At 35.9% G+C, this 72,089-nt stretch overlaps 1 protein-coding gene across 1 annotated transcript; it reads left to right on the forward strand.

The window, feature by feature from the left end:
• Positions 1 to 24,646: 24,646 nt before the first annotated feature.
• On the forward strand, positions 24,647 to 37,312 carry LOC144436791 (polycystin-1-like protein 2). Its single transcript, XM_078125653.1, has 10 exons — positions 24,647 to 24,679; positions 25,247 to 25,417; positions 26,243 to 26,403; positions 28,983 to 29,676; positions 31,540 to 31,666; positions 32,206 to 32,405; positions 33,329 to 33,482; positions 33,891 to 34,559; positions 36,038 to 36,574; positions 37,146 to 37,312. The coding sequence occupies exons 1-10, from the start codon at positions 24,647 to 24,649 to the stop codon at positions 37,310 to 37,312; spliced, it is 2,913 nt and encodes a 970-aa protein (XP_077981779.1).
• The last annotated feature ends 34,777 nt before the right edge of the window (positions 37,313 to 72,089 follow it).

The raw sequence follows: 72,089 nt of genomic DNA on the forward strand, positions 1-72,089 counted from the left end.
CACATTGAGTAAGTAGGTCGGTTTCATTTTTTCACAATGCTTGACAAGGATAAAACAAACCATATATAATGACAGCAAAATAATTCAGGTCGAGTTTAGATAGCACTTATTCAGTCATCTTGATACTATCTCATGTAATTTGTCTGCATAGCTACATTTAGGAAATGTACACAATTTACGGTTAAACAAATGGTGTAGTTCCCTCTCTTCTCAAAAAATGTTAAGCCCCACCAATTGAAACTCAAGCATTATTTTAGCCACCCCTTCTCAGGCTTCTGTCAACTACACCGTGACTCCAGTGGAGATATGAAATCATATGGTACAATGATGCATTGGAAGAAGACAACTCCAAAGGTGAAAAAAAATTGAAAATAAGACAGTGTAGGAGGCCATTTAAAGGCATAAAATATCAAACCATAGACATAATAAAATACCAGAATTGAAACAATTATGCTATGTATTACACATTATCTGGAAGTGTATTTTGTTGTGGCAAAGCTGAAAGATATTATGCGGATGTGCACATGGTAAATGACTTCTCCTGAAGTTTAATTTCCTTCCAAAAAATCCCGAAAAAGAATTTCAAGACTTTCAGACTTTTGATGGTCGTAAACTTTTGTTCAATTCTTTTTAGTGCACCTTGGATATTTAATCTCAATTCATGCTTGTATGCAACATCAGAGCCAAGTAGACCACTGTATAAGATATTATATAATTTGGAATAGACTCAAATGTATATTGTTACATGTACTAGTCAGAAAATATAAAGAAATATCCTTTTAGCCATGAGTCAGTGTACAGTCACTTTAGTGAACTATCCATTGAAATCGCGCATGCTAGGAATCGCCACGACGTAAATAACGATTTTAATAGCTCTATTCAAAAAGTAGCTTTTTTTCTTGCTTTTTTCCCCCCAAATCTCAGGAGGGGCAGCTGCCCCCCTTGCCCCCCCCCCCCGCAGGCTACGGTACTGCAGTGTCAATGATGAATAGCCTTTGCAATACAATCCCTTTATTCATAATCTTGAATTTATATAAAGGCAAGTTTCCATGATCCAGCCAGTCTACCTGATCTAGTTTGAACAATAAGGGAGCCATCCTGGTCTTTTTGATGGCTAGACTCATTTGATTCGCTGTCACTCTCACTGTCACTGTCACTAGTACTTGATGTATACCTACCATGTAGTGTAGTTTAATCACATAAATTACAGGTCCTATGCTAGTATATTACCATATATATATATATATATATATATATATATATATATATATATATATATATATATATATATATATATATATATATATATAGCATAGGACCTGTAATTTATGTGATATATATATATATACATATGTATCCTTGATGGTAATTCTACACTGAACCTGTTTCCACAGTGCTAAAATGTATGTATGTATGTATGTATGTATGTATGTATGTATGTATGTATACATATGTGTGTGTGTAAGTGTGTGTGTGTGTGTGAACAGCTTGGAGTATATAAGAGTGATTCAGGGTGTATCAAATTAATCTTGAGTAGTGTTTTTATGCTTCACTAAATAGGTACATACAAACGTACACACTTCCATGTTAATACATAAATGAAAGTGTAGACATTCAATATTAAAGGCGATATCAAGTGCTATCTCATGCAATGCTAAATTTTCTAACATATAATTTTTTTCAATGACAAAATATTTTGCGGCCCCCCCTTTCAAACCATGGGAATTTTCATGGCCCCCCCTTCAAGCCTCCCATTTTTTTTCATGGCCCTCCCAATTTCTCCCCAGGCCCCCCTCCACTGCCGTAAATTCTGTCCAGTCCCTAAGGTCAGTTTGTTGATTAGATTCCGAAGGCGACGTTCAGTCGTTCACTGGGCAGAGTTGTGGTTAAATCCACTTACTTGTACGCATTCGCCACTGTTATGTGTATAATTATAATGTATATTCCTATTATATATACATCAGTCATGTGACTTCCCCTTTTAGTTATTCTGCCATGCTCAATACGCCTGTTGGCAGTGTTCATTACTCTGTTAAGATGTTCTAGTCACTATTGAAACGATACAATTTCTCTCGGAAATGGTTACAAGGACTTTTCAACCCGTTCATCATTAGTGTGTACCGAGGGGATCAGTCAGAAGTAAGATCGAAGGGAATTATGTATCCAATTTGAGAGTGGTCTTTTGCTATGAATCTTAAAAACTAGTGTGATTGAATACACTATTTAACTTCGATATGTTTATGTGACGTCAATAACAGTATTTGTATCATGGTATACAGGATTTAACACGGGTGTCGAGAAAATCCTCCGGAAAGGTAGCGAAATTACATGGATGACGGATAATGTCTGTGACGGCTCGGAGTCATCAATATTCGACTGCTCCCCGTTTCCACCTATAAGAGATAGTGGTTGTCCGTTGGATCGTGGGGTCAACAATATATATTTGATATGCTACCGTAAGTAAAGCTGAATATGTTCTACGTTGTACCACGGTAAACGTTGTTGGCGGTCAAAGGCTTGCAATAGTTTGGACATGCTTGTCTTTCGTCCATTACCTGTACAGTTGTAGTTCTTAAATCGGTATGGTGTCAAAATGTTATATTTTAAGGTTCTAAACATATTGATGGTTAATTAGAAGATGGCGGTTGCCTTAGGACACTAGTATAAATAATATTGTCGTTATGTAGTCGATTAACTTATTACAAATCTGGGAAAACGGTTCTCAATTCAAACTGTTTGTTTTTGTTCAGACGTATGTACCCAATCTTTTCAGATGGTACAGATGACCCTATCCTAGATTGTTAGAATGTGTTCGTTCCTTTCACAATAAATCATTTTGTATTAAGGCAACCTATTTATAAGTAACACATCAGCAATACACACATTAGGATTACCTTTTCTTAAGTTTGTTTAAATTAAAATAAATTCCGTGCTTGTATATGTATTACTCTGTGTGTGTGTGTGTGTGTGTGTGTGTGTGTGTGTGTGTGTGCCCTTGTTTTTTTCGCAAATGACATAAATTGTTTAAACAAGCACAATGCTGAAAATGTATTTATGGTGATTTTTTATTTCAAAATTCCAGCGCCACTTCGACTAACAGGGGGAAACGTGCCCTACGAAGGTCTAGTTGAAATCAGTGTAAACAGTGTCACGTGGAAAAGACTGTGTGTCAATACCTACCAAGAAAACAATACAAGGGTCGTGTGCAGAGAGCTTGGTGAGTTTTATTTGCACTTGTCCCTCTCTACAACCGTCTATTTTGGTTATTTCTTTTTATTTCTAAACATTTTGATGACAATTGATTTTTTTCTATCGTTGCTATTTTTAGTTGTCATTAATACTTTAATGACTTACACTTTCAGGGTACCCACCATCTGGCAAAGTGATATCTAAACCAAATAGAAGTGGTTCAAGCCCACGTTTGATTGGGAACATTCAGTGCGATGGCTCGGAAAAAGTCCTTAAGGATTGTCGTGACTTGGGTAATTCCGAGAGTTGTCAGAACGTAATGTATGTGAAATGTGAAGGTACGTGCACGTGAAATAAGGAATAACAAATGAAGAAAGTACAGTTTAATCTTCAGGCAGCAGTATAGTTTAGTTAAGGTTTGTAGCTGGGATGGGACTATATTTCTCTGTGTTTGTCCCTTTTTCTATTTCTTCACAGTTGTAACCACAGTTTGACATGGTATATCGTTAAACATGCCACTCGTGTCTTCTCTCATTTTTCTACTCTCACATCGAATTCATTCCCTCAGATCTAAAGATGGATGCGGTATTCCTCTGACAACTTATGTATTTGATCAACAATTAAACTCAAGAGTGCTACCAGGCAATTTTAATCACAGATCACTTCGTCATTTGTCATTACCACACACATTTAACTTCATTTTTTTATTATGATGCCCCATCAATTTGTGTTGCATGCAGACAAGTAATTAACTGTTTCTACATGGTGTATAATCTACCACCGTGACAACACCAAAGATTCGAATCTTATTTGTTTTTTCATATACAGCACCTGTTCGCGTCGATCCCAGAAGCGATGATATCGGAAGAGGTCGTGTTGAAGTATATCAAATAGGAATATGGGGAGGAATTTGCGATGACCATTGGCACGTTGAAGATGCAAATGTTGTATGTGCTCAACTTGGTAAGACTTGTGACACACCACTTTAAATTAAGAAATTGGCTGCCTACCATTTCTTTTGTTTTTGTGTAAAATATTTTTACAAACATGTAAGCTTAAATACATACAAACAAACAGACAGACAGATATACGCTTACTTACTTACTTTCTTAGTGAGTAAACTTACATTACCTACCACTACTTACCCACATACCCAATCCCACTCACCTACATACCCTGTTAACTGCTCTGCCACACATCTGTCCCTTCTGTAAGACTCTTAATTGAGAATTATAGCTTAAACCTTTGTCAGTGCATGTACCCCTCAGCCAAAGGCATGTTTCTGGTCATTTTATGATTAGTTAATAATTTCACGACTGATTTTATTGTAAAACTTTGGCAATGACCATTGAAGTGTTAACCATTTCCACCTTCTTGCCGAAACTAGATGCCAAATGTTTAGAGAAGGGATAGATGTGTGGCGGAATAATTAACGCTTTCTAGGTCCTCTGTTAGACTAAGCTGATAACAGCTAAAGACAAGCATTGCGAGTAAAATGCATCAGTACTTGCATTACCTATTTTTTTCTTGTGTTTTTATGTCTAAGGTTATGGAGGCACAGCGATAGCTATTCATAACGTGCACGGTAGTGAGATGCTAGACTTGATGTGGATGAACTACGTGACATGTGTTGGTTATGAGAACACTCTGCAGCAGTGTGCATTCGATAGCATAGTTGAGTGTAACCAGACAGAGGCAGCTGGAGTAGTATGCGCTGGTACGTAACACATACTATAGTTTTAGCAAAAATGAGAGGAAAACATGCGTCACCCATATTCTTAACATTTTAATTGGAAATGTATGAATGGCTCAGAAATTAGACAACTATAAAAATTACTTACTGTTATTACATTTTCAGTTCTCCAAGAAAATCTGGCAGTTTAGAATCTAGATTCTGTTTCACTATTCTTATATAAATGTTTTTGAAGAAAAAATCAATACTTAATATTATCTCAACTGTAGGTGTTCCAATTGACCACTTTTACTGGCCTATGCACCTCAATGATGGAACTTACCAAGATAACTTGGTGGATGTCATGACAACAATCGTCCACGGAAATGCACATTTTGGCCAAGTACTCCATGCCGTACCTGTTGTAATAGAGAGTGAAAATGACTGGGTAGATCTCGGAACTTTGCCAGGCAGTTGTCTGGAGGATCTTGAGAATTGCTTTCTTGGCTTTACTCTGACATTCTGGTTGAAGACTGAACTGTTACAGTACGAACAGACTATTATTGAAATGGGTAACAAGCAAACACCAGGTATCACATTCTCGTATCATTTTGACTACTATGAAGTGAATTTGAGAAGCAAAAGCTGGTCATGGACAGTGTTTATGACTGGCAACTATACAAGATGGTCTCGCGTTGCATTGACGTGGAAACCTAATGATGGATTTGGTGTGTATGTTGATGGATATGAAGTTGCTAATGATGACCATGGTGAGTCTCGAGTTGACAATCACGACATGGAATCGGCCTACCATCTTAAACTCGGGAACCCAAGACCTGGTATTGGAAAAGAAGCAAGATTCATGGTAGACGACCTTCAGTTTGTTGAAAAACAGAATATATCATACAGTAAGTGATAAATTACCTTGCCAAAGGAGCACACTCTAACTGATTTGTTTCTCGAAAACATGTTTCTTCTACAAATAGGTCAGTCATCCATTACTTCTAATACAATTCCAATGTGATGTACGTACAACTGTAATTTAATCCGAGATTATATATTGAAAATTTGATTTAGTTTGGACAGAAAAATATGATAAATATGCGTGATTTGATCATTTAAAAGTAAACAACACCAACAACGTATTTATTTCAACGAATTACAGAGGTGTAGTATTTACATATTGCCGATTTCTTTTAAATCATGTTTACAAATAATATGAGGAAAGAACTATACACAAACTATCATTTTTGGTGCTCATATAATTATTACTGACTGGCAGCTATATTTGTAGCCAATTTCTTTTAAATCATGTCTCCATTCAGTCACATAAAATTTTGAATAAGTGGGGAGGGTTGATATATATGAGGTGTATTTACAAGTAACGTTTGAGACGTGTACACCTTTCTTGAAGTTATATTTTTATATGACAATAACTGTGATTACACATTAAATACTAAGTATGGATTTTCACATGGACATCAGGTTTTAAGAAACCTTTAGTTTTGTTAATTTTGATAATTTTAAGAAATTTAGTCCTTGAAATTTACACGTGGGTAAAATGATTATATTTATCACTCTAACAGAACCAGAGGATATGGCAGAAGGTAAATTTGTCACCATAATTGGACTTGCTAACACACAAATGGGACTACCCATGGTTGAGAACAATGTGGTTGATGGAATTCTGGACACCTACCTTACAGTACCTATGGAAAACCCAAACACGTACCTACGATTAGACTTAGGCTTTTTATATGAAGTATCACACGCTGTTCTACGAGCTGCAGGTAATGTAATATCAACAATTTGTACATTTGGTTTGGTTAATTGTATATTTTGCTAAATGCCTCTGTGAGCATATTTCGTAATCCGACATCAATATCCAGAGAAAGGACGTATGATGAATAAAAAGGATATCTACTTGCTTATGTCTCATACCACATTTAGAAAGAGGGAAGAGAGTGACATGATGACATAGACAGACAGACAGACAGACAGACAGACAGACAGACTGACTGACTGACTGAGAGACACAGACAGACAGGCGAACGGTAGGACGGGTGGACAGAGAAAGACGGGTGAATGGATGGAGGCAGGTAAGCATGCGGGGGAGGGGCATACACGGTACATATGAATGGATAGTTACACCAGACAGACAGAGAGACATACATATAGATAGATATCTCGATAAATATTTCGATATCTCGATAAATATCTCGATAGATAGATATCTCGATAGATAGATATCTCGATATCTCGATAGACATCTCGATAGATAGATATCTCGACAGACAGACAGACAGACAGACAGACAGACAGACAGACAGATAGATAGATATATAGATAGATAGATAGATGGATATATAGATAGATAGATAGATAGATAGACTGACAGAAAGATCAATAAGGACAACCGACCGTCACGCAGACAGAGAGTGATGGAAGAAAGTCTGATGCTGAAACACCGAGCCCGATGACTGGCAGAATAGATTGACAGGGATAAATAATGAAACCATGTCAGGAACAGGTCATAGCACTTTCTATAACGTCATTCTTATCATAATTTTTATAACTTTATTTATGTTGATATATCTACAGACAAAGATCAACGATTGGAAATATTGATAGGACGGAATTCAACGAAAGATAAAGCAACGCAATGTGGAAACCTCGTTACAGTCAAGGCATATGGAACGTACACTCTTCGTTGTCCACGCACACTGCCTGGCAAATTTGTATTTATCACTTCAAACGCACTTGACGGTGGAAAGGAGAACACTGATTTAGCACTGAGCGAAATACAGATATATAATGGTAAGTCACACATTCTTAATGTACCCCCACTATGCGGCCTGTCCACTTCACCTCTAGAAACGGTGCAGACGTTTTCTCCTATGACCTTTTGACACTATTAAATTCATCACATGGATAATATTTTATACATTGATGGCAACAACAATACTATACTAGTAAATATTATGCCAACATTGACAAACATGATGGGGGAAGTATTGGATGAAATGTTTCTTCCATCTATTGTAAAGATGTATAGATGAAACGTCAAAATATTAGTCTTGACTTTAACTATTGTACTACATTATACCTTAACAAAACGTTGTCACTGAACATATTTCATATGATTGTGAGCCTTCTTTAAACATGCACGAGCTGCAACTGAGGTACTATTTTTTATATCAGGCAACCGACAATATATTTTACTGAAAATTTTAAAATACGAACATATGGTGGTGTACTTTATCTAATAAGTAGAATAGTAATAAGTCAATTTGATTGGAAATATTGCACGATACTATACGAGTACTGCTACAAAAATGTGTTTACCACAGGTGATTCAATGCAGTTTAGATTGTACGATATTACGAGTGATAAGATTCACTAGTGCTATAGACGCATGGTGTGGTGTCTGTCTGTCTGTCTGTCTGTCTGTCTGTCTGTATGTATGTATGTATGTATGTATGTATGTATGTATGTATGTATGTATGTTTCTGTGTATGTGTGTGGACGACTTAAACTAAAATAAACAGACCTATTACCTTGGTATGTGGCGGGGACATTACTTTTGGTGTCTAATTGGAAAATTGTTGGAAAGAAAATGATCGCATTGGAAATCTGCGTTTCGGGTCACAAAATTTCATTTTTGGTAAAAAGAAATAAACTCCAAAACTACCTGGTAGATTGGTCTGAAATTTAGCGGGAACATTCTTAAGGGGTGTAGATTAAGATTTTTTCATGACATTCCATCAGTAATATGCAAATTAGGTATTTAGGTTAAAAATTTTAATTCCAAAAGTAATGAGCGGAATCGGATGAACTTTTAATAGTGGGGATGAATTTGGGGGTGTATAGATGAGGAAAATATTAAGTATATAAATGATCTCTTCGAATTAGGTTTAAAGATGGATACACAATTTTGAATTCTGTACAGGTGTTCTAAACGCCATTGGCTGGAGCAACTTTAATATATTTCTACTTTTCTATTAGTTCACGAGGCAAAACGAGTCTGTATTTCATACATGTTTGTTTGTTTGTTTGTTTTGATTTTTGATACCGTAGTCAGGTTAAAACAAGCCATTCTTTGCTGCAAAACAGTTTACATGTACTTTTATAATATAGCTAAGATGATACACGTAATTTGATTGGTTAACAACATAAGCTATTTCTTGCAACATATGCCCTCATTATAGGCCCATTAACGTGGGTTAATTGCCAAACTCTACAATATTGTAATGAGCAATGCTATCAGTCTGTGACGTTGCAGGCATGCTAATAATTAGTAATTTCACAATTCCCCATTTTTTCAGAACATGTTATGATAGTGATGGATATTACCCGGTCGGGTCTTTGTGCTTGTAGATATATACCCGAAATGTGAATTTGCATATATGACACGAAAATAATAACCACGTGGGAATCCTCGCTAGTCAGACCAACCTTATATTTAATAATATCATGAAGTGAGCAATCTAATTATCAACAAATTGTTTTTTCTTTGTCAGCATAAAATCAATCTTCAATTGTTTCGCCCTTTGCCCTCTTACCTAAATTAGTAATATGCGTTGGACTTCATTTAAAATGCCAATTGCAAAGGATGTGCGACTGAATGTTATCAATGGAAAATGTATCATAGATTCTTGTGCATCTACATTCAAAACCATGTTTATCATCACGTACATATAGGACCTGTGGGTACGTAGGGGAGTGGGGTTGAAACAACAACTTAGCTTCCAAACTTTCAGCAGCAGTCGTTGAATCAATCAGACTGACCTATTTATTAATTATCATTACAGCAATCCATTCATTTTGTAAGAGCATAGAATAATAATATTGATGTGATGTGATGTGATGACATGGATACACACATTCTTTTCAACACTAAATGGGGTTACGTTGTGTGAAACGTATTCGTTATTTTACAATTTCACGCCATATATTTTAAACTCCTTCTAAGAGACATACATTTCTCAAGCAAGTTGGTGAAATATAACCAATAGTTGGCAAATAATCAAACGACAAAATAGTGCAAAACTATAACTCTGGGTTATTTTTCGTATTTTTTTGTCATCGCAGATCCTACCTATATTGGTTGTCATAGAGAGTTGGAGGACTTTACCATGAGTACAGAAGACAAGGAATACACCATAGGTGAATGTCGACAATATTGCGCCTCGGCCGATCGCGAATTTGCCTATGCAGGCATGACAAACACCAAACGTTGTCTCTGTGGAAACACGTTCAATGACAGTGAAGATGGTAGCAAGTGCAGCCTCTTCCTACACTACAAAAAAGATGTTTTCACAGTCTACCCTAGGAATGAAAACAGCCCATTTTATCAGGTAAACGATTCGGTTGATTACGTAAGCATCTTCGAGTCAAGTAACGTGATAAGGCAGCTGCACCGCCCATATAATTTCAGTTTTGCGGTAGACTGCTTTACGGACGATATTCGCGTTAAAAATGCCAATGACAATAACATTTACCTCCCTCTGCAGGTCATCACATGTGCTTTTGGGATCAATATCAACAATTACGAACTGTTCGTTGATTTGTATGTTGATTACGGTAACGATGACAGACTTCTTGATGTCATACGTACTGGTGACCACACCATAAATGTGACATATACAACTCATGGCCATTATAATTTGAACGTCATGTACTGTCAGTAACAGTTTCATTACTTCTACTCAAATTGTACACGTAACCGTGACACCATTAACAGCTCCACTGCTTGGTGTAACAGCCCCTGAACATATCGAAGAAACGAGAAAAGTTCATGTCAAGAAAATGGCTGGAGTCACAGAAGATCAGTTGGCGGTCAGAGATATTCCTGTATCCATTGCTTCTAAATATCCAGATGACACAAACGTAACTTGTTTAATAGATTTTGGAGATAACACAACAGAAGAACGTTTCTTGACACAAAACTCTACACTGACTTTCCATCACACATACCTTGCTGTGGGCATCTTCCAAGTACACCTGAGTTGTTGTAACATTGTTGACTGCACGAATCAATCATTTCTACGATACGTCAAGGAGAAGATGTCAGTATCCTCTTTTCCTCACATCAGCATTGAATATGGGAACCCGTTTGTACTAAACTGGGCGGTACAAAATCTAGCTGAAGTGGAGTTCCCATTTATTATTAGTAAGATAGGAAATGAAAATGACCAAACTATAACAACAACGCCAGCAAGTCAGACCATGAATGTGACATCGCAATTCAGTAATACCCTATATGTTGATGCAAATAATGCAACTGGAAACATTCCCGAGAATAGCAAAATGAAAATGAGTGTGAATTACCTTGGTGGGACTCACAACATACCGAAAGCCGACTACATGTGTAGAGGGCTTCACTTTGTAAACACACTCATGTTGAATCACCCACAGGAAACCATTCAAAGAATGACCAGCTTCCATGTGTCAGATGCCATATTGAATGTCACTATAGATATGGAAATCAATTATGAGAAGACTGACTTCAGGAGTCTAGTTGGTGAGACAGGGGAGAAAATACAAGAGTTGGAAAGAGGCTCTGTGTTAAGTATGACACTGGTCACAGACAATGTGAGGGACATCATTCGAGTATTTAGATTTGGGGATGAGAATATCACCCTTCCTGGAGAAGTGTTGATGTATGGTGAAAAGAATGAGTCAAATAAGGACGACAAGAGCCATAGATATATGACGAAAGGTAATACAACACTCCAGCTTATTGCTGTGAATGAAGTCGGTATCTCTACTGCAAGTGAGTTCTTTGAGGTTTATGCCCCATGTGAGAGACCGCAGGTTTGGATAAATGGCATCGGCAAAACTAAGTTCAAACCACGAAGAGAATATCGGTCGAATGAAATCAGTTTAAGTGGCATTGTTACGTTCATCTGTCGAATCGAAAATCTCACAGATAGTGCCAACTTCACATGGAGTGCTGACAGTTTGAAAAACAGTATGGAATCGATCTCAGTCAACCAATCAGGTCGATACAGCATAAAATTTCCATCTAAAATGTTTGAATATGGTTTGGTTCGCATTAGTCTCACTGTGATTGTACCCGGTGCTTTAATTGTTGATCCCGGCATGGACAAAATCTACATAGAAATTGTACGAGCGCCACCTGTGGTGAAGATTGAAGGGGGCAATGCACGAATGCATTCAACCTATGATGACCTGGTCCTAGACGCAGTGCAATCAAAAGACCCAGAAAGTGATGGCTCTGATGACATGAAATGGTCATGTCGAATGAGTGGGACTTCAGCTATCATCTCGTCCACCCCTGTTCAATTCGACGCCTGTGATATTAAAGCTGATCATGTCAACGTATCCAAAGACACCAAGGTGGTGACCGTGTTGAGTAAATATCTATTGTCTGGTGATTACATATTCACTGCATCACTGACTGCTGAAAATGGTGTGACGACTTCATTTGACCAAACCATCACTATTGTTGACCATTCAATTCTTAACCAAGAAATAAGGTTAGTTTCCTTGTGTTTTAATTCCACAATAATGCATGTTAGGGAGCATGATAATTACAACGGAAATCACAAACCCTGAAACGAAACGTCGCCTGGTTCGACAAAAATCTCACTAACATTGCTACAGTTTTTGTCTGGCCAGACAAAATATCTCTTTGATGTTGTAAATGTTCTCGTCTGGCTTGACAAAAATCAAATTAATATTTCCACATGTTATCGTCTGGCACTGAACTACAATTGATACATTTTAGTCAAATGGCTCTCAAAAATGTCAAAGAACGCGCCAGCCCAGGCGGGACATATGAATTCAGACTGTTGGTAAGATTTTTTGTCTAGCCAGCTGATAGAATGTAGCTTTGTTAATGAGATTTTTGTTGAGCCAGACGACGTTTTGTTTCAGAGTTTATGATTTCCGTTATACAAGGGTAGGCCGGGGTAAATCAAGACTGGCCTGTTGCGTAAAATGTGACCCTCCCCAATTTCATTGTGCTAAAAAGTGGTCCTCCACATATGATCCCCCTTTTCTATAAAACAAGACGTTCCCCATGTTCCCCATTTAAAAACAAAAACATAGTTTGAGACCGGCTTCATGTTACATATTGAAGCGAGTTTGGGTTAGTAATCGTGCTATGAGTTCAAAACCCACGACAGGGATTTGTTCCCTGACCGGGCTAGTGTTCTGCATATTTACTATGTAGACTGTGTGACTCATACGGTGATTGTGAATTTGAAGGACTCCTTGAGGATTGACTTGAACGGTTGGTCATGATTATTTGCATGCATATGGATGGGGTGACTCAAGTATGACATGTGAAGTGACTGGGAAAGCCTTGACTGTTCGGGGCGACCGTCACTAACTTATGTAGACAGTGTGATTATGCTGGTGTGCATAGATACATACATACATACATACATACATACATACATACATACATACATGCATACATGAAAGGTATTATTTATAAATGTTTTTGTACGACTAAAACACTATCCTGCCATATTTATTTATATATTAATATATGTATTAATCATATTTTTCGTCCACTTTTGTTTATCATCTAGCTGCTTACTTAATTGTGGTAGCACCGTTAGTTCTGCATTTAGAATGGCTTTTAAGTCATTCGATCCAATGGGCAATGAAGATAATCGCACATCATTTACTTACAATTGGGGGCTCAACGAATATGATATGACAAGTGGTGAATATTTGCCAGTTAAGAACTTCAGTGACTTTACATTGACTGGTAAATATGTAAATACAGTTTTGAGAACATTATAAATCTTATTGAATAATAGCTTTTAAACTTATGGTTGTAAATTGTAACATAATATCGGATGAGAAATTGTTGTACAATAACATAATTCGAATGGTTCTATAAGAAGTCATATTGAAATTTTATATAAGTAAATATTGCATCATCCAGTCACGAATACCAATCATCACTTCTTTAGAGAACAATGTCTCCGAGTTTTAGGAGTGGACAAAATTTTTTTTCCCTATTTTTTAGCATCCAGTGGATGTTTTCCGCAAGGTATATATAGGAATGAGCCCTGTCTATCAATGCATCAATCTACGGTCAGCCATATATCTTTAATACCCATGGCTCAATATTAACCAAACGAAACACAAGTACAAAATGCCAAAACCGCTAGTGTGGATGTGTACGCCATTGCATGTGTACCTCTGGCAACATTGCAGGCAGAATCTTCCTCAAAATAAATGTCATCCCCATCTCCATCTGTGATCGTACAGACACCACTCGAGTGTCTATCTCCATTATCAACTGTAAGCTGTCTTTTGTGACCTTGTCTTTCACATTTGACCTTGGTCAACATTGTCAGCTCAAATAGCCGAATTTGTCTTGTTTTGATAACTCAAGAAGTCGAATACACAGTTCAAGTGTTTACATTTGTGTTATGACAGGTCAGCTTTCTTTTTGTACCTTGAACTTTGACCTCCATCCTCAAAGAGCAATACCAAATTGTTCAATAACGTGTCTGCGCGTATGTACATCAAGGTAAGCTTCCAAGCTGGTCACTAAGCTTTGATCTTGACCTTCATCTTCAAGGTCAATTTGAAAAATCTGAAGACTTTGGAATATGCATAGGGATATCATTCAAATGTATATCCGCATGTTGTTTGAGGTAAGCGTACTATTTTGTCAGACTTGTGACCTTGAACCTAATTACCAAGGTCAAATTTAAATTTGCTAAATAACTTGAACGTTTGTTTATACGATTGCCATTTAAATTGTCTACATTGATATTACAAGTGGTAAAGTTTCTGCCAAAAATGTAGGATCATATTTCAAACACCAACTAACACAGTACAATACGTGTTGAGTTATGTTTTCGAATGCAGAAGACTCGTTCATCTTATTTTATATTACTCTACTAACCTGGTTACCTCAAAATTGGTTAACAATACTTTCTAATTAAATCCAAACAAATTTGGCTAAACAACTACGAAACCTTAATTCAGCAACGCTGCACTCTATGAATGTTGTATTTATTGGATACAGTAATGACCGCCGGAAGCATATTATATTTTCAGGTGATTGTATTGATTTTGTTACAGTTGATTCTAACATGTAAATAATTAGATTTTGGCAATCTTAATTTGGTGTGATAGATAGCGGAATAATTTTCTAGATCTCGACAACTTCATTTAGCACTTAGGCCTAAAAAAAAGTTGTGTGTTTCAGATTACGCAAAACGTTTGAATAGGTGGGGTAAATAGATGTTTTGTTCTTTTTTAAAAACATATGTTTATGTGAGTGTTTAGTTCAAGTACTTATGTTTTCCGTGGTTTTCCATGTGATCTCTGTGTTATTGGTTTCTCCCCATCAGATGAACATCTATTATTTTCGCGATTTTGTTTATTTATGATAATTATAATATAAAGGGCATTGTGGATAACATACGCAAATGTGTGAAATTCAAACAACCACACACAGCATCGTCACAGAGGTCTAGTCTTCACCCTGTTATTCTTTCGTCACAAAATGTGTGGCTTCTTATTTTTGTACAAAATTTCTTTGAGAGCCTAGAGACTGCAAATCTAAAAAAATAAAAATAACCACTGACATTATTCTTGTTATTAGAATTATATAGAGCATAAACTTGACGTCGACCATTTTGTGCCCTGGTATGGCTCTAATGAAATATTTGTTTTACTTGTAGGTGTGGTTCAGTCATCATTGGTTATTAAGGAAGGGGTCCTAAACAAACATTCAATGTATAATTTGAATGTGTCGGTTAGCTCAGAGGATTTCCGTTATGGATTTGATGCGTACACTTTCAAGACAGCCAGACCTCCGTATGGTGGTTCTTGTGACATAATTCCTGGAAATGGTAGGTATGATAGATTTACGTACTTTTTGACATTCTGAGTGTAAATCTGTAGTCCATTGTACTACTATTACTACACAAGAAAAACATGTTTCATCGTACATCATGAATGTATTATAAAAGTAATAAAATGTGGTTAGGGTTATAAGTTCTTTGTTAAAGGGGCACAAGCTGGCTTTATATGTTTTTGGGATGTAATTTTATCTGCATATTAAAAGGTACTTGGAGTATTATATTTACTGATGTATATTTAACTATCATTTGCAATAACCTGAACACAAAGTGGACATTAGATATAGCTTACAAACCAAGCAACAACTTCATTTATTTTATGTTCAAAAATGTACAAAAACTCCCTACTATGCAATCAGCAGTTCAAACAATACCAGAACACAAATTGCCATATCTGTGCAGGCATCCATCGACATTAACACTATTGTAGAGTAGTTTAGTCGAAATTAATTTTAACCTATTTTCACTTGATTAAATGGCGTATACACTCAGCTTGTGCAACTTTAAATAGATTACGCCAACGGGTAAGTGGACTTAAATGTCGACTGGCAAGTAGGTTACTGCAGCCTCCTAATTAGTATATGCTATCAGTTAGGGTTGGTCAAGGGTACTCTTACAAATCTAACAATGTGTTTCGTGCCCAGAAATCAGAAATCCCTAACCCAATATGATGAAAACCTGGCTTATATGATTACTTAACAAAAAATGGCGGATGTCCATTTAATGGTTGCCATCAGACGGATTCTACGGAATGGACGTCACTCTCAAAAATGTTTTAGGAATTTAAACTAGCAAAAATATCGAACAAGACTCCACATGGTTAATACATTTAGATGTACATGTATGCTTACATTCACGTGTGTATATGCCGACCTGGTCACACTTGGCTGGGCATGACCTGACACAACAAGGACGGGGCTAGCTTGACCTGAAAAACTCAGGTATGAATCCTTTGGCCTTGGAATAATCGGGGGGAAAATCGTGTAATATGCCAACTTAGGTGCATTGTTTGAAGACTGTAGATACCTAAAATTAGCTGGATTCAGAGAAATCCATTTTGTGTTTTAATCAAAATACCATGCATATCTACTTTTGCACAACGACCACAATAGAATATGATTTTTCTCAGTAAATATATGGTAATAGTCGTACTTTCCTTAAACTGTGAAAAAAATGGCTGTTGGGACGATTTCATCTTTTGTTATATATTCTGTTGGCTAATTATTGTCAGCGAAATGGCAAGAAAGAAATCTAGTAATGCCAAAACCAAAGCAGTGAGAAATTTAACGATCGAAGTAGATTTTATTCTCGCAAGATCTATCCGTTACACGATCGCTTACAATATGCGAACTTGGTAGCCATCGTTCTACTGCGATTACGATGTTACAATTTGGTGTAAAGAACTGTGTGCTTTCAAACAGGGGAAAAGGGGTGATACTCATCTCCGGGGAGCCGGGTTTTTCCTGATGATTTCAATGAATTGTCAGTATGTCACATCGACCTCTACCCATGATCGAACTATCATTTTTTTTTATTTGTATGTCTGTTTCTATGTTTTTCATTTAAATTGTTTTTTGTTTTGTTTGTCCAATTTTCGACTTCATATTTACTACATTGGGTCACGAAGAAACTCTTAACTGGAATATAACTGGAAAAAGGCATCTCCTGACAAACTTTGTTTATGAATACTTGTAATCAATAATCCTCCTGTCACTAATAACCAACGACCAATTCTTTTCAAACCCACAGTATGAAATCAATGTTGACAGTTAAATTTCTTATGTATTTCATCCCTTCATTCCGAAGTTTCTTTTTTATTTCACTTCATCTCTATTTTCCCATTTCAAAATTTTGCTGATAATAATTATCCCATTTTCTTTAGTGATATTATGGTCATCTGTGAGAACGCTTGCTATATATATATATATTACAACATTTCTATTTCTTAATGTATCAGTGGTTATTGTTTTCAATATACTTCCTTTTTCAGGCACAGCGTTAAGCACTGATTTCATTGTCCTTTGTCAAGATTGGCAAAGTGGAACCACAGAAGAACCTGGAAATGACAGCGACAACGAAGGAGAGCCATTGTTCTACCACCTCCAACTTACCAGCAACGATGAGGTGTACGGTAGTGAATTTTATTATGCGGCAGATCCGATGACACCTAAAATGAAACTACCTGAGGGTCCAGCAGATACTGGATATATTTGGGAAGTTGCAGTGAAAGTTGAGAACCAATACAGAGAATTTAATTCAACCGTGATAGAACTTAAGGTAAATTAATTGTATGCGAATAAACGTTCTACCACATGGGGCGCTATTGACTACATATCTTTATGTAGTACATCTTCAGTTTAATGCAATGTTGAATAGTCCTTATGTCAAATACTTTTTTTCCTTAAATGCAGCGTCGATTTGTACTCTCAATTTCAGTACCCAGTACTAGAATACACTCTCTTGTAATTCTTCTTTTTACCTTCATTGTGAAATGGAAATGTTATGTTTACAAAAGTGCCTACTAGTTTGAGATTTTCTAAAATGTCTTTGCGAACAAGGTAGCGTTTTTACCTTCCGTAAGGAAGATTGTTGACAAGTCTGAGTGCGTGTGTGTGTGTGTGTGTGTGTGTGTGTGTGTGTGTGTGTGTGTGTGTGTGTGTGTGCGCGCGCGCGCCACCATTTTCTAAAAACGACTGGCTCAATTCAAATGAAATTTTGTAGACTTGTTCCGTACGTTAATGGCAAGAACTGATTAGGTAAAACAATATAATTCCTTCAAGTGACTAATTGGATTTGTAATACCCTTCATGCAGCTTTATTTTTATATTTGATTTACCCTAGGTTTTGCCACCAGAATCTGAAGACAGTGCACTCGAGACTGCCTCTAAACTGGCAAATGCCTTCACCTCCCTTGACAATCCAATACAAGCCAATCAGATGGTAATTGGCGTCTCCTCGCTATTGAATGTGGTAAGGAATGCCATTTCTAGCAACACCTTTCTAATGAATGTCATAAATGAGAATTTGGTTCTTCTGTAGGTTGTACTTGAGGAATAATGTATATATGGATGGATGGATGGATGGATGGATGGATGGATGGATGGATGGATGGATGGATCTAATTATGGAGGGAGGGAGGGAACGATGGAGATATGGATGGATGGATGGATGGATGGATGGATAGATGGATCAAGGAATAAATGAACGAATGAACCAATAAATGAATGAATGAATGTTATCCTTTTCCCTGTTTCAGAGATCTACTGGAGATGAACCACTGCCAATGGAAAGTATTGAGGTAATGTTATAAAAAGTTCATTTGTAAAAGAATACAAGACACATAACTATATAAGTCACAGGTTCTTCGAAACCGAATTCATAAACTATTGTCCATTGTGCCCATTGTATTAATATTGTAACAATATAGAGTTATCGTATTTATAGGAGAACATCTTTTAATATTTAAGAGATTACTGTCATTAACTTCGTTAGGTAACCGCAATAACGAATCAAAACTCGTAGTTTACCTAAAGGAAACCGTAATATGGCATACATGAATTTCTACATTAGAACGATTCCAAAGAATAACAAATTGTTCTTTCATTGCAGCTTCGCAGGAAAATGTCAACAGTACTTGAATTTGCTGCAGGCCTATTTACGTTGCCAGAATCTGTTTATCAGACAGCATCAGCCCTGAAGCTGATGACAGAGGTTCCAAATCAAGTGGACGATGTAGCTCAGGTAAGTCACTATTTGACTCACTTGACAGTTACCAGTGTGTGTGTGTGTGTGTGTGTGTGTGTGTGTGTGTGTGTGTGTAATAGGACTCTGAAACACTTGTCAAACACTAAACCATGGTTCGAAAGCAGTTTGAAACTACTGTAACACAAACAAAGTGCGTATAGGGAAGGAGATACAGAACTGAAAAGAGAGGTAGAGAAACTGTTGAGAACAGAAATATGCAAGAAAAAGCTTTAAAACATTTCACATTTTATATCAAATTTTGCAATAAAAATCTGCTTGATATGGCGATTTTTGGGTACCATGGGAACAAACATTTTCAAGCCTACTGTACAATTCCATGAAAACAGCTGTCCTATTTTAGACAATTTATGTTACAACAGATAGCACCAACTCACACATGTCACAACAAGGAAATTCTTTTACTAATTTTTATTTTTTTCCAGGTTTTACGTTAAATTTTGTAAAAAAATGGTTTTTGATTTCGGTTACCATGGCATCATATGTTCATAAAATGACGCCCCCCCCCCCATTTTTTGGAACGCAGCATAACAAGCTAACCCTGGTAGGGTGGTTAATATGCAAATAAACATTATTGTTAAAATTATTATTATATAATATTATGTAATAATTATTACTAAGTCGGTGTTAACAGTTATATATATGGACATGGCGCTTTAAATGTCAAGATGGATATATAAATCATTTTACTGTTGATTTGATCATATTGGTAATAGGGTATCAAGTGAATAATGCATATTTGTATAGCATAATGTCTGTCAAGACAATATTGCTTCAAAATTAATTATACAGGGGCACATACCTTACAAAAACATATAACATTTCCTAACGGGGTTTTTACTAGAAAGAAAACAACTTATAACCCCTCTAGACGTTCAGAATATAATTCCATTTGATTTACTACACAGGAGTCAGCCGTGTCTGTTATGTCGAAGGTAGCGGATGAAGTTGCCCAGAGAACAAAAGATAGTGAAATTCCCCAAGTTGAGGTTTTGAAATCTACGAAAGGTAAGTATTATATAGTTCATATAGAGTATCCAACTCATTCATCATCTTGGAATATCAGTAGGATTACAAAGGATCTATCTCACAGGCAATCCAGCTTAGTACATGACATTGGGCTACACAGATCTGTCCTGAAAAACAGATTTCATAGATAGAGCTGAGTTTTAAGTAGTGTTAGATCGACGTTCAACAAACAAATATTGTTGATTTTGCTACAGTGCATGGGTTAGGTTATGTCAAATTTAATATGCTTTCATTTTACTCTCCTGTTGATAATTATATTTGTTGTGTAATGTTAGATATGGTGATGTCATCGTCTAATCTACTTGGTGCTATACACCATATTCGAATGAATTCAACAGAAGAAGGCGATTACAGCAGCACTGAATCTAAGGTGCCTAGTTTTTTTCTTGTAAATAATTTAACAACCTAAACCTTGTGTTATGCTCTTCGGAATTGGCATCATTTCGTACTTGGGCGAAGAGGTGTATGAGACTTGCTCGACAACTTTCGTTAGATGTATTCTAATTACAATACCAATAGGAACAGACGACAATACATAACAGAATTGCTTTGCAAGTCGCAAATGTCGCTTCCGCCTAGGTTCAAATTGCTATCAACTTCGCATCGCAGTGTACCAATTTATTCAGAAACGTCATAATCTAAATGTATTAGTAGCTATCCATAACACAGGATATTGTCGTCCACTTTTCTCCTATGCTAATTTTCTCGGTGTGAATTAACACACTAATGTGTGTGTTTTGTTCGATTGCAAGGTTGCTGACAAGACAAACTCGATTGTCCGGTCACTTAGTAAAGTATCGGAAGGCGTACTTCGACGGATGCTCCCAGGAGAAGCCCCAGTAAACTTTACATCGAATGACGTGTCCGTACAACTAGAACGAAATATTGGAAAGAAATTGTCAAATAAGACAATTGTGACAAAGGGTGGCATCTTTTCCTTACCATCAGCTGAGACGATGTTTGGTGATAGAAATTATACTGCTGTTGATTTAAAGGTAATTATTCAAACAACATTTGTTTTACGAAAGGAAAAGTATGCATGCATGCATGCATTTCCATTTATCATATTGCATATGACATTTATTGAACTTCATTGTGATGAACTTCATTCACCCCCCCAGCCCACACACACACTTAGATATTTACATTTTTGATATAAGTTAATTAAACTTATATCTCACGTGAACTAATGCACTCTATTCCTCGTAACATCCATTACCTTGATATTTGACTTCGTTGGTAAACATATCCTCTCCGTGCATTCCTTTTAGGTGATCGAGTACTCAAGGAATCCTTTTGTCTGGGATAATGCATCCAATGTTGAAGGCAGTGTCATATCGGTTGAACTTTACGATGACAAAGAAAACTTAATAAACCAGCAAAACACGTCTGAAGACTTCGGTTACACACTTGGACACGTCAGGGTCGACATTTCACCAAACTCGTCCAACGAACACGAAGTGTCGAATATTTCGTCAATCGGCAGCACTTCCCCGATGGCTAAGATGTATACTTTTAACGTAGCATCAACTGGTGTGGCTGTGAGAATGTTTCATTCGGTGTCTGAATACGATGAGGGTATATTTGTAATTCACGTTAAATCCAATACCGAGCCGACGACGAATAGCTATGACATCAGAGTTGTCTTACCCGACGATCTCGACCTATCCGAAGGACTACGCTTAGCATCTGATTGGGTCACTCCGAGAGAGATAACGGGCCATGCTGAACCAACTATCATTCACAGACACCAGGATAACTACAAAAACATTGCTATCAACGCCAAAACATATGAACTATTTATTCCAGCAGAATACCTCATTATTGGCAATTACAATGTGCTGGTCGAAGAGTACATTGGCTTAAGTAAGGGTGTTTTCAGTAATTTGTGAAATCAAGCCCGTTCTAGCTCTGTTGCCTAAATTGTAACCATAACCGATTCTGCTATTCTAAAAAAGTGGCCCATCCCCAGCTGCAGGTCAAAACACAAGTAACTGTTTAAATGCTGTCAGACGTGAGTCAAACGTTTAGAGTCCCAGGATCAATAACCAACTTTTGTTAAGCAAAAGTTACTTCCCCGAAGTCTAGCTCAGATCTCAGACAGGTTTTCAGTATTTTCAATTTATTTCAGCTCTATGCTTAATTGTAACTAATCCGTATCTATATCAATACCATCCCAGATCCATGCTATCCCAACTTGTTGTTCTCAATTAGCATTGAATATTCATAACATATTATAATAACATAATGTCCAAGAGATAGTTGTCATAACCTTAATACTGATGTTGCCCAATCCAACGGCAAGAGTATGATAGTGACCACCCCTCTGAATTTTAGTATTCCGTTGTTGTATAAAACGTATCTAGTCGCCTACATGTATTCATGCAATAATTATGTTTATTTGCCTGATGTAAACGTGGCATTGAACTTGTGAACGACCACTTGCTTTCAAATTGTTAGAATACATGCAAAGACGTGTGATTAAACGTTATAGTGCAACACTATGCACGCAACTCTTTTAAAAATAAAATTGCATATGTTCCCGTTGTAGCCAATGACAACATCTGTGGCATCGATAAATGATGCAAAGAGTTTTTTCCGTGTAGTGAAGTGCAAGGCCGTGCAATGCAGATGTGCGCAGTTCAGTACAGTACAGTACAGTACAATACAATACAATACAATACAGTACAGTGCAGTACAGAAAGTACTGTACTGTACTGTACTGTATTGTACATTACAGTACAGTATACAGTATAGTTATAGTATAATGTATATACTCTAGTACACTCCTGTACAGTGTTAATAGTGTATTACAGTGTAGTGAAGCATAATGACAATGAATTACCTGATTATGTGGTGATTTCTAGAACCAACGCTTTCAAGACAAATTTGAATCATTATTGGATGACACATATGGGCCATATAAAGCTAAGCCTGTAATCAATCCGTTAATTTCAAAGTTAATACTGGTCACTCAACTTATCAAAACATATGCCTAGTTGTTTCATCTGCACAGACGATAGCAGTAAGTTGTTAAACATCAAATGAAAGATCTACTGTGGTAAGCATCAAAGCTTTCTTGTAACAGGCGTTAATGCAAATATATGTTCTACGTGATGTAAACTTTTCGCAGATTCCACTGGATACCCAGTCCTTGGACAACCTTTGAACCCATACTCTTTCAAGATCCATACATCATCGTGTCAGTTCTGGAACGTCGACATAGAGAAATGGGAAGCAACTGGGTGCCAGGTATGTTTAATCTGAATTATATATATTATTGGTTAGACAACAGACAACATTAATAAGATAGAGCTGATATCATGGAATGTATGTCACATGAATGCACCAATACGTACAGCACTCGCATGGCATTTTGATTCAGTCATCATTACATATATTTTATACAGCAAATTAGGTAAAGAAATATAACTATGCACTCACTGCATGCTATGCTATTTTAACGATCGCGCGCTGATTTGCATACAGGTATGTAATTATGTTTTTTTTGTATTACACTGCAGGTATGTTCAGGGTATGCTCTGTATTTTGTGACATTTGTATTTTTGTTGTCGGTACAGTACAGACAATATGTAAGAGATGTACTTGCGTTACCTTTATTGTGTCAATCTCGGTATGGAACCATGTGATCAGTCTCGTTGATCTTGATGCAGCCTTTAATAGCATTTGCAAGCAAAGACGAAATCCTCCGTAATGAACAGAGTAACTAAACTAAATAAACCTTGCTATTTTAAAAAGGAAAGACAACTGGCTGGTTATAACGAATTCCTATAAACTTTCTTGGCTGATATCGTCCTGTTCAAAAACCATTGTCAGGTCATCAGCAGCATAAAGATAAGTCTGCAGATATCATTCAGATTGTTACTTTTGATGTTGAATCAGTTTTGATATCTTTAATTTTTTCAAGGTCAACCCCAAGTCAATGCCAGATGAGACTATCTGCAAGTGTAATCACCTAACGGACTTTTCTGTGGATTCGTTCTACGTACCTGTCAACACAATTGACTGGGAGCAGGCGGCTGCAAATTTACTGAATCTCCAGGATAATCCTCTTGTATTCAGTATAGTGTTTATCATTTTGATTGTGTACCTAATTCTCGTTGTATACATGAGACGAATGGACCAGGCTGACCTAATCAGAGTACGTTAATTGATATTTACATTTGTTTAATGATACTATAATACCTATATTGAATTATAATTGGCCAAAGATATGGGATTATGCAAATCCACTCTTAAAGTAATGCTCTGTTTAATATAAGACTAATTTACTTGCCGAGTGTAAAGGGAATTATGTGTTTGCACACCTGTATCTATTTACTAAACATGGACTAATTGAATTTTATTTGAAGCTCACCTACACTTAATTTACAATGTTGTCTTTAGCTACTTATAAATTCCTTTAGATAACAGGATTACGCCCCATTTAGTTTCAAGGTCAGTGTACTTCATATATATATATATATATATATATATATATATATATATATATATATATATATATATATATATATATATATATATATATATATATATATATATATATATATATATATATATATATATTATAACCTAGTGTTTTCCGTGGTCGATCCTATGTGGTACAAAATTTAGTGCTGTTTATTTTCGCAATGCTATAGATGATCAATATATACATATATATATATATATATCCCTATTCTAATAAATCGGAAAATTCCATTAACAGTGGGGAACAGCACCGTTGATAGACAACCATCCCAGAGACGCTGTCCTTTATCATATCGGCGTGGACACAGGCTTCACCTTGGACTCTGGCACTCGCTCAAACATTTGTTTTAAGCTGGTTGGTGAAAGTGGACAGACAACTATCAGGCGACTTAAAGATGAAGATGGCAAGGTACGTAAAACGAGAAAAAACGGCATTAAACGAAGCTAACAATGAAAGGAAAATTGATTCTGATTTTAATAAGCAGCACCTAATGAAGTGTGGGCTTTCGTTGTGTCTGCTGGCTTTTCATCACGTTTGCTGAGCAAACACAAACATCGGTCTCTTTGTTAACCACGCTTAACACGAGTCGTCAAAATAGTATACATATGTGAAGTATCGGACAAAATAATGTCGATTGTTGGATGCAAAACGTAACTAAACCGTTAGAACTTTGGAATCATGTCTGATGGTCGCTTTGAAACTCAGAGCAGTATCGTGACTGAACGTATACGTATCTTCATACGGTCGGTCAATGTTGAGTTCGTATACATAGACAACATTCAAAGTTATGAGTGTATATCATGTTGGCCGTGTCAAGTACAGTATCAAATGAAAGTATGCTATCCGTTTCACAAGTAACACACAACATTGGTTTTCGATCTTAAGCAGCTGTTAAAATAGTCTAGCTTCCAGACTCGTGACTATAGTCCCTAAGGTGTGCCGCTCGGCATACAAAACAAGATCACAGACGATAGTCACGAGACTGGCAGCGAGACTACTGTTAAAATAGATCACGTGAAACAATGACCTAATAGGGTAAACCTTCTTGTAAATTGTAACAATAGAACAAACAACAGCCAATGTGACACCTCCGACTTAGTTGAAAACGCGAGTTACAGAGGTGCGACTTATCGACGGTCACTGTATTTGTATTTCATATCAGAATAATTCGACGTTGAGTCGTATATTATATAAATGAAATGGCTTTGTAAGATTTCTCATTTTCAATTCCAGGTATTCAGTGCCGGCAGTAATAATAATTTCCTACTGACAGTGCCAAAGAGCCTCGGCACGTTACAATATCTCCATATTTGGCACGACTCATCAGGACTGGGAGCCGATGCCTCCTGGTATCTTCATCGCGTCATTGTCAGCGATGTGCAAGCAGGCAAATGGTAAATACAAACAGTACTACTGCTTTCTTTTTTTCTCAGAATTTATTAATTTGTGTTTTTTCTAAACGCTAGCTGTGGAGTTTTCTTTGGGATGACTGACCTAATTGTTGTTGTTGTTGTTGTTGCAGTTGTTTTTGTTTGTTTGTTTGTTTTTTATTTATTTGTTTGTTTGTTTGTTTGTTCGTTTGTTCGTTTATTTATTTGTTTATTTGTTTGTTTACTCTTACCATAATCCCTTCAATTGAAATATCTTGTCTACTTGCACAGAATCATGCATGCACAGCATCATGCTTAAGGACATATCTGACATTCACAATATTAGTGACATTGTGTCACATTGATGAACCGATATTGCAATATTGCATAAGTGACACTGTATATGGTTTATTACGATCTCAGTTTATGTTCTTAATCATATATGTATTAAATCTTAAAATGCTGTAAGATCTGATCTCTAATTATTTAAATATGATGATACATGGTATATATATATATATATATATATATATATATATATATATATATATATATATATATATATATATATATATATATATATATATATATATATATATATATATATATATATGTTGAGGGTAGAAGAAGATCAAGTAAGGTTTTTCGTCTCTACAAGCCTGTTTCGTGAGTAAATCACTCGTCAGGAGATGCTGATGTACATCAGCATCTCCTGACAAGTGATTTACTCACGAAACAGGCTTGTAGAGACAAAAAAAAAACTACTTGATTTTCTTCTACCCTCAATATATACTCCGCTCTGCGTGCAGACGTATCGAGCACTGTGTTACGGATCTTACCACTGACTTCATATATATATATATATATATATATATATATATATATATATATATATATATATATATATATATATATATATATATATATATATATATATATATATATATATATATATATAGGAAGTCAGTGGTAAGATTTGTCCGTAGTACAGTGCTCGATACGTCTGCACGCAGAGCGGAGTATATGTTGAGGGTAGAAGAAAATCAAGTCGGGTTTTTCGTCTCTACAAGCCTGTTTCGTGAGTAAATCACTCGTCAGGAGATGTTGATGTACATGATGTAATTGAGGTGTGCCTCAAGGCTCCCTGATTGGGCCACTTTTGTTTATTCTGTTCGTCAATGATATGCCAGACATTGTCAACAGTCATGGGTCATCATTGTGCTCAATGTATGCTGACGATGCCAAAATATATCGCATAGTTAGAACACAAGATGATTGTATTTCTCTTCAAACAGACATTAATAATGTCTACAAATGGTGTAATACATGGAAATTGAAGCTCAATGTGGGGAAGTGTAATGTAATTACATTTAGTAACAAAAAGAAACTGATTGCATACAATTACAGTATTGCTGATAGTCCCCTTGTTCGTGTTCATAGTATCAAAGATCTTGGTATTCTACTTTCTTCACAGATGTCTTTTAACACCCATATTGATAGTATTGTCAGGAAAGCTTTTAGAATGATGGGTTTTATCAAACGTACATGTGCCAATTTTTCCAACATTTCTACATTAAGATCTTTATATGTGACCCATGTTAGAAGCCATCTTGAGTACTGCAGTGTAATTTGGTCACCATGGCAAGTAACTCAAATTGATAAAATCGAACGTGTACAGCAGAAATTTATTAAATTTTTATGTTTTAAATCAAATGTGCAATATACTTCAATAGATTACGATTCACTATGTGCTAGGTTTAAGCTTCCCCCACTGGTGAGGAGGCGAAAGTTTTTAGATGCTATTTTTGTTTACAAACTGGTCAATTCACGCTATAATTGTCCATCCATTTTGTACAAGGTTTGTTTTAATGTACAGAGCAGACAGTTACGTAATAACCATATCTTTCGCATCAGTGCCTCCAGAGTAAATCTGAGAAAATATTCCCCAATTTTAAGATGTTTAACCACTTGTAATGACGTTTTTAAAGCAAATCCAAACATAGATTTATTTAGTCCTGTTTCCGCCTTTCGGCGTGTGCTTCAGGCTGCGTGTTTTTAATAATTTTTCCTGTTTTGTTGTTTTTATTTCTGTGTTTGCCTTTTATGTCATGTCACTTCTGTTATTGCTACTCCTTGTTTTATCTTTTTAGTGCTTGTTTTTCCTTATTTGTTTTTAAAGGTGCCTGTAAATGGGCTTTATGCCCGTTGGTATACCTGAATAAATAAATAAATAAATAAATAAAAAAAACCGACTTGATTTTCTTCTACCCTCAACATATATATATATATATATATATATATATATATATATATATATATATATATATATATATATATATATATATATATATATATATATACAACGTAGAAACCAGAAAAGAAGCTAAAATCTTCCATTTTGAAATTAACCTTTTAAATGTACAAGACGTAGGTTGTATCAAACAAAGCCAGTGAACGGTCACTTGACGATACGAAATATGTTGTGATATGATATATGATAGACATGATGTGATGTTACGTCATGTGTAATATGTTAATTTATGTGATTAACGAATTGATTCAAATGATTGAAGACGGTTTAAATTATTTAATCTGCACTACAGGTATTGTTTTTTGTGCAATCGTTGGCTTGCTGTTGATAAAGATGATGGGAAAATCGACCGTGTGCTACCAGTTGCGGGGAAGGAAGACGTGTGTAACTTTGAAGACAGGATTGTATCATTGCGACATAAAGGAGTTACTGACAACCACTTGTGGTTATCAGTGTTCCTGAGGCCACAACCAAGTCGCTTCACCCGAGTACAGAGACTGTCATGCTGCCTGTCATTGCTGTTTGCCTACCTGATTTCCAATGCAATGTTTTACAAGACCGATTCAGAATCAAAGGAAGAAAACTACACCTGGATAACATTTGGACCGATACGGTTTGCCTTGCAAGAAATCTATATCGGCACCGTGAGTAGCCTCGTCATCCTCCCAGTTAACCTACTTATCGTACAGTTTTTCAGGAAGAGCCGAAGAACGGGACGCAGGAATTGTTGCGTCAGGAACACAACGGGTGGCATTATTAGGGATGAAATGGACCAGACTGCCATATCGTTTGAAAAAGAAGCAAGATGCATGCTGCCATGGTGGTTTATTATCATTGGTTGGATTGGAGTTGTTCTTGTGACTGGTGTGTCGGCTGTCATCGTCATCATGTACAGTATGTATTGGGGAGCAGACAAATCAAAGGAATGGTTGACATCGTGTATGACATCGTTTTTGGAATCTATTTTGTTCATTGAACCAATACAGGTATTTTGTATTTTATTGCCATGTATGTAAGTATGTATGCATGCATGCATGCAGGAATGTATGTATGTATGTATGTATGTATGTATGTATGTATGTATGTATGTACGTATGTATGTATGTATGTATGTATGTATGTATGTATGTATGTATGTATGCATGTATGCATGTATGTATGTATTTATGTGTGTATGTATGTATGTATGTATGTATGTATGTATGTATGTATGTATGTGTGTATGTATGTATGTATGTATGTATGTATGTATGCAGGTATGTATGTATGTATGTATGTATTTATGTGTGTGTATGTATGTATGTATGTATGTATGTATGTGTGTGTGTATGTATGTATGTATGTATGTATGTATGTATGTATGTATGTATGTATGTATGTATTTATTATGTGTCTGTCTGTGTGTTGGGTGTAGGTAGCTAGATGTTACGTTTGCTCTCAGTCAATCATGCGTCTTTGCAACATCACCATTTAATTATATAGCAATGTTGTTAGAGGTGCAACTAAAAAAATATATCCTAGTGTGTCCACATGTAGAAATAAGACCATATATAGTAAGAGCGCCTTTAGCAATTACAGGAGAAAGCGAGGTGGGGGGGGGGTCCAATCCCCGTCTGTGGCATGACATCTTACCCTCCTCCTTATGTGTTGTGCCAAAATGTGACCCTCCCTAAATTTCCTTTCTCTAAAAAAAAAGATTACCATCCCCCTGTTCAAATATTTGAACAAAAACTACGTTTTAATATCTAGATCTCCCTGTGGTGTAGTTCTTAGAACTCAACGGATTAGCGGGAAGATTAGTATTCAGGAGTTCCTGGGTTCCAATCCTACTAGAGGCAGAGGTTTTTGTAGTAAGGGAGCCTTGAGTATTTATAAGGGGAAGATTCTGGGGAATTAGGATGCAGTCAATTCTTACAAATCGGTTCTCAGGGGAGGGCCTTGTTTTAGAAAATGCAAATTAGTTGAGGGTCACTTATTACTTTGCATCATTGTATTGCCATACATTGCATTATTTTGGGTTTTCTGTCATCCCATCGTTGTCACCAGTTCACCAGGGTTAGGTACCATGATATCGGCCTATATCAATTTAATTGCTGCTGGCAACAGTGTAATAAATATTTATATCGTTTTAATAGTGGGGGAGGTCATGTTTTATAGAAATACAGTTGGAGAGGGCCACTTCGTAGCACGACGGAGTCGGAGGTGTATTTTGTTCAACAGCCTGAGCATGATTTTACCCGGCCCTCCCCCTTGTTAATTACTGAGGCTCCCCAAGAGCACAGCAGTATTAGTTTTCAAATGCATTTGTTGTTTCCCACTATTACTATCACAGTGAGTTTGTGTTTGCATTAATACTCCCAAAGTCTAAATGAGTAAACGAATGAATGAATGACAACTACGGGACGGCGGTCAACATCTCCACTCCACCGCATTATTCCCAATACCTTGCCACACTGTTCCCTTTTACTACTGTGAGACACGCTCTGCTCCGTTCCTTACACTACAAGTAACAGTTAATGTCCTGCATTTCACTGATATGTTATGGTATTACTTTACAATGGCGGCAGTACTAGTGGTTGGATGCGGTAGCAGTAGGATTTGGAAACATTGGCTGCTGTGGGATCATGCCAAACTCACAAAGTAAGGCATAGTTAGATAAAAAAAAATGAGTAAAAGTAAAACGTGACCCTCCCTAAATTATCATTTTCTAAAATTATGGCCCTCCCCAGGACCGATTTGTAACACATTACCCTTCCCCTAAATCCTCTGCCCCCCCCCCCCCTGTAATTACTGAAGGTTCTATACTAATAAATCTCCTGTTTTGAAATATACTGTTGTATTTTGTATAGGTTGTTATCATCGCATACGTCTTAGCACTGATGAGACAGAAAATGTCCTTCTACAAGGACGCGACTAAATATGAAATACAAAAGGGGAAATCAGAAGACAAGGACGAAACAACACGGCTAGTGCCAGGCATGTACAATATTTTAAAAACTTTTCAGTGCATTTATTTAGGGGGAACTTTGGAGAATGCTCTAATAACACAAGATATATAAAGCATATAAAAACCCTGCTTGGAATTCAGCACGGAAATATTGTACTGAATGATAACATGATCGTCAACAATACCACTTCTCGTTTAGTGTTGAATTAAGCATTATGTTGAAACAACTGTACAGGAATGTGAGAGGGTACGTGAAGGTGTATCCCCTCCAGCAGTAGGAGCTTTTATATATATATATAGCAAATTTTACTCCAACAGGATTACGTAATTTTAGATATGCGGAAATAGCAAATTATTCTCAACCCCCTCCCCAGGCCGAAAGTAATGACTCGTAATGACTCCTTACTAGAGGACAGAAAATTTAACACATACATACATACATACATACATACATACATACATACATACATACATACATACATCTACGACCACGTGTATATACGCATCAGTCTGACGAAAAGTCTAATCGTTACAATGGCGGTCATGCACCATTTGTTATTTATTGTAGACTTCACAGGAACCAAGAAAGACAATAGCTATGGACCATTGGGTTTAAATGAAGTGGAAAAGATACGTATGAGAAGAACCCGAGAGAAACAGATGATGATTGTACTGTATGGTATCTTGTTTTATTCTTTGTTGGTCGGAGTGTCCTTAAAGCTGTGTTTCTACGTCAGAGATCCATCGTCTTACAATCTGAACAACCACGTGAGGAACGTGTTTACCAATTCAAAGGCATCCCCATTCCATAAGGCATGTATATTTTCCGAATCATACAGCGACGTGACTGTTTCATAAAACTGAAAGAATTAAATACAAATAAAATCACCACTGCATTTCAAACTTGCACAGCTCAATTAAAGCATAAAAGTAATGTATGCATTTACCAGGTTTGAAAGCACATAATTATTACGATAACTTGATCGTAGCATAGAATGGCAGTAACAGGTCATTATGCTTATAGTTAAGAGAAAAAAAGTTCGGTAGAACAGGGGGTGAGGTGCCCTCTTTGACTTCACACAGATGAAGATTTGTACGTGTTTATGTGCAGATGGTCGGAAATTGATCGAGATCTGAAAGTTGGCTGGTAACCCATTCTGTATTAGGATTAAAGTCTTGTTGTGAAATAAATAATATTGTCTGGCTGAGCTTTAAAAAATGTTGGTACAGAACAAAAGAGTTACCCTATGGTTCTACTGATACGATCACAAATGCGAGAGCTTGGGATTATAACCCCAGCATGTTTAAGCTATTCTTAAAGTGCCCCTCCGAATGACATTGGTACTGAATGATATTATTGTTGGAATATATGTGCGTTCGCTTCGTTGTCAAAGAAACCTCTAACCGATAAATTACATTATAGTCATGCAGAAGCGAAGATATGATTAACAGAAAAATATTATATTCTACGTCACGACAACTCGCGTTCGCGTCACTGCTTCGAATTCTGCTGCGGATGAAAAACGATCCAAATCGCCATTCTTTTTTCCCAAATGTTCATATCTTATATACTTGAAGAGTTATAATTGTATTAATTTTTAATAGAGGGAATACTGTAGAATTGTCATAGCAGAGTTATAACAACTATAAACAAATCGATCAGAAATACAATCTGTTTCATCATATCACAGATCAGGACACCAGACGACTATTGGAAGTGGATGGACACTGTGTTCCTCCCAAATACCAGACCAACAGATGAAAATGGAACCAGTATTACCAAATTCACCGGTTCACTGTTTTATTTAGGCACAGCCAGAATACGACAACAAAGACATAAGAAAGGTAAGAACGAAATATCAGATGGTCAAACAATGTAGTAGTTCCAACATTGGACATCGGGTAATTTTATTTGAAATGGGAAATACAGAGTATTGTGTAAGAAATACGGTGAATAGCTAGGTTACAGTGCCGAATACAATGTATGTCAATAGCACACATTTTACACACGTATTTATTTATTTACTTATTTATTTATTTGTTGGTTTGTTTGTTTGTTTTTTATTTATTATTTACTTATTCATAGGAGCACAGATTGGCAATTGTCCCACAATGTTCCTTTATCAAGTAAATCATTTATTTTACAAATCCAAAAGCGATACCTAATAATTTCTCGCATTCATATATGGCCTCTTGAAATGTCAAAAACAGGACGATAATATTTACATTATATTGATGACTTTCTTTATTCAGGTGTTTGTGAAACTGATTTTGACACAGATTGCGAATTGTTTGGAGACACAGAAACTACTGACTTTGATAATGGTTGGCAGACTAAGAAAATCAACGGGAACGTTGACACCAACGTTTCCAGCAATCCATGGCAATATCAAGACCATTCTACTTTAGCAGGAACTTCTGTTCGGGGAAAACATGGTTACTATGACATCGATGGTTACGTTGTCCCAGTACAGCGTATGACGGATTCGACGTGGGCAGAGCTGCGAGAGAACTCATGGATTGACAAGTACACGAGTGTTGTTCTGGTTGAGTTTGATCTCTACAGTCCAGGAAGTGAACTCTTCATGACTGTCATATACCTGGTTGAATTCCTGCAGGCGGGTGGTGCGGAGTGTACTACTATTCAGCACTCGCTCCGTCTACTCAACCGAATATTCAGTGACAGTATGATATATGACGGTGACGCCATCTTGATATTTGTCTGCTGGGTTCTGTTTGGTATATTCGGCATTGTCCTGTTAGTATCCTTGTTGCGGAGAATTGTGAAGCAACGATTGATTTTCTTTCAGTTGCCATGGAACTACTTTGACCTTGTGATGACATTGATAACATTTACATCATTGGTTTTCATGGTTGTCTACGATGTTCACTCGACTGCGGCTCTCAAAGGGTCTTTGCATGGTAAGTCAACCTCAGCACCAACCGTTGAGGAGAAATGATTTTTCTGGGTGTGTTTTGTAGATTCTATATTACCTGTACTCTCTCATATTGAAGGAGAAAATTGTCAAATTAGTTTATTTTGACTAGGTCGTACAGTGTCCATTATTTGAGCGACTGTTAAATCTTGTTGATTAGATCATTCATGTAAATTACATAAAAGTAATTTTTTCAATGTGAAATATGAGCTAAGAAGATATTGTTTACATCACAATGTTATCAAATAGTCTTTGCATGTTTGATATTATTTCGAATGCTTTAATAAATCCTACTTGAATGTTGCATTCCATATCATATATAAAAGAGTGTAAATTCATAAAAGTATGTAAGAACTATTATCAATTTCAATTTTTAAAAACTTAAAACTTGACAAAAAATGAAAATTCACAAAAGTAGATAACAATCTATACGGCCTGTATGTGGGTTTTGCGGACGAGGGTGTATGGCGGAAGGGTCCGACGTTAGGGAGGGCACCTAAACTGTTCACCTGAACGAGGTCCGCAAAACCCATATCAGGGCCTTTTGAAGTTCTGAAACACGCATGTAATAATTTGGACATTGTTAGAGACACTATATGACATATTATATGCCAAGACCTCTTAAAATGTCTTACCTGGCGGACTGATTTCGGAATGTTGATATCTGGAGCTCCTTGCACGTATGCACGCGCGCATCGCACATATACGCATCATTCGAAATACCACAAAATCCACAAAAAAACCAGAAAACATGCGACACAAAATTACTGCTACCAAGGTTTGGCATTTAACAACATTTATGATCATTTGACTGCAACAGATAGTTACGTAAAATGATGTTGTAAAAGGTTGATTATTTTCATTACCATGATGACCTGCATGCATACAAGCTTGTCACAATCGAACAACAGCAAATATGCAATCAAAAACATCATGAAACCGGGCGTGAAACAGGTCTTTGTAAAACTAATATCATCAAAAATCACAAAGTGGAAACACTATACACCGGTCGCTGACTATCGTCCGATCTTCATAACAAACTTACATCTTTCTCATGTTCTAGGCGTTTGAAATTATACTCAGTAAGCTTATAACTATTCACATTCGTACGAGTTGATCATCTATCTTCACTATTTATACACCGTTGATCGAATCCAAAGCTTAATTCCTTACCAATACTTAATGTAATTTCATCACAATCACCAAATACAACACGTACACTGTTTATGATAATACTAGACCCACTGTTGAATGTCGGTGACTTCCATGGCCGCCATGGTACCAAAAGGACCATGTACACGTACATACAGGACACCAACAAGTTTTGCAGAAAGTGTGTCGGTCCGTGATCTACGGAAAATTATTGCGAGGGTGGAGCTCGCGATTTTCTCCATACTAGTAAATAGGGACGTGATTATAGGTGTATGTGATGATAACTGTTATCAATTTCTTTTTATAATTTAGAAAATGGTGGAAATTTGCAAAAGATAGCTGCCTTGAATGACGCATTGATTCACCTCTTGGGGTTGCAGATTTTCTTCGCCATTCTAAGGTTCCTGAAACTACTCCGATTTAACCGTAGAATGAAGTTACTATCCATGACATTGGGTGAAGCAAAGTACAGTCTACTCAGCTATACATTTGTTATGTTGATGTTTCTGATCATGTTCACACTGTCCAGCTATCTGCTGTATCATTCCAACCACGAAAGGTTCAAAACCATTGTGGATACCCTCCGCGGACTGTACACCATATCCGTCGGTAAATTCGCACGATTTGATGACATGGAAGGGTCTTACAGCATGAGATTCGCTTTACCTTTTATTGTTATCTTCGCCATGATCAACTTGGTGGTAATAACTAACATAATGATTGTGATCATCAACGATGCATTTTCAAGGGCAAGAGCTGAAAATGACAAACTGGAGAACTACTTCGAGATGTTGGACTACCTTTTGGAACGTATGAAGGACATGGCTGTCAATGTTGGCCTAATCAGAGGTGAGTTGTATAGAAAACAAACCAGTATGATTGTACTCAGCACAGAGAGAAAACGTATAACATACGGCTTAGCGTAATGTTATTAGCCTCTGGTTCAGAAATGAAACTCACAGCAATGTTTGGTTGTTGTTTTTTAAAAGAGGTCGAAGGGGTGTTATAATAATTAACCAATTTTAAAACCATATACGACCGCCGAATGCCATGGTATGTATGGGAAAATAGAGATTGTAAATATCCTTTAAAAGAATATACTGCATCCTCAATTTTATTTCGTTTAAAAAAAATACTAGTGATATGGAAAAGAATCAAGATGTTTTAATGTTATATTGTTATGTATTATAATGTTATAGGCCTGGGGCACACTCTACCTCATAAATATTACGAATCATAATCATAGCAAGTCTGATGTTAAGGCAAACATATCGTCATCACTGATTCCATTGAATCTGGAAAATAAATTACCATGACGACGATACCGCTCGGCTAATTATAAGATCACCATATGAAAGTGACTTCTTCCATTACTGTAAAAGAAATCACCCACATTCATGTTTTTGTAAATATGTTTCAGGAAAAACAAGCGATATAAAGGATAGAGACGTGGTTGAGAATTCGTTTGCCGAGGTAGAACGTGGACTCGAGCGAATAAATGAATTGGTGGACAGTTTAGGTCGTACGACAAGATTTCGAACACCACTCGATAAACTGCATATTGAGAAAGACAATTGCGAATCTTAGAAAAATAATGTTGAGACAGCTAGAAGTAGCTAATGGAATTAGTTATTTATTCATGTTGTTTTATTATTGTTGCTACTACTGTTGTTGTTGTTGTTGTTGTTGTTGTTGTTGTTGTTGTTGTGGGGGTTTTTTTGTTTGTTTTTTGTGGTGATGGTGGTGGTGGACTTTGATGTTGTCATCCACTGCAATTCAACTCATAACATGTACGTCAAGAATAATCAATTGATAGATTTTCGCTTTTGTAGCAAGTGCATTTTAATTGCAATTGTCCATGTCTATAGCTGCACGTATGACTGTTAGTACAGTAAAGAATGAGGTAACTCCCAACGACTGTAAAGGGTTCTATTATTTCTCATACTCACACCAATATCGGTACAGTAGAGAATGAGGTAAATACCAATGACTGTAAAGTGTTATGTTTCTCACACTCACACCAATATAAGATGGACTTAGTCAGCCCTCCACATTATGTGTCAATCTTCTAAGAAAAAATAATAGATTTATCAGTTTTTTGTAGAGTTTGTGTAGTTGCTATCGGCCTGTATTGCCACGATGGTATTGATGTCGTTTAATATAAAGCAGATTCTTTGACATTTATAAATAGTTGTTTACATCACTAGACTTTCAGGGTTACATTCAAAGCATATAGTAAATTTACAGAAAGTGAGTATTTATTGATAAGTGTTGTCAGCATATGATTGCAAGTTTGCATCTTTTACTAACACAACGTGTTCCAACTTAATTACAGTCTGCTTTTGTTATCGATACTTCAGTGCTAGTATATCAAACATTCACATTCACAATACTTGTATGGCCAATATAAGGGTGATATAATCGACCCTTCGATTGTGTATCACTCTTCTGAGAAAAAAAAATAGATGTATCAGTCTTTGTAGAGTTTGTGTAGTTGGTATCGTCCCAGTATTGCGACAGTGATATTGATGTTGTTTAAGTAAATAAATCTTTTGACATTTCTAAATAGTGATTACATCACAAGATTTGTTGGGTTTCCTTCAAAGCATATAGTAAATTTACATGTTTTTCAGAACGGTTATTGCAGCACATGTACTTGAATAGCTTATTACATTTTGACATTGACAAATGTTGTCTCCATGCAGATGATTGCAGCTTCAAACTAACTGCCAGTAAAAGAAACACATCATGTTCCAACTTAATTATAGTCAGCTTTTGACACTTCAGTACACTAGTACATCAAATATTCACATTCATGATATTTGTCTGGTTTAACATTTTTAAGAATTCCTTTGTCACTACTAAGCACACGATTGTTTTATTTATCCTCGAAAATGTTAATTAAGATACGGTGTAATTGCTGGAAGTGTACACGTATCAGCATTACACTCTTGGCACCTCACTGTAACTGATACGTCAGTTGTCAGGAAGTAAATGCGAAACCACACCAAAATATGGAATAATCGGGCTTGTTCGTGTGACATGTTACCAATAATTTCTATTCTTTGCAAATTATACATCTCTTTCATACGAATTATGTAAATTGTTCCTGGTAATTTGTGCATACAGTCAAGCTACATTGGCAGATAGTTTGTTAACGAAAGATTGAGTGTTGTACAAGTAAATACTTGAATTGATGAAAGTCGAGGGGATCACACTTGAAATGTATCGATGGTAAATGTATGTCTATGCACAAATGTTTGCACTATTGTTGTACAAAGAAATCTATAATATTATCCCACTGTAGTAAGGGAGAATTCAGTAATTACATGGGGGTGAGGGAATTAGGCAGTGGGTGACGGTTTTAGAAACTGGTACTGAGGGAGGGTCATAGTTTAGGAAATAGAAATTAGGGGAGAGCGACATTTTACTTTGACCCATTTATATCTAACGTTACATTATTTTGTGATTTTGGCATGATTCCGGGGGGGGGGGGGCAGACGAATTAGGGGAGGTAATGTTTTACAAATCAGTCCTGTGGAGGGCCATATTTTAGAAAATGGAAATTTAGGGAGGGTTATGTTTTACTTTCACTCATTTTTTTCATCTAACTACATATGCCTTTATACTTTGTGAGTTTCGCCTGATCGCACAGCAGCCAAGGGTTCCAAATTCTTCTGCTACCAAATCCCACTACTGCCACCATTGTAAAGTTATATCGTAACATATCAGTGAAATGCAGTAGTAAAGGGGGAACAGCATTGCAAGATATTGGGGATAATGTGGTGGAGTACAAAAGCTGCCCTGGGTCCTGGAGTTGTCAGTTGTGCGCTTCTTTACTCTCTTGGAGGTCTGGCCTTAAGATAAGGGAATTAGATTCAAACGCAGGCATTGATTTACTTAAAACACATACTCACTGTGATGGTAATAAAAGGAAGCAACAATTTCCTATCAATGTGGAGGATCTTACTACAACATTTTCTCTGTCTCTAGTGGGATTCGAAAGTGGGACCACTTAACTAATCTTGTGCTCGATCAACCACACCACGGGGAGGTGGTGTTAACAATGTTTTTTAATGAAATATTTGAACAAGAGGAATTTAGTGAAAGTACTTGAGGGAGGGTAATTTCTTAGCACAATGTACTACGGGGGGGTCGTATTTTGTGGCACACACTGGGCTTGATTTCCCCCCGGCTCTCCCTTAACCCTTGTAATTATAGAAGGTTTTCTAATGCACTGGTTGGTCGCATTTTCAAAGTTAATAACTCAGCTGCGACCAGCAGTGTGAAAGATGTTCCTCATACTAATTCGGATAATGCTAAAATGATTATTAAATTAAAGTATGTCAAAGTCATACGCCAACCAGTGTATTTTAAGGTAATCGTATCTTTTGTTTAAATTATTCATAAACGTGTGTACAACAAAACATTGAAGTATCGTGAGAGCAGCCGTACCCACATATTCATATTCAAGCAAGCGAGACTACGATTTACATCCAATCTAAAAACAAACAATTACGTTTTAACCAAATTATAAACGTTAATATTTCAAAGATATCGTCATCTAATCATAATGTGGTCACCTACATGAAATAAGACGGTGCATAGATACAACGCCACCTACGTACTACATGTTGATCCCGATGTGTTGCTGTTATGTAACGAGTGTTTGACATGGTTCAGATGTTTCCAGATATTTCTGGATGAGAGCAATAATGTAACAGCATTACCTTCTTGGTCTCTAAAAATGTACACTATTATCTTACAGCAATGCATATCTTTAACAAGTGCAAAGTTTCAACGTGTCGAAAGTACAAATAATAAAGCTTGCATTACTTCATTCACTGTCCCCGTGTGATTTTTTAGCTTCCATAAGAGAACGTTATAGTGATGTGTATGCGTGTGCCTGCCTGTGTCTGTCTTTGTGAACGTGTTCTCATTCTTTAGTGTAGTATCTAGAACTGATTAGGTTAGATAATCCAATGATTATTCAAATAAGATGTATGCATAAATGAATACATTCCTTAAATTGTATATAATTTTTCCACTCATTAAAAGTGTGATTATCTTATAAAACGTGTTGATGCTTTTAAATACCTGGGGATTTTAGGCAATTAACGATTTTCAGTAATTAGGTTATAACTTAGGAGCGTACACTTTAAATTAAAAATATAATGCGGTATATGCATCAACCATTCCAATTTAATAAGTACTTTGCATTATTAATTATTTTCCTTAATCAGGCTATATCTTAAGAATATACACATCGAAATTTACACACATCAACCATAAAAATGTACATGTCCTATAAAGTTTGGTGATATAGCTATTCGGTTTGATTTCATTTGCATAATACATTTTCGATAATCATACTATATCTTAAGAATGGAAGTTTCAAAATTCATACAACTTGGTAAATTCATTGATGTGAATAAAGCTTGTGTTTGTTATAGTTTGCTAGGGGTGATTTGGATTTAGATCTGTCCTGCTTACCATCACACGGGTGAAGGGTTGCACGTATTAATGCAATAATGGTCATTCAGCTAAGCTACATGTATGCCATTTTATGCATATTTCAGATACTGTGTGGGCTTTCTGATTGGTCAATTTCTATGAAATTGTGTATACAGGTAAAACAGAACAAGAGATTAACACAAATGCACTCTCTTCGTTCAATTCTCATATATGTTTTTACTGGAGGTTGGCTATACTTGATTTAAAATTAACTGTGTAGCTTAGAACCCGTCGTAAGACGTAGAGATCTATACCTAATTTATGAGGGGACTCCTATATTTGGGGTTTGATTAGGAAATACTTGTTTGTTACCTTAAACAGCTTTAGTTTGGGTTAGAGAAAAGTAATCATGATAAAGGTAACGATACAATATCAATTAAGAAGCTTTTTCGTTTTGAATGAGTCTTTCAGAATGAATCTATAAGTTTGTGACCATTTGTTTAGCACAACTGAACTAAAAAGGTTCAATAGTGCTATAGGCATCGCAAAGTGTGTGTGTGTGTGTGTGTGTGTGTGTGTGTGTGTGTGTGTGTGTGTGTAAACAACTTAAAGTCGAAACTGCCAGACCGATTTCCATGCTATTTGGTAGGTATATTACCTCTGGTGTCTAGGTAGTAAATTGTTCAAATCAAAATTATCTTACCACCTGTGTGTGATTTGGGTAAAAAAATGTGAATTTTGGTCAAAAAACTTAAACGCCAAAACTCTTTGGCAAATCGGTCTGGAATTTGGTGGGGACATTCCTAGAGGTGTTTAGATTAAGAATTGTTCTCAACATGATGATTCCATTTTTAATATGCAAATTTGGGCAAAATATGTGTCTTTTTGGGGGGTGTATAGATGAAATGATATTAAGCACATAGTGATATGCAATTTAGGTGTAAAATGGGAATTCTGGTCAAAGGTTATATCTCAAACAGTACTTGGTGAATGAGTCTGAAACTATTATTATCATATAATTCTTTATTTCATTATTATACGCATGACTACATTAATAATCTTTACGGTCCGGATATGGGTTTTGCAGACCTTATAAGATGTATGGCGGATGGGCCCGGTCATAGGAGGGCCGTACGACTGAGGTGTTATCATACACCTCTTCAGACAACTAAATTGGGATTGTCAAGGTCGGTACATACACTTAATGTTTTAACTTTATATTGCGTAACAAGATGGTCGGACTAAATTATACCTTATGGGGGGGGGGGTACTTCTATAGTTGGCGAGCGAGTATTTGCCTTCATAGCGACATTTCGATTTATTGTTCAGTAACATACTCTTTTCAGCATTAATTATACAACGTTTCTCAGTCAAACAGAGGTTACACCGTTTACAATATACAATTGTGGCCATTCACTACATTGCCATAGTATTCCAAATATTACAATCGTCATTCTCTACATTGCAATTGGTATGATCATTTGATATGGCAATTTTACATATCGATATGATCATTCAACCATACTGCTATGACCATTTAATGTAGCGATACGACCAATCATCATGCTGTTGGCCATTTGACATGTTTATATAACCATTCATATTACTGTTATGGATATTTCCTATATCGATATGACCACTGTTATATCGATATAAGCATTCGCCATATTGCTATGGCCATTAGAATGTTAAGTCAGAAAAGCTATAATATTACATCTATCAAACTCATTTTTCAGTATACATTGAAATAGAAATAGCTTGGTTTTTGCCACATTGTTGGTTATTGACTACTACAGTGTCAATGTTCCGAGATATAAGGCATGGGCATTATATACAATGGAAATAAATATAATTTATCTTAACATTAAAAAGAGATAAGACAACGAACTACCGAGGTATGACTTTCGATTATGGATACAATTTGAACATAGTGATATTTCACAGCTAATATAAATATAGGTCCCCTTAATTACCGGTCCAAGTCTTTATGGAACAAACACCCCTAAAAATACGCACTGTATGTGCCGATTATTACATAATAAGAAAAAGATACCTTGAAAATTGACAGAGCAAGTACCATGTCACTCTTACAGGGGATTACCAGATCGCCATAATGTATGTTTCATTTCACTTTAGGTGATCATTGAAGCATGTATACAATCGCCTTCCTCTCACTTCATTTCCTATCTTCATTTGAAATTACTGTTTATTCGTGTGTTTTTTTCTTTACATTTTTTTCAATGAGAACGTTTTGTAGTCACGATGAAACATATTTTAATCATTGAAAGTGTATTTTAATTAGTAACCTCACGCATCGATCCACTTAATCGTGATGAGTTAATATCAGCTTAAAAACAAGATCGTCGTATGAATTGGCCATTCTACTGGACAGATTTTTGTCAAACCCCCAATTTTTTGTAAGAACCCCCCCCCCTCCCTTCCTATACCCCAACATTTTGAAGTACCATCCACTGCCTGGATCAAACATTTTGTAGTATCCCCCCCCCCCCACTGCCTGGATCAAAAGTTTTGTAGTACCCCTCCATTTTAAATAGCATATATTTTTTCTTACAATACACGCACTCATACATACATACATACATACATACATACATACATACATACACACACACATACATACATACTGATCATGTTACCATCCAAGTACCCTGCGCATGCGTATTTCACTTCTGATATATGACAAATTAATTATACATGCAGAACTTAAAAACAAGCCTGCTACAGTATGTAAAATATTATGGGATGTATGTCTTAGTAATGCATGGACCCTTCGAAATAAAAAGAAATGTAGTCTGTATTGACAACATTAGAAACATTTTCCTCTTACATGTCTACGTTTCAATTTTAATCTCTCACAAGATGTTACATTTTAATTGTCTTACTCTCACACACACTTTGATTCTTATTTTCATTTGAAACTATGGTGTATCACAATGTTTTCTTTTATGTATAATTTTCTCTTTTCTCTCTCTAATTCACAGCCCCCCCCCCCTCCCCCTCGCGATCTCAAAAAATCAATAGAATGTTCATAGCCCCCTCTCGTCTACATATATTGCAATGTGTAATGATACATAACACCCCAATATCCCCCCCCCCCTCCACTTCAGAGTTGTACAGTATGGTGCACTACAACAGTTGAAATCAACCTTAGCTTCCGTACATAACAATGAGGGATTTCTTTACAAATATATGCGGGCTTTGCGAAAAAGGTCTCACATTGGGATGTACTTTGAAATACTCTAATCAGCAGGGTTTTATCTTTCAATCTTGATTTTGGGCAGAAACAGCATCCGTCATGATAGCTAGTGGGGAGGGTGTGGGAGTGGGTTTCCCCCTCACAAAGTAAACACTTTTAAACAAATAAGGACATATAGGAGGCCATTTAATGGCATAAAATTTCAAACCATAAACATTGTTGAAAGCCATAGAGTACTTGAAAATTGTCTTCAATACCCCAATTTTATTATACAAATACAACTATATGGCTATACTACCTACACTTTAATTTACCTATTTAGAGATATTTTGCCAGACACACATCCGCTTGCCTATTGATTGCCTCATAATTAAATGTATGGTAGGTAAATGAAGTGTACAATTTTTCAAACTACAAACGATTGCTCCTGAAGTTTGATCGTTCAAACAAGGCTCCAGAGAGAGAGAGAAAGAGAGAGAGAGAGAGAGAGAGAGAGAGAGAGAGACAGACAGACAGACAGACAGACAGACAGACAGACAGACAGACAGACAGACAGACAGACAGACAGACAGAGTAAGACATAGGAATGCATACACAAATACATTCGCTTGGCTGTCACCCAACACATCGCTGAATATACGTTTTAGAAGGTATTGCGACCGTGGGAATATAGTGTCTAATATAAACATACCGTAACTATTATAACTTTTATTGCGAGTGGTCTTTCTGGGGGCATTAAACTCGCCTAATGACAACTTTTGTTTACTCCCTTTACATATCATACTGATACATCTCTACGTTTTCTATTTGAATATCTTACAAGATGTTGCATGATAGACAATATACCATGCATGTCACACTTAGTATTACCATATTCTCATTACGTATGTTTTAATGTCCTTGCTTTTCACTTTAGTTGATCACTGAAGCGTAAAATTTTAATCAATTTCATCAATAATTTATGACCATGTTTCATTTTCCAAGTGTCGTGTCACGTCCAGTGTGCGCATGCGAATATCGCTTCTAATATATGACAACTTAATTATACATGTAAGACTTAAAACTTAACACTGAGTTTCTATATATAAATATCATGAACCATTCAGTTCTAACCCAAATATTTCGGAGAGACCGAGCTTCCCTTCATGATATTTTTTATATATAGAAACTCAGTGTTGTTATATATATATATATATATATATATATATATATATATATATATATATATATATATATATATATATATATATATATATATATATATATATATATATATATATATATTGAACTCTGTCACTTCGATTCTTACATATTTTCATTTGAAACTACGGTGTATCACAATGGTTTTTTTTGTGTATAATTTTCTCTGAGAACGTTTTGTTCACAGACTTTTCAGACATCCTTACTCATTACAAGTGTATTTTAATTATTATTTCATCAATAATTTATTATTATTGTATGACGTCCAACCCACTTAGTACTGCACAAAGAGTTTCACAACGCAACGCCAGCATGTCCTGTAGTTGAGTGAGTGTTTGTTTCTGTTGACATCTTTTTCGGTATCGAGTAGGCTTCCCAAAAAGAGTTTGCAGCTTTTCCATATTTCGTTTCATTTGATATTATATTCTTCAGTCTTTGATTCATTTACTTTTAATTTCCTCTTCTCAAGTATGCTGGGAATGACGTTTTTGTTGCGTTGTATTCGGTGTTTCACTGTGGATGCCAATGTGATGTCGTCAGCATATTTAGGATCTATTTCAAAATAGGTGTTTATTCCGAGTATGTAATAAGTATAGTCAGTATGCTCTTCTGGGTAGATGTATTCTTCCTTGGACCCATAGTTATGATCATCAGATGCTGTGTTCTTTGCGTTTAAGGATTTTGCAAGATATAAAATGAAGGGTACTGCATAATAAATTATTGTCTTAGTGCAGTACTCTTCATTTGATGATGATGTTTCATTTCAAAGTGTCATGTGATGTCTAGACTGCGCATGCGTAAGCCACTTCAGGGAATATAAACTTAACGATATTACAGTGCTTTTCTTTATCCGTGTGTTTAGAAACACATACAATAGCAAACTTTCTACATGTTACGTTTTTTGATGCAATTCAATGAGTTACTAACACGGATAAGTCAGTTCCCATTCGTTCACACTTCATTGTCATTTTTAGTCAATGTGATGATTACATGTAGAACAGGTTTTAGGCGCGCCTGACTTCCTTCTTTACAAGGTTACTAAAGTTTACGTAATTATTTATTCACACTTGTAAACAAGTCACTTGTGCAATGATGCATTGTCTTGACAATTCATATCACAGATTATTTTTTTAGGTTAGCTTAGTCAATATAATGAACTCGTTAAATATGAACATTACTATAAAGTTGAGAAATCAAACATTAACCATATAGATATTCAGATACAAATCATCAATGTTGCGCCTCAATGAATAGTTCATCTTTTAAATGATATATTTCATCCCCTGCAGAGTCTCAAATGCGATCAGGAAAGCACAATATAAATAAGTAATTCACGGGTATCCATTTAATTTTGAATATTTCCTCTAGTGTTACAAAACATATGAAAAGTAAATTATGAGCTTTCCAATTCTATGTAGCTGTGCACAGTTAGGCTTTAGATCTATTGCCGGAGGGCAAACAGAAATGCATATGTACACATATGTTGATAAAAAAATTTCGAATGATCGTTTATTTTAATATTAAATGCACCTAGGTGGTAAACGTTTATTGCAGGTACTAATTAAGAGATTGTTTGAGCTAACAAAAAAACAAACAATACTAGGTGTGGGAATGTCTCCCCATAAAAAAAAAATCACTAAAAAGCGCTTTAAATGAGTTTGCTGTATATTTTGTTTGAACTAGCTTGATATTAAAACCCCTCTTCTAATATTCAAAAATCATTATATCATATATGAATAGGATATTGGAAGATAATAAATAGCCAAGTTCATTACAATAATGGACGACGAGTCATATAGATACAAAGTATGCCATCTCTATTGATCAATTATAAATATGGCGATAAACATGTTGTACGGATATCATTATTATTCATTTAAATTAGTCCTCAAAGGATACGTAGTTTACAGCTCACAACTGTACAGAATAAATAGAAGCAATATTCACAAAACCCTGAAAAAGGCGAGTAAACAAACCACCTAGTACACAAACACACAAATACAACATAGCATTGATTTAACAAGACAACTCATTACATATCATCTCAAATTTAAGTCAATGTCCGCGATATAAGTTTTTCACATAATAATAATAATAATAATAATAATAATAATAATAATAATAATAATAATAATAATAATTATAAAATAAGTATATAATAATAATAATAAAAATAATAATAATCAGGTTTATTAGAATATTAACCACCCTACCTGGGGTAGTTTTGTATGCTGAGTTCAAAAAAGGGGGTCATTTTATGAACATCTGTTGCCATGGTAACCAAAATCACCATAATATGTTAATCATTTTTCCAAAATTTGACATAAAACATTGAAAAAAAAGACAATACAGTGAAAAAATGTCCTTGTATTAGACATGTATGAGTTAGTGCTACCTGGTGTAACATAAACTGTATAAAATTTGATGGCTGTTTCCATGGCAATATAAGGTAGACGTGAACATTATGTTTTCATTACATACACATACATCTCACAAATAACATTATAAATCTGATAAATATCTTTTTATTTTCACATTGACCCCACTACCAAGGGTAGTTTGTCATGCTGAAACAAAAAGAAAAGTGGTCATTTAATGAACATCAGTTGCCATGGCAAACAAAATAACCATATTATGTGATTTTTGGAAAAAATAGACATAAAACACTTTAAATATTTCAAATTTAGGAAAAAACGTCATTGCTGTTTGAATGTATGGGTTGGTGATATATGTTGTAACAAGGTTTCATGATTTTTGAAATTATCTGTATCAAACCTATGCAATTCTAAAACTCTAAAATCACCAGAATAAATTGTAAATACCTAGAAATACCAGCAGTCCTTGACAATTCCATTTACGCAGCTTGTTTCAATCTTTTATCACAAAATCTTCAAAGTAAGTGTACACACACATTTGAGTACAAGTTGACATGATCGTTGACTCCATACTGCATATTATTGTTTGTACTTGGATTTTATCCAACAAAATATCGTCTGCTTTTAAATTCTCCGACTCAACTGACAACATGGTGTGCATATCCGTACGTACATATTTCCAGGTCCCAGTGACACATGCCATATTCAAACGATAAGGACACAATATAGTTGGGATCGATCACAGTATCACTACATTGATTGTAACAGGAATATCAATATTATTATCCAGAATTTCTCAGTCGTGAAGCTTGCTGACAAGTGCAGACTGCAGTGTTATATAAAGATGGCGACTGTTATATTTTGCGCGTGCAAGTCGACTGACGTCACTAAAATGTATTACAATGTAGCTATAGTTATCACGCGAATCACGCATGTTATGTGCACTGCATTTATGTGGGTATGCAGCAGTATGAGGTGTGCCGTACACACATCATATACACAAAATTATAGGCAATGAAAGCAACCAATACAATAACATGTACCACTGACGCAGTCAATATAAAAAGACACAACAATGATGTTGTGTCTACCTGGAAAATTACATACATCGTGGCGAAAACACGTTCATATGGACATAGCACAGACGCACAGTGCAGTGAATACGTCACGCTCCCATGTCAAAAATCAAAACAAAATAAATAAATAAATAAATAAATAAATAAATAAATAAAACAAAAAATGCACTGTAAGACATGCCTAGCCATAGTTCTCTTCAGCATGTTCAAATTTTATTTTATTTTACAAGACAAAAATAGTGGTAAACGATATACGGCACCATGACACACTGTTTTGGGTAGTTTTTTGAAAGATTACTTGACGACCTCGTTTCCTACCCCAATACGAATTAGCACTTACGATTTTACGTGCATTTCACCCTGTTTCTATTTCAATCGTGCACAATGAACCAATAAACACAACACTCTAAAAAAAATACTAGTATACACATTATACTTGCCATTCACAATAATAACCTTTACCGAGCCAGTAAGCATGTAAATATAACTGAGTTCCCTGACCAAGTTAGGAGTTCCCCAGTTGTGGCTCATGATCAAAGTGAAATCGAAAATTGTGTTTGAACTGATATAAAGAAGGCAAGTCAGCTTCACGATAATATTTTGTTTTGTTTTTGTTTTTGAACAATAATGCGTAGTCCGATTGTCTGTCTTGCTTTCAAACAGACTACGGAAAGTTGATTGCTTTTATTTTGATACATAGCATGTATCATAGTCGAAATCAACATAAAAAGACGCAACGCTGTACTGACGTTGCAATTCAGTGTTGCCATTTTTGTGTCTACCTGGAAAATTACATGGCAAACACAGGTTCATATAGACACAACACAGTACAGTTACGTCAAAACAAAAAAATAAATAAATAAAACAAAAATAAGACATGCCTGGCCATAGTTCTGTTCAGCATGTTCAAATTTTATTTCATTTTACAACTAATACAAGGCAAAAATAGTCGTAGACGATACACCACGCCACATGTACAGTAAGTCTTGAATACGAACGGGACGGGTACTTTTTTGAAAGACAATGAAACTGCTTCGAGTCACTGTGTGGATGGTAATGAACCCAATCAAGAGAAAGTGGAATAAAGTGAGTACATAGTATTCGAGGTGGCTGGTTATCAGACAAAACTAAAAAGCCCAAAGTGTAAAATAAGAAATGTATTCATAATTATCTGGAAAATATTTGACGATTACACAGCAAAACAAGAATAGCATTAGCATTGAATAGCAATGTAGCGAAATCTTCGTCCTCGGTGAATTTAACCCTTTACCTAGAGTTTCATACAGACGTCGAAGGAAACGAGGTCAGTGTGACATATCATGCATGATCAACAACGTTTACATGAGAATACAACTAAATGTTGTCTAAACTTCAGTGGAAGAGAAATTCTGTTGATCAGACAACGACTAGTTTCATTTTCTTAAAACATCTTGAAGATAAGAAGCAAAATGTGACACTGACAGACAGGCTAGTCTGTTCGGTACCATACACATGAGGCACAAACCTACCACCATGTGCATCTGGTTGACTGGGATTGATTGTTATCACGTAATATTTAGCGCTAACTTTATGCTATTGCTTCCAAATAGTATTGAACTGTAATCTTTCTAAACAAGTCATGGAAATTGCCAGAAACCTGATGATTTCATGACTGAATATGTTACGATCAAAAATTCCCTTACCTTCAGTTAAATTTTTTGATGGGAAGCAACACAATCATTTGGTGTGACATCTGATAAGCGACATTGATGATGGGTACAGCGACGTAATTCGTAAACAAATCTAACGTTGCGTTGGTAACTATTATTTCTGTAAATGATCCTTAAATATCAAGTACACCTGTCTTCATAGCAAACAGAAATCTGAGGCCAAGTTTTGCAACGAATGGATACATCATTTGACTCCGCCACAATGCACTCAAATATATTGTGAACAATAAAATAAGTACCAATAGCTCAAAAACCTGGCTCTAATTTTATCACACTCGCACAGCTCAGAGCGCCTGCAGGGTGTCGGAAAAAATCGATAATCTTTTCAGTAAACTTTGCAACACTGTATAATCAAAATAATTGTACCTGTCAATGTACTGCTGCATAGTAGAAATACTACTACTAAACACTGCGTGGAATAATATAAATTACTTTGGACTGTACGTTGTATTATATTATGTTACATGAATTTGCTGAACGGCCGGCGAGGGTTATTTGTTACAGAATGTTGTGAAAGTCTACGATGTTTTGAAAACTGCAGCGATTTGGGAATAATAATATTACAAATATAGTAAGGTTCATTGCAAATATTGTTTTCAGGGAATGTTATCGGCAACATTATAAATCATAACAGAACAATGTATGTGGCCTATTAACCTTGCTTGGTCATGATGCGAGCTGTTCAGACAAATATGTACTTGAGTATACATTTATGTGCCGACCTTTTGGGTTCTTTTTCAAGTCATTTGGTCTGAAAGGGTTTTTTCGAACTCAAGAGTCTAAAACGGTTCCACTTTGCATTATATTTGATTTTGCTTGGTCTAAAATGTGGCCCTTTGTCCTTTGTCAAATCGTAATTGCCATAAATTGCCCCAAAATGTTGCCCCAAAATGTTGCCTCCTAAGGAAAATGTATTTTGTATTCTATTGACAATAGGACCAACAGGCACCATTCCTCTAAATTGTCTCTCACACAATTATTATATACTATTTAAACCCCTCTACATGTAATAATAATAATAATAATAATCATAATAATAATAATAATATTTATTTCTTTTATAGTGCATTACATAATCAAATAAAATCTCAATGCGCTTCACACAAACACTATCATGCTAATGATATGTTGGGTTTCCAGAAACATTGTTGGTAGAAATCCAATACATGCAGCTCAAAACATAGGCTTTCTAGGGAGGCTGAACAATGCCAATATTATGATAATATGTGGGGTTCCAAGAAACATGACTGGTAGAAATCCGATAAATGCAGCTAAAAATGTCATTTATAGGGAGGCCGAACAACGCAAATCATTCTGGCTGAATGACGTAATATATTATTCTAAGAGCTAAGAGATTAACTACATTATACATACGAAACTTAGGATATCAAACAAATAGCAACTGATGGCAACTCTGATCATCTTGAATCATACTAGACTAGTCATAGACGCAAGTTGTCGTAACGTAAAACGTCAATCGTATAAAGTCCACACTTACTGCTCGAATGCATACAACTTGCCTTATGCATGGCTGATAAGCTGTGTACTTCTAAGCTAATCATTGGCTTAAATTCACAAAAAGAACCCCACCAGCAAAAAAATAATATTTTTTTTAATCGTTCCAATAGCAAATGAATTGTTTTTACCACCACTAACCAAGATCACAAATCATACATAGGCGTTAGTGACACAGAATTCAAAAGCAGGTTTAACAACCACAAGTCTTCATTTAAACTTGATCACAGGAAGAAAGACACTGCGCTCAGTAAATACATTTGGCACCTAAAAGACAACAACACTAATTACGACGTACACTGGTCAGTTCTCAAGCAGGCTTCCTCATACTCTAACGTTACCAAACGATGTCAACTATGCCTCTGGGAAAAATATTTTATTATAACTGCCGACAAACCAACGAACTTGAACAGCAGAACTGAATTAATCAGTAAATGCCGGCACGCTAACAAGTTCTTACTTAATAATAACCTTTGTTGACAATCTTTTTGTGTACACACAGCCGTCAGTGAACACACACAAGTTATGTACATAAAGCAGAATGTATAGCTAACGAATACTATTAAACCACACTATTACACCTGACGATCCTTCTGGTGAAACGGTCCGTAGTGTAATTCCACAATGTAATATCAGACTATATATATATATATATATATATATATATATATATATATATATATATATATATATATATATATATATATATATATATATATATATATACACACACACACACACATAAAATGGAACATATACAACACAAAAATTACTGTTATGGTTTGTCAAGGTTTGGCATTTTAAAAAAATTAGGATAATTTCACTATGTAAGAGATGTTTTGGAAAAGTGAGGTTTTGAAAACCTGTGTATTGTACACTTCGCGATTTCTGTTTGGCTGTTAACGTTTACTGTCGTTTCTTCTTTGTATCAGCGCTCATTACATACATCCAGGGACGTATAGATCCCTGATACATCTGACACCAGAGGCGTTCCCGTACCAAATCTTGCACTTCTGAGTAGCCAATCAGAATCCGTCTTACAATCTATACACTCAACGTTCGAAATTGACAGACAGCCACCAAACAATAACGACTATATGTGCTGTTGTGTCAGATCATGGATGGATTAGGGGATATTAATACATCCATGGTCAGGTGTATGTAACAGGATGTGAAACAGGTCTTTGTAACACTAAAATTGTCAAAAATCACAAATTGGAAACACTAAACTTCAGTCGCCGACTAGCGTCCCATTCTAATAACAAACATATACTTCCTCTTGCATGCTCTAGGCGTTTGATACAGTTACGTAGATTACAGCTGTTCAGAATCGTATATATGGAGCAGACTGTCTATCGTCCGCTTCACTAATTGTACATTGTTGATCGAATCCTTACCAATGTTTGTTGTAAAATTGCGCCACAATCGTCAATATTGTTTTTAGGTTATTAGGAGGAATTTCCTTGAGCCACTAACTATCGAGATTTCTCCATATAGCAATACATAGGGACTTGGTTATAGGTATGGGTATATGATAAACGGGGTTTCTACACTTTTCATGGTAATTTCTGTGTTAAATCTAATGGTTTAGTATAGGAACTTCTAGCCTCACGTTCTTCTTCAAAGTTATCTTATTAGCAGGTTTGGCCACCTTAAGCTTAACATTCACAATACATTAGATGCGATACTTTAGGCAGTGTCTGTTATAGGCATATTTTCCCCTTTATGAATTCAAATGTACTACCAGACTCGGCAGTAGAACTGGACTTTCATCCAAAAACGAGTTTGTGTATGTGAAATATTGCTGTCAATGTCATTGACTTAGTTTTGTATATATCCGTTTGTGTTCACTTTTGAATACATCAATATAGCTTTGTAACGTATTCCAGGTGAACTTTCTAGCCCTGTACATGTAATAAAGATCTGACATATTTGAAACATGAGCTGTCAGTTCAATTGGATAATGTATTCATTTATTAAGTTAGGAACTATGCTGATTTATATTTTGAGCCCAAGACCATTATCAGAATGTATGAGGGCGGCCTACATTGCTTATCACAGTTTTAGTAACCAGTTGGAGTCAGCTGTTCATTTGCATAATATCTTCAGTCGTCATATATATAGTCTTTTTTTTATTTTTGTGCTGGGAATTCCTCCAAGCGATTTTCTGTTATGCAGACAAATACACACAAACAAACACAAATGCTACAGAGATCCATTCAGGTTTGGGACGACGTGACAGGGCTATATTGCGCGCTCTATATCACGTTGCTATGGAACTGTCAAGGCTTTCCCAGTCAGTCCACAGACTATCCCAGAGTCACCCAGGCCCGGCAAACATAGCACCTACGGGGTCCGTGTGAGTAATCGTCCCCGACTTTTCGAGTCATTACTCGAGGAGTCCCCCCAATTCGCACTCGTCTTGTGAGTGAGACACAGCTGAGTAATACAGCCTACCCATCGAGTCTGTAGAACACTCACCCTGGGTTTGGGTCGGTCACAGAAAAATCCCCTGTTTCCAGTGGGGTTCAAACCCGTGACCTCCCAACTGCTAATCCTGTGCGCTAACCACTACGCTACAGGGAGCCGGTTATATAGTCTCATATAGTCTCCGGAGCTGTAGATAATAGTATCAGTGAGTCTGGGACGTTGACAACCTACTAAGGGAGCGATATGTTTTTTACGGCCGGGGGTGGGCCGGTGACTTCTTGTTCGTGTTGTACTTAAAAATAGTGACACTCCCCCCCCCCCCCGTGATTCATCCACAAAACAATCCAACCCCCCAAACCCCCCGACATCTGTTGACAAGAAATATTCTTGTGCTTGCAAAAGACACTCTCGATTCTCAAAGCGCAATACAGCACACTGCATAGTTAATTTTACTTCTTACATTTACAGTAATTGTAAGTGTATCTGGTAAATTAATGTCCCAAATCCATTGCTTCACATGTATAATGCTCTTTAGACAGGAACCCCATGAGATGTATGATTTTCTGTTCATAGACATGCAAAATATTCATGGTTTAGTAACCAAAAGTTCGAGGATATCTCTTAGATTGAGTGAACTATTACCATTATAAATTAATTCAGCTAATTTGTAAAGTATAATATTAGAAATGGAGTTAACATAATTGTAAACCTAGTGGTTTCAGTAAGTTTCAAAGTAGGGAGAGAACTGGAAACAGTATGGGAAGAAGTGCGCTACGCGTGTGCGCGCCTGCTATACAAGCGCGGTTTTTTTTGCTTGTTTTTTTTTTTGGGGGGGGGGGGTTGGTTGGTTGGGAAGGGGTGACTCCCTCCCACGGTAAGAACTTTTTAAAAAATGAACACCATTTGGAGGCCATTTAGAGCACCATTCAGAAGTAAAACACAACTTAGTTATATCATAAAAGTATCACTAATTTTAGGGTTTCAAAATTTAAATCATTTCAAGTCATATTGACACAAAAAAAGATCAAGTAGAAAGTGAGAAAATTTGGGGAAAACATGCACAATGGAGGTCAGTTATCATTTAGAGATACAATTTCATTAAATTATTTTAAAGTGTGTCTCTATTGGCTATGTTTGTGTGGAATTCAACATGTTCAGGTCAATGGAGGCTTATGTGTTACGTGTACAGCTACACATGCAAGTGTTTATATCACATGATGACACAATGCAACTCATGGCCTGCAATATTGAGAAGTCATTTCTAACAAAACTGTTGCTTAAAATGTGCAATGTTATGACTCCCACGTGATATGCTTGGGATGTATCAAGAGACAAAGAGTGTATGTTATATTTGAACATATATTTATAGCCATTGTTTATGGTTTATTGTATGTACATACATTTGTTGTATGGAAATTAAAGTACAGCAGGTGGTTCGTGATTTTGTTCAGTTGTTGAAAATAAGGTGACACCCCCCCCCCCTTGTTCACTTTGTAAAAATGATGAACCCCTTCTTTGAGTCCCAAATAAAGGTGCCCCCCTCTGATATACCCCCACCTCCCCCCCCCCCCGCCAACCGTCAAAACTTATCGCTCCCTAAGTAACCCTTAGAGTACAGAAGCTATTGGATTGCTTGGTGCTTTGACCTCCGGCGATTAAGTCATCAATAAAGCCTTTATACCTTCGGCAAAAAACGATTCGTAACACATAATAACTAAAGTTAGCATCAAAGATAGAAACTTCATTAGATTGAAAAAAACAACATATATTTCATCTTGAAAGATAAGCAACTCTTGTTTATAGCTTCACATTTCTGAAAAGTCATACCAGAAACATCTCATGAACTTTCTGTTCATTTGATATAATAGCATGAGATATATGAATAATTAACAATCATTCCTCATAAAAGCATATTGCATTTAATTTTCTTAATTACTTAATTAGTATATTAGACATAGCAATAGTGATACCTCTTACATTCCTGCTCACATTTACTGTATTAGATTGACATGGCTACACTTTATAATTATCAGTCTAAATATTGGATGTTATGGGTTAATAAAACGTACAGTATGTCGTTTTAATTGTGATAATTATTGTATTAAATTTATTGGTTGAAGAGCATATGTCGCTTATGAATCATTAAATATTAATTGCATTTAGTCCATTACTAATAACATGACTTCAGAAATGAGGGTAGATCGGTTTGATAGATTGATAAGGTGTATAATTAAAGGAAGACAATTGTATGTGAAGTAAACGAACATATATGCAGTGTGTATTATATAAATTACACTTAATACTTTTTGAAAGACTCGATTTCCCTTGAATTGGATTTTCTTTTAAAATATCCAAAGATACTTTGACATGAAAATGCCACACGGTAATGGAAGTAGGTTCTCGCCATTTTATCGGTTACCTGAAACACGTCATTTCCTTTTAATTAGCCTAATTGATTGCAGAGCTGAGTGCATAACTCATTCATTTACGACGAGGACATTAAAACCTACTCACCCCAACTGAACGACTCATTTCTTAATTATCACAGGACTCATCAAGTATATCATCAAAAAAGTGGTGCTGGGGAAAACGCATATCATCTGCAAAAAAATTTCATTTTCTTGCACGCACGTGTAGTGCAGTACTGCGCGAAGATGTCCAGGTTTGGATTGTATCGAAGCCTGCATCATTCACCAATTCACCAAATCCTGTTTATTCTCTTCATTCTTATTTACTATGGAGTAGCTCAAGAACCAGGTAAGACATTGTAAATAAAGTAGTTTTAATAGTTGCAATACTTAGCTAAAACATGTAATTGTAATATACTGGAGCCGACTTAAAATGTTTGTAGAAACCCACAAATTGTCAGTATTCCTCTTCATCACAGATCCCTACATTTGAAGATGCATACGAAGCTTGCAAAGAATGTTAATCGCGAAATATTCACAGGGTGTGATGATATCCTTTGTAATAAACTTCAAAACAATATGTTTTTCCTGAAGTATTATAAGTAGTAATATATTGGTGACACACAATGTCCGCTATGAGAACTATTTAAACTATTTTTTCTCTGTTGAATACGAGTAACGCCTCATCTATATCAGAATTCGGCGCTCAAAGATTTATATGAAATAAGATATTTATTCTCAGTCAGGGGTGTTTCTGGTGTTTGCGGGCGGATTTTGGGTATTTGCGGTGTGCCCATATCATTCGCCGTAAAAGTATACGAATCATACCCAAAGTGGTGAAATTGTGGCACTTTCGGGTGCACCCCAGATTTATTCAGTACATCTGATGTTTGAGTTGGGTTTTGGTTCTGGTAAAACCGTACCGGTTAAACTATTTTGTATGCAATGTAACGCATCTTCTCTAATCCAACTCCGTGACTAAACTTTCATCCGAGCAAGATTGTAGAATCAATGGTAACGCATAACCGAATCGTTGTGTGACTGCACCTAATAATAGTTGCACCTTTACATTTCCAGTCATATTCAAATTTTGGTCTAAATTTGACTTCGCTGTGCTGTTCTATGTGGTCAGTAATATTTCCTTCTTACAATCATAGATTTCTTTTAAAAACAAAGTCACGGGCAGCTCGTATACTATATTGCCGGAGTCATTAACGTTCAACTATTTCCTTCTTAAAAGGATATAAAACATTTTCTTGTCATACCATTAAAATATGCATAGCGAAACTCAAACGGGTGGAGAATTGGGATAATATATTAATAGTGTTGTTCAACAAATATCATGGCCATTGACAATATATTACTGGCTGTCTAAGGGTAGCCGTTACCGTATAGCTTTGTGTTCATGACATTTTCATTTATAGCTGTAGTAAATGACGGAATATGCCACTACTAACAATTGCAAGTACCTCCAATGTATATGTATTTTAACACCTTGTTAGAATTGTGCTGAACGTTCACCAAGAGATACAACAAGTTTAATGTGCATTGTGACTTAGGACAATAAATAATGCCCCTTGCTTCGTGTGAGCAATTGTCCGGAGTTCTCTGAGTGAGTAAACGTTTCAAAATTCGTATGCGTTGTGACGGATGAGCATCAACTGACTACTCAGGAATCTATCGGAATTGTCAGAGACTAGATTTCGTAAAGAAGCCTTGGCTTCCAGGTTTTCCACATTTGCTGGACATCATGTTTTAGTAAGTATTTAATTCAATTTATTTGCGGTGTGCCCATATCATTCCCCGTAAAAGTATACGAATCATACCCAAAAGTGGTGAAACTGTGGCACTTTCGGGTGCACCTCAGATTTATTCAGTACATCTGATGTTTGAGTTGGATTTTGGTTCTGGTAATACCGTACCGGTTAAACTATTTTTGATGCAATATCATGCATCTTCTCTAATCAAAATTCGTGACCAAACTTTCCTCGTTCCCATATTTTTTATTTCATCAGAGCAAGATTACAATCACTGTTAACGCATAACCGAATTGTTGTATAACTATTAATAATTGTCGCACATTTTAAATTTCCAGTCATATTCAAATGTTGGTCTAAGTTTGAATTCACTGTGCGGTTCTATGTGGTCAGTTGTATTTCGTTCGTACAATCATGATTTATAATATATTTCTTTTAAAAACAAATATCACTGGCATTGCCACCGACTGCGATCATTAACGTTTAACCATTTCCTTGTTAAACGGATAGAAAACATCACATATCATGGCAATTGACAATATGTTACTGGTTGTCTAAGGGTAGCCGTCGTCGTATAGCTTTATGTTCATGACATTTTCATTTATAGCTGTAGTAATTGGCTGAATATGTCACTCCTAACAATTGCAAGTACATTGGAGACTTGATATTTTAACACCTTGGTAGAATTGTGCTGGAGGTTCACCACGAGATACAAAAAGTTTTAATGTATATCGGTGACTTATGATAATACATAATGCCCCCTTGCTTGGTGTGAGCAATTGTCTCGGGGTTCTCTGAGTGAGTAAGCGTTTCTTCAATATTCGTATTTGTTGTGACGGATGAGCATCAACTGACAACTCAGAATCTATCGGAATTGTCAGAGGCTAGATTCCATAACGAAGCGTTGGCTCTCATGGCCATCATATTTTACAAACGTTTTCTGAGCTGTGGCTTTTAGTGAATATAATTTATTCCCGATAACATCACATGTAGAGATCAAATTTCTCTTCATATAAACTATCTGGATGAAACTTAGATGTCAGTTTGTATGGAAAGCCATGACCGTCTTATGTCCATTGTTTTCCAATCATTTGTCACGTATTCATCTCATTAAAGGCACTTACTACATTGCTTTTGAGTCATGATGGGCGAATTGTTAGAGTGGCCTTCTTTGAATCTGCAGGTTGCAGGTTTCCGCTCATCGTTGCCGTTTGTTTCTCAATGGCTAAAGTCCCTGGGCAAGGTTTGAACCACGACTGTGCCTGAGTCAACCCAACTGAATAATTGGGGACCTGTTAGAATAGAGGTTGCAATGCGAATGCTTTAATCATATGTGCCTATATAGGCTGCAATAGCTTGTATGCTCCCATGGGAGTCGAGGAAGTAAAGGGTTGTTGTGACGCTATGGATCCGTGCCAGGGGTAATAATTGTAAAGTGCTTTGAGCACAGAGTGGGAAAGCACTACATAAAAAAATAAAAAACATTATTACGATTATCATTGCCATTTGTACATTATCATGCCCATTTAGTATACAATTGTGACCATTCACTACATTGCCATAGTAATACAAATATTACAATCGTCATTCTCTACATTGGTATGACCATTATATTGTATATATCGATATGACCACTCTCCATGCTGTTATGGCCATTTTACATGTCGATATGATCATTCGCCCTACTGTTATGACCATTTAATATAACGTTACGACCATTTACCATGCTGTTGGCCATTTGATATGTTTATATGACCATTCATATTACTGTTATGACTATTTCATATACCGATATGACCAATGTTATGGCCATTTGATATCTCGATGTAAGCATTCACTATATTGTTTAATATGGTCATTTAAAATATTGATATAGCCATATATCTAATATTGATATGGCAATATATTGATATAGTCATATATCTATATCATTAATATGACTGTTTAGCAGATTGTTTTAGACATTGTTCATTAACCTCGTCTTAAGAATGACAATGTCTGTCCAGACTTTAAATTTTATATATTATGCATATATACGTTTTCACTTTCAATCTCTCACAAGGTGTTGCATTAAAGAGCAAGTACCATGTCACTCTTAGGATTACTATATCTCCATAATGTATGTTTCATCTAAATTTTTAGGTGATCATTGAAGCATGTATTTTTTATTGAGAACGTTTTCTACATTCACGATGAAAACATATTTTAATCATTGAAAAGTGTATTTTAAATAGTAACGTCACGCATCGAACCGCTTGATTGCGATGAGTTATGGTCAGCTTAAATAAAACATTGTTGTAAATATGAATTTGTTATTCTACTCGACACAATCTATATTAGTTGAACTGCACTTATGACCATAGTCTGTCTGGTTTTTTGTATGTGGTGTTCAGTAACTGTGTATACTTCAGGTTTCCTATGTTTTTATTTGTAATGGTATTCCTAGCCTCGTACAACAAAGAGACGAGTATAGCAATTGTCGGTTCAGAATATAAAGTTTATGTTGGCATCCAAACACAGGTTTTTGTCATCGACATTGTATAAAAAGTAATGGAATTCATATGACTATATTCTTTAAAGACAGACGAGAAGAAAATCCTTTTACAAATGTGCCATCATTGCTTGCTTGGAACGAGCCTCGAGAAGCTCTGGCCATTGTGTGACCTCGGGGTTAGCCATGTGGGTCAAAACGAGTCAGTGAAGATTTAAATTTCCTAATCAAATAGAGTGTCCGGGAGATCTATTAACGGCATGTCTTTATGTTGACTTTGATATCAATTGCGCCTGGTTTGTTTGCTGGTCTGGTCAAATCTAACTGAGCCTGATGAGCCCCTTGTGGAGCCTTTCAGTGTGTGCTAACTCAATTTTCGGTAAATATGTACAATTTAGAGAATCATGGCCACTATGTGTCAAAATTAGGACTTTCACATCGATTCGTATATATCGTGTTTTTTATTTGAGCTTGGTCGTTTCAAGGCATAGTTCTATACACAACGGCCGATAGTTTGCAATAATCATTACGGCCGCCAACCTCGCTTCATAGAAACATATTGATACATGTATGCATTCCAGGGGAAATATAGCTCGATTTGAGCGACATATCTCGTGTAATTAACGATTTATTTTTTGTGTGAATTTACTAGCAATAACAACGACCACGAATAAATAAAGAAAGAAAGAAAGGAACTATATGCAGAGCTCTTTTCTGGACACATTCCAATGATAATTTCAATTTATCTGTAAATCACCCTTGCCAAGCTATACATGAAAATGCTAGGCAATATCTAAACAGCGAAATTCGTTTCAACTCATCAACATTAGCTCATTATCGACATAAGATTCGCAATAAATGCAGACGTCTACACGCTTCACTATCAACGTCCTCAATGTAAGAATCCCATTTGAAATTATTAATAAAAGTAGGTCTAAGAATTCTAAAGGTATTGACCAACTCCAACCTTATAACATTTTTTTCCAATATAAATACGCACTCTATGTGCCGATTATTACATAATAAGAAAAAAATTACGTTGAAAATTATTTCGAAACATAATCTGTGGGGTTGTACTATGTTGTTTACAAGGCCGCTACCTGTACGCCAGAACGAGGCTCTTCAATAAGATTTAACACTGCACGAAACTTGTGTCAAGTATCAAAACTTCCATAAAATATACCATGTAGCCCAAATAGTGACATTAGCTGATAGTCTACAAAGCGGAGACTATAGAGTCTAATATAAACCTACCGTAACTATAGTAACGTTTACTGCGAGTGGTCTTTCTGGGCGCATTAAACTTGTATAATGACAACTTTTGTCCATTTCTTTTACATATCATAATGATACATGACAACGTTTTCAATTTGAATCTCTCACAATATGTTGCATGATAGACAATATACCATGCATGTCACACTTAGCAAGCATTGCCAGATTCTCATAATGTCTGTTTTAATTTCCTTGCTCTCAAGTTAGTCGATCATTGAAATATATATGCATACAATGGACACCGTCTCACTTCAATTCATATAATATAACCGTGTATTCATGTTTCCTGTGTAATTATCTTTATATGTTTTGTTCCGCTACATTTTAATCATTGAAAGTGATCAGTTTCATCTATACTTTATTACCATGTTTTAATTTCCAAGTGTCATGTCACGTCTACCAAATTACCAAGGCCTGACATTGTATTATAGGTACAATATTAACTTTGGGATATTTTAGGGGTAAAAGAGATAATGTTACCTTTACTGGTCCAGGTTATAAATCTTCTCAATGCCTATACAAACAAGTATTTGTGGAAGAAAGAAACCTATACGCTTTATTACTGTGTGAATATTTCATGAAAAATATATTCTTAATTTAGCCATGGAAAATAGTGCATGACATATGTTAACGGACGCTCGAACAGAATTCAGTGCAATAGACCCCCCCCCCACACACACACACACACATACACACACATCAACCCAAATCCCAAACGATGAGGCTTAAAACATATCTCACAGATAAAAACAATCCACACTGTTATAATAACATAATCGGTTACACCCATGGTATCAAATGTTTGGAGTCCAAATAACCAATCCTACATATTCCAAGAGCCAAATTTGTGTCAAATATCAAAACGCCAAGTCGCCAATAATGGTGATATTGCAATTGGCTTATATTCAACAAAGTGGAGAAGTATAAAATCTAATATATACATACAGTAACTATGGTAACTATTATTTCAAGAGGTCTTTGGGGGGGGGGGGTTGAACTCGCCTGAACAACAACAACTTCCATGCAACCTTTCACTTCTACATATCAAACTGATACATGACGTTTTCAAGGTGAATCTCTCACAAGATGTTACTCTCACTCTAAACTATCATTGAAGCATAAAAATAAATAAGTAAATATATATATTAATTTCATCAATAATTTATTATTATTCTATGACTTACTACTGCACAACAAGTTTCAAAACGCAACGTCAGCTGGCTGTAGTAGTTGACCGAGTGTTTGCTTAGGTTTGATGTTTGGTCTAGTTTGATGCAGATACCATTTAGATCTTGTCGTATGATTTGCATCCAGGTTGTTTCCGGTCAGCCCTCAGGCATTTTCACTTCCCTGAGGTATTCGCCAAGGGCTTTTCTTGTTTGTGTTTCTTTTATTGCTGATGTTTTTTGGCAATGAAGTCAAAAGATGTTTCTCGGTTGTTTGCTTTGAACGGTGTCGATTGTCTTTACTTGTTTTTGGTGAATGTCCATAGTTCGCTATTATGTACGAACATGTTTGCAACGTTGAAAGTTCAGAGTTTACTCGTGATAGTGTCCTGTTTGTTACAGAAGATACTGTTGAAAGTTTTGTAAGCACCAATGACCAGTATTTTTCTTCTCTTCATATATTTTTCAGTATCGAGTAGGTTTCCCAAGAGTTTGCATTTTTTTCAATTTTCGTCTGTTTCATTTGATATTATATTCTTCGGTCTTTGATTCATTTACATTTAATTTCCACTTCTCAAGTGCTGGGAATGGTGTTTTTTGCTTTTTGTTGTGTTGTGTTATGTTATGTTATGTTGTGTTGTGTTGTGTTGTGTTGTGTTGTGTTGTGTTGTGTTGTGTTGTGTTGTATTGAACATTTCGCTGTGGATGCCATGGTGATGTCGTTAGCATACTTAGGAACTCTTTCAAAATAACTGCTTCTTTCGGGGGGGGGCGGTAATAAGTATGGTCAGCATGCTCTTCTGGGTAGATGTATTCTTCCTTACATGCACAGTTATGATCATCAGATGCTGTGTTCTTTGTGTTGTGTTTAAGGATTTTGCAAGATAGGATATGAAGATTAATGCACTGAGACAATAATTTATGATGATGTTTCATTTCGACGTGTCATGTCATGTCTAAACTGCTCATGCGTAAGTCGCTTCAGCGATATATAAACTTAACCACACAGTGTCCACGCGAGATTACAGTGCTTTTCATTATCCATGTCGTTTAGAAACACATACAATAGCAATCTTTCTACATTTTTCGGTTATAATGCAATTTAATGAGTTACTAACACGAACAAGTCAGTTTCTCTTCGTTCACACTTCATTGACATTTTAGTCAATGTCATCATTACTTGTAGAATGGACTTTTACCACCGGATCTCCTTCTTTACAATGTTACTAATGTTTACAAAATTGTTCACTCTAGTAAACATAAGACCGTCACTTTTGCGATGATGCATCGTCGTGACAATTCATAACACAGAATCATTTTAAGATTAACTTAGTCTATATAATGGACTCGTTAAATATGAACATTACTATACAGTGGATAAATCACACATTAGCCATATAGATATTCTGATACAAATCATCAATGTTGCTCCTCAATGAATAGTTTATCTTTTAGATGATAGATTTCATCCCCTGGAGTCTCTCGAATTCAATCAGGAAAGCAAAATATACATAAGTAATTCACGGGTATCCATTTAATTTTGAATATGTCTTCTAGTGTTACAAAACATATGAAAAGTAAATGACGAGCTTTCCAATTCTATGTAGCTGTGCACAGTTAGGCTTTTGATCTGTTGCTGGAGGGTAACAAGGCAACTCGTTACATGTCATCTTAAATTTGAAAGTCGATGTCCGCGATATAAGTTTTATATATCATGCTGATGGCTATGTTGGGTTTCGAGAAACATTGTTGGTAGAAATCCGATAACTGCAGCTAAAAACATAGGATTTCTAGGGAGGCAGAACAACGCCATTCTAGCTGAATGACGTAAATATTATTCTAAGAGATTAACTGAATTGTACATGCGAAACCTTGGATATCAAAAAAATAGCTACAGGTGACCACTCTGATCATACTAGACTAGTCATGGACGAAGTTGTCGTGACGTAAACGTCAAATGTATAATAAAGTCCATACTTATTGCTCGAATGCGTTCAACTTGCTTTACATGTGGCTGATAACCGGTGTTCTTCGAAGCTTATCGATGGTTTAAATTTACAAAAAGACGAGCAAGTGCAAATTCATCTTTTAAGCGGGCGATCAGCAAATTTGATTAGGGTAAGAATAGCATTGTTACACATAAGCTCGTTCGTATACACCAGCAAAAAAGATTTTTTTTAAATCGTTCCAGTACCAACTGAATTGTTTGAAACAAATATAGCACACATGATGATATGTGACAAATCTACCTACACCTACTATCCTTAATTCATTAAGTCTATCAATAAGAAATTGTATACATCTCGTGACATACCATTCAGAAATGTTATGATCTATATTGGGCTTCAATTACTAACCAAACGATAAGTAAGTGTAAAAGGTCATCTATCACTATTACTATAAAAAGCTTAATACAATACACTCTACAATCAAGTGGTCTTAAACAAATAAATAGCTTTTTTAGATTTCCCATGAGGGTCGTATATAAGAGTTGGTGCCGGGCACAAACAATGGATTGAAATATCACATGTTGCTACGGTTGTAGGACAAACGCCCCCTTGACAAAACGCCCCCGGACAACCCCCCCCCCCCCGGATAAAAAGCCCCCGTAGGACAAATACCCCCTGTGCAAACGACCCCATAGGACTGTTGTTGCCTACGAATAGATATAAAAATATCTAGATTTTGGAAAGTACACTTTAAAGATGGTTTAATCACGTTTATTTTATAACGTATCAATAGACAGATGTTCAAAAATGTTGAATTCGTCCAAATAGGGCATGATTTGGTTTTATCACTTTTATTGTGTTATTACCAAAAGCGTGCTTATAAAGCTCGTAAGGCGTGCTTATAAAGCCGCTAGTGTGACCAAGAAAGGGGCATTTTGGGCGGCTTACTTAAAATACGCTTTTTATCGCTTGTATTGTATCATTTATGAATGGACTGAAGCTGACCGGGGTGATGTTTAATTCGACCAAGAAATGTGTGATTTCGGGTGGTGTACTTATGTTAAAAAAAAACTCAAACACAGTCACTGTTATATACACCTACACATTGTATTTCGGACATTAGACTGAAATTTTGACGACAGTTAGTGAGCACACTAAGTGGGTTTAGGTTAGGATGGATATTGCTGAGCTGTTGTAGAAGATGTCGATAAGTTTCACGTTGTTTGTTCGATGAACCTGCACTTGCTCAATATTTTCTCTATGTGAATACCCTAATATCCTGGTTTGAGAAGAGTTTCCTTTAACTCAATGTTAGGAAAACGAAGGAGATGTGCATGTTCATGGGACGGAAACATGACACATTTCTCTATCGATCTCTTACCATAAATGGAGAAGAAGTGGAGAAAGTACACATTTTTAAATATCTTCGTACGATCCTAGCTTCCAATCTAAGTTTTACAGATAATGTAGATTATGTTTTTAAGAAAGTAAACCAGCACCTTTACCTGCTTCGCATGCTCAGTGATTTTAACGTAAGTAAGGATAGCATCAATGTATCGCTCACTAACCGAAAGCGTTTTGACATTTAATATTGTGTCCTGTTATGGAAGATCTCAGTTAAAGACAGGACAAACTTGACATTAGTCCTCGGCGAGGTGGAAAAGATTAATGCTTAACTTTTTTAAAAAGGCAAAAACAACTCTCCGAACTTTACCATCAGTCTTGTCAACGAAAAGCTAAGACCCATGGTACAATCTTATTTCATCGAAACAACAAAAGAGGGGGAAACCAGTTTCAATTTAGTGTTTCTTGGCAACCGAGCGATAATCCAGGGACATGCGAAAATGAAATAATACTAAGAACCCAAAGTTACCACCAAATCCTGGAGTGGCGTTTCCTTTTAATTTCAGAATAGCTATCATATTACATCTATGAAACTCAAGTTTCAGTATACATTAAAATAGAAATAGTTTGGTCATTGCCACATTGTTGGTTATTGACTATTGTTAGTAAGGCATGGACACTATGCGAATGAAAATAAATGTAGTTTATCTTAACAACATTAACAAGAAATGAGACAGCACACTCCTAAGGCCTGACTTTCGAATATTTGTTGTGATATTTTACAGCTAATAGAAATATCGGCCCTCCTATTTACCCGTCCAAGTCTTTACTAAACAATCATACCTAGAAACGTTATTTCTGTGTGACTATTTAATTGATGAAAAACATATTTTTCTTTCAACGATTTCATATCAGATGTTATGAGACGCACCGACAAAACTTAGTGCAATAGATCCACCTCGCCACCGCAACTATCACTCCCACCCCCAACGCCCACTACATATGTCACATAGAAAATCACGCTATGCTGTTCTAATAACATGTTCGGGTACACCAAGCATATGAGTTCAAATAGCCCATCCTAAATATTGTAAGAGCTGTACGTGTGCCAAAATAATGTCAACACTTATAACATATGCCATGTCGCCAAAAAATAGTGACCTTGGATTAAGTTAAACTGCAACATATTGAATACCAGATGTTAGCAGACACACAGACTAAAACCTAGTACAGTAGCCAACCCCTCACCCCCCCCCCTCACCTCAACCCCCGTTGGGGGTTTACAAACGATAACGCATATCTGAGTGTTAAAAACAAAATTTTATATTGTTATAATAACTTAATCGAATGCACCTATGGTGTAAACTGCTTTGAGTCTAAATAACCAATGCTAAATATTCCAAGAGCCAAATCTGTGTCAAATGTCAAAACTTTCATAATATCCGCCGTCGCCCAAAATAATGCCATTGGCTGATACTCTACACAGTTGAGACGTATGACATATAGTATATATGTACCGTAACTATAGTAACTATAGTTTTTTTTTATTGAGAGTGTTTTGTACATTCACAATGGAAACATATTTTAATCATTGAAAGTGTATTTTAATTAGTAATTTCACGCATTAAACAACTTAATCGCAATAAGCCTAAAAATGAGATTGTGGTTAGTATGATTTGGTTATTGTTCTTGACAAAATCTAACTATATGAGATCAACTGCACTTATGAACATGGTTCGATCTGTTTTTGTTATGTGTGATGTTCAGTAATTGTATATATTTCCGGTTTCCCATGTTTTTATTTGTACTGGTATTCCTAGCCTCGTACGACAAAGAAGCGAATATAACAAGTTTCAATTGTCAGTTCAGAATATAAAGGATGCAAATACAGTTATTTCGTCATCAACATTTAATTGAATTCATGTGGCCATATTCTTTACAAACAAGCGAGAAGAAAATTCTTTTACAAATGTGCCATCATTGTTTCTGATTGGAACGAGCCTCGAGAAACTCTGGTCATTGTGTGACCTCGGGGTTAGCCATGAGGGTCAGTGAAGATTTAAATTTCCAATTCAAATAGATTGTCCTGGAGATATATTAACGACATGCCTTTATGTTGACTTTCATATCAATTGCGCCCGGTTTGTTTGCTGGTCTGGTCAAATCTAACTGAGCCCCTGTGGAGCCTTTTCGAGGTGATTATAGAGTTTAATATAAACCTACCGTAACTATAGTCATTTCTATTGCGAGTGGTCTTTCTGGGCGCATTAAACTTGTATAATGACAACTTTTGTCCATTACTTTTACATATCATACTGATACATGACAACGTTTTCAATGTGAACCTCTCAAAAGAAGTGCATGATAGAAAACATACCATGCATGTCACACTTAGCAAACATTACCAGATTCTCATAATGTCTGTTTTAATCTCCTTGCTCTCAAGTTAGTCGATCATTGAAGTATATATGCATACAATGGACACCGTCTCACTTCGATTCATATAATATAACCGTGTATTCATGTTTCCTGTGTAATTATCTTTAAAGATGTTTTGTTCCGCTACATCTTAATCATTGAAAGTGATCAGTTTCATCTATACTTTATTACCATGTTTTAATTTCCAAGTGTCATGTCACGTCTACCAAATTACCAAGGCCTGACATTGTATTATAGGTACAATATCAACTTTGTGATATTATAGAGCTAAGAGAGATACGGGTACATTTACTGGTCCAGGTTATACATCGTCTCAATGCCTATGTAAAAGAAAGTATTTGTGGAAGAAGGAAACATACGCTTTATTACTCTGTGAATATTTCATGAAAAATATATGCATGGAAAATAGTGGATGGCAGATGTTAGCGGACGCACGAACAGAATTCAGTGCAATAGACAACAACAACAACAACAACAACAACAACAACAACAACAACAACAACAACAACACACACACACACACACACATACATACACACACACCTCAGCTCAATCCCAAATGGTGAGGCTTAAAACATATCTCACTGAAAAAAACACAATTCCACATTCCAATGTCCATATAATTCGCTATTATATAGGAACATGCTTTTAACGTTGTAGGTTCTGAATTTACTTGGGATAGTATTCTTTTTTGCTGTTGAAGATGCTGTTGAACATTGTATAAGCATCAATGGCTAGTATTGTTCGTCTGTTTATATATTTTTCATTATCAAGTAGGCTTCCCAAGAATTTACATTTTTTTCATTTTTCGCCTCTGCACTTGATATTGTATTCTTCAGTCTTTGATTCATTTACATTTCCGCAGCTCCTCAAGTATGCTAGGAATGTTGATCTCGTTTTATGTTATTTTATATTCAAAGTTTCGCTGTGGATGCCAATGTGATGTCGTTAGCACATTTAGGATTTGTTTTCAAAGTAACTGTATATTTCGGGGGGGGGGGGGTTGTCTCCAATAAGTATGGTCAGTATGCTCTTCTGAGTAGATGTATTCTTGCTTGCATGCATAGTTATGATCATCAGATCATATCATTTCTTATGATATTTATTGAGCTTCAGTTACTACTTAAACAAAAAATAAGTGAAAAAGCTCATTTACCACTATAACTATAACAATGTCATTAAGCTTAATACAATATATTCTACAATCAAAGGGTTTAAAACAAATGGATAGACTTTCAAAGTAACTACTTTCTTAAGTTTTAAATTTCCCATGAGGGTCGTATATTACAGTTGGTGGGCACAAGCAATTGGCACAAACAAACAGATGCTGTGTTCTTTGTGTTTAAGGATCTTGCAATATAGAATATGACGAGCACTGCACTAATTATTTATGATGTTTCATTTCAAAGTGTCACGTCATGTCTAACCTGCGCATGCGTAAGTCGCTTCAAAGATATATAAACTTAACCACTCAGTGTCCACGCGAGATCACACTTCATGTACATTTTTTGTTGATGTGATGGTTACTTTCAGAAAGGACTTTTAGCGTACCGAATCTGCTTCTTTACAAGGTTACTAAAGTATTCATAATTATTCACACGAGTAAACATAAGACCGTCACTTTTGCGATGATGCATCGTCGTGACAATTCATAGCACAGAATCTTTTTCTTAGATTAACTTAGTCAATATGATGAACTCGTTAAATATGAACACTACCATTAAGTGGAGAAATCACAAACTGTCCGTATAGATATATATAGATATAGATAAAGGAAGGGTTTCTGAGAAAATGTTTAAATATGTCGACACAGGAAAGAGTGTCTGAGTGGCTCAAATTCAATCAGGAAAGCACTAATAAAAATAAGTAATTCACTGGTAACCATTTAATTTACATATGAAAAGTAAATGATGAGCTTTCCAATTCTACGTAGCTGTGCACAGTTAGGCTTTTGATTTATTGCCGAAATGTAAATAGTTACTGTAATGCGTATGTAGGTCTTGGAGCTCTAATTCGAATAATCATTAATTTTAATTTGTAATGCACCTAGGTGGTAAACGTTTATTGCAGATACGAATTAAGAGATTGTTTGAGCCAACAAAAATGATCAATACTACATGTAGGTGTGAGATCATCTTATTATTAACTTATTAAAATCATGTTAAATTGGTTTGATATACATTTTGTTTGAACTAGCTGGATAATAAAATCATCACAAGAATATGACATTAGAAGATAATAAATACCCAAGTTCATTAGATTAATGGACAAGTCATACAGACACGGGGTATGCCATCTCTGTTGATCAGTTATACATATGACTATAACCTTAATGGGTTTGTCATTATTCATTTATTAGTCATCACAGGAAACGTGGTTTACAGCTCACAACATAAATATGAACAATATACACAGAACCCCTGAAAAGGGCAAATAAAAAAAAACACTTAACACACGATTACAACTTAGCATCGATTTAACACGACAACTCGTTACATGTCACCTCAAATTTAAAAGTCGACGTCCGCGATATACGCTGCTCATATCATGCTGATGGCT

Source organism: Glandiceps talaboti, chromosome 6, assembly GCF_964340395.1.
Source record: "Glandiceps talaboti chromosome 6, keGlaTala1.1, whole genome shotgun sequence".
NCBI lineage: Eukaryota > Metazoa > Hemichordata > Enteropneusta > Spengelidae > Glandiceps > Glandiceps talaboti.

Coding starts and splice junctions, on each gene's coding strand:
- LOC144436791 (XM_078125653.1), top strand. CDS start 24,647: ATGAGACGAATGGACCAGGCTGACCTAATCAGA. Junction 24,680..25,246: donor ACCAGGCTGACCTAATCAGA/GTACGTTAATTG, acceptor TTCCATTAACAG/TGGGGAACAGCACCGTTGAT. Junction 31,667..32,205: donor AACAACACGGCTAGTGCCAG/GCATGTACAATA, acceptor TATTTATTGTAG/ACTTCACAGGAACCAAGAAA.